This window comes from Arachis ipaensis, chromosome B10, assembly GCF_059453495.1.
Source record: "Arachis ipaensis isolate K30076 ecotype BB chromosome B10, ASM5945349v1, whole genome shotgun sequence".
In the NCBI taxonomy this organism is placed as follows: domain Eukaryota; kingdom Viridiplantae; phylum Streptophyta; class Magnoliopsida; order Fabales; family Fabaceae; genus Arachis; species Arachis ipaensis.
Genome location: NC_142435.1, coordinates 105919094 through 105991182, shown reverse-complemented (window position 1 = coordinate 105991182; position 72089 = coordinate 105919094). Strand labels below are relative to the sequence as shown.

At 37.3% G+C, this 72089-nt stretch overlaps 1 protein-coding gene and 1 pseudogene across 1 annotated transcript; one reads left to right on the top strand and one right to left on the bottom strand.

The window, feature by feature from the left end:
- Positions 1-20354: 20354 nt before the first annotated feature.
- On the bottom strand, positions 20355-21563 carry LOC107620807 (uncharacterized). The gene is made up of 2 exons (XM_016322923.1): positions 21530-21563; positions 20355-21424 (listed from the first exon to the last, which is right to left on the bottom strand). Exons 1-2 carry the CDS (start codon positions 21561-21563, stop codon positions 20355-20357), a joined length of 1104 nt encoding a protein of 367 aa, XP_016178409.1.
- Positions 21564-22495: 932 nt separating this feature from the next.
- LOC148581195 (myb family transcription factor PHL11-like) lies at positions 22496-24178 on the top strand (annotated as a pseudogene).
- Positions 24179-72089: the final 47911 nt, after the last annotated feature.

The window sequence follows — 72089 nt, the reverse complement described above, 5'->3', positions numbered from 1 at the left end:
TTAAGGTCACTTATGGACCACCCAAGAGCTGTCTTGTGTGTCCTTAGCACTTGATGTAGTGCTTCCTCTTCCAGAGGATTTAAAGCAGAGCTTATGATCTCCGGAAAAGTGTCACCTCCCAGAAATGCATATTTTAGGGATGGTGGTAATGGTTTGAGCTCGGGTTTAGGAGATTTTTCCTTTTCCTGAGGAAGTTTTAGAGGCTCTTTCAATTCCTCTGAATCTTCCAGATCAGGCTGAACATCTTTAAAAATGTCCTCTAGCTCTGATTCGAGACTCTCAGTCATATTGACCTCTTCCACTAGGGAGTCAATAATATCAACGCTCAGGCAGTCGTCTGATGTGTCTGGATGTTGCATAGCTTTGACAACATTCAACTTAAACTCATCCTCATTAACTCTCAGGGTTATCTCCCCTTTTTGAACGTCAATGAGGGTTCGTCCAGTTGCTAGGAATGGTCTTCCTAGAATGAGAGTTGCACTCTTGTGCTCCTCCATTTCCAGTACTACAAAGTCAGTAGGGAAGGCAAATGGCCCAACCTTGACAATCATGTCCTCAATTATGCCTGATGGGTATTTAATGGAGCCATTAGCAAGTTGAAGACAGATCCGGGTTGGTTTGACCTCTTCAGTCAAGCCAAGCTTTCTGATAGTGAATGCAGGGATTAGGTTGATGCTTGCTCCAAGATCACATAAAGCTGTCTTGGTGCAATTACCCTCTAATATGCATGGTATCACAAAGCTCCCGGGATCTTTAAGCTTTTCTGGGAAGCTTTTTAGAATGACTACACTGCATTCTTCAGTGAGGAGAACTCTTTCAGTTTCTCCCCAATCCTTCTTATGACTCAAGATATCTTTCATGAACTTGGCATAAGGGGGTATTTGCTTAAGTGCCTCTGCAAACGGAATCTTTATTTGAAGAGTCCTGAGATAGTCTGCAAAGCGAGCAAATTGCTTATCCTGCTCCTCTTGGCAGAGTTTTTGAGGATAAGGTATCTTGGCTTTGTACTCCTCAACCTTGGTTGCTGCAGGTTTATTTCCTACAGAAGTGGTTGGGAAAGCCTTTTTAGAGGGGTTGTTATCAGCACTTGTGTGTGTCTGATCCCTCACTGGCATTTGAATGCCAGGGTTGGAAGCTTGATTGGTGTTGGACGCCAACTTCCTACCTATTTCTGGAGTTTGAACGCCAGAACTGAGCTTCCGTTGGGCGTTTGACGCCAGCTCCTTGCCTGTTCCTGGCGTTTGAACGCCAGAACTGTGCATGGGTTGGGCGTTTAACGCCAATTTTGCACCCTTTTCTGGCGTTTGAATGCCAGAGTTATTCTTCTCAGGGCTCTTACTATCCTCAGAGGGATTTTGGATAGTATTTTGCTCATCCTCTGTCAGTTGTTCTTTTCTTGGCTTTCTGCTGCTCTGAAGTGAGATATTTAATGTTTTTCCACTTCTTAATTGAACTGCTTGGCACTCTTCTGTTATTTGTTTTGATAACTGCTGTTTTGTTTACTTCAACTGTACTTCCATATTTATATTAGCCATTCTTGTGTCTTGTAGTATCTCCTTGAATTCGGCTAGCTGTTTTGTTAGAAAATCTAATTGCTGATTGAATTCAGTAACTTGTTCTGCAGGACTGAGTTCAGCAGTTACTGTTTTAGCCTCTTCTTTCATGGAAGACTCACTACTTAAGTACAGATGCTGATTTCTGGCAGCTGTATCAATGAGCTCTTGAGCTTCTTCAATTGTCTTTCTCATGTGTATAGATCCACCAGCTGAGTGGTCCAAAGACATCTGAGCTTTCTCTGTAAGCCCATAATAGAAGATGTCTAACTGCACCCACTCTGAAAATATTTCAGAGGGGCATTTTCTTAGCATCTCTCTGTATCTCTCCCAGGCATCATAAAGAGATTCATTATCTCCTTGTTTAAAGCCTTGGATGTTCAGCCTTAGCTGTGTCATCCATTTTGGAGGGAAATATTGATTCAGGAATTTTTCTGACAGTTGTTTCCATGTCCTTATGCTAGCCTTAGGTTGGTTATTTAACCACCTCTTAGCTTGGTCTTTCACAGTAAATGGAAATAGTAATAATCTGTAGACATCCTGATCTACTTCCTTATCATGTACTGTGTCAGCCATTTATAAAAACTGTGCCAGAAACTCTGTAGGTTCTTCCTGTGGAAGACCGGAATACTGACAACTTTGTTGCACCATGATAATGAGCTGAGGATTCAACTCAAAGCTACTGACTCCGATGGAGGGTATACAGATACTACTCCCATATGAAGCAATAGTGGGGTTAGCATATGACCCCAGAGTCCTTCTGGACTTTTCATTTCCACGTAGGTCCATGATGGAGAAAGGGAGATGATGTGGATTGTAAATATTTTTTTTTGGAAACTGAAAATAAAATAAAATAAAATAAAATAAAATAAAATAAGTGAAAATTCGAATATAAGTTCAGAAATTAAAAGGAAATTGAAAACTAAAATAATTAATTAATTAAAAAGATTTGAAAAATAAGGGGTAAGGATTTTCGAAAAATGAAGAGAGAGAAAGTGGTTAGGAAGTTTTGAAAATTAAAATTTGAATTTTGGAAGTTGAAAATTGAATTTTGAATTTAAAATAAAATAAGATAAGATTTTGAAAAAGATATGAATTTTTTTGAAAAAGATTTGAATTTTGAAATTTTTAAAACTAAGATAAGATAAAATTTTGAAATTGAAATCTGAATTTTTTAAAAAATTTTCGAAATATTTGCTTAAAAATAGTTATAAAAGATATTTTTTTGATTTTTGAATTTTATGATGAAAGAGAAAAACACACAAAAGACACACAACTTAAAATTTTTAGATCTAATGCTCCTTGTTTTCGAAAATTTTGGAGGAAAAACACTAAGGAACACCAAACTTAAAAATTTTAAGATCAAAACACAAGGAAGACTCAAGAACACTTTGAAGACTCACAAGAACACAAGAACATGAAGAAAGAACACCAAACTTAAAATTTTTAGAAAACCAAAATAAAATTTTTGAAAACTAAAGAAAAGTTAACAGAAGAACACCAAACTTAAAGTTTGGCACAAGATTTATTCAAAGAAAAATTATTTTTGAAAAAGTTTTAAAAAGAAGATAGCCAATTACCAAGAACATAAGCACCACGCTCTAGCCAATTGAGCTATAAATTTAACGTGTTTTAATAAGGTATATAATAAATAATATTATATATATATATATATATATATATATATATATTTTTTTTTTTTTTGAAAACTGATATTTTGAAAAAGTACAAGAAAAACAAGAAAAGACACAGAACAAGAAAACTAAAGATCAAACAAAAAAAATTAATAAGAACAACTTGAAGATCAAGGAAGAACAAAGAACATGCAATTCGAAAATTTAAAGGAAAATAAAAACATGCGGTTGACACCAAACTTAAAACATGAAACTAAACTCAAACAGAAGACTAAATCATGAAGTTATTGGTTTTAAAAATTTTCGAAAATAATTAAGAAAAAGGAAATAAGGATTCTAAAATATTAACAAGAACAATAATAAAGGACTCTGACCCAAAAGACAAAACTTTCCTAATCTAAGCAACAAGATGAACCGTTAGTTGTTCAAACTCGAACAATTCCCGGCAACGGCGCCAAAAACTTGGTGCACGAATTGTGAATCACACTTTTCACAACTCGTACCACTAACCAACAAGTGCACTGGGTCGTCCAAGTAATACCTTACGTTAGTAAGGGTCGATCCCACGGAGATTGTTGGTTTGAAGCAATCTATGGTTATCTTGTAAATCTTAGTCAGGAAATCAATTATAATTATCAGTATGAATTGCGAAGAATAAAAGAGCATGGATTAAATACTTGTTCAGCAGTAATGGTGAATATGTTGGAGTTTTGAGACTCATGCCGTCAAAGAGTACAAAGTTCAGATCTAAAATGTCATGAGGTACAAAATAAATCTCTAAAAGTTGTTTAAATACTAAACTAGTAACCTAGGTTTACAGAAAATGAGTAAACTATGATAGATAGTGCAGAAATCCACTTCTGCGGCTCACTTGGTGTGTGCTGGGGCTGAGACTTAAGCTTCTCACGTGCTTGGGCTATTTCTGGAGTTGAACGCCAGGTTGTAACCTGTTTCTGGCGTTGAACTCCAACTTGTAACCTGTTTCTGGCGCTGAACGCCAGACTGCAACATGAAACTTGCGTTGAACGCCAGTTTACATCGTCTATCCTTGAGAAAAGTATAGACTATTATATATTATTGGAAAGCCCTGGATGTCTACTTTCCAACGCAATTAGGAGCGTGCCAATTGGACTTCTGTAGCTCCAGAAAATTCATTTTGAGTGCAGGGAGGTCAGAATCCAACAGCATCTGCAGTCCTTTTTCAGTCTAAATCAGATTTTTGCTCAGCTCCCTCAATTTCAGCCAGAAAATACCTGAAATTACAGAAAAACACACAAACACATAGTAAAGTCCAGAAATGTGATTTTTATTTAAAAACTAATAAAAATATAACAAAAAGTGACTAAAACATATTAAAAACTACCTAAAAACAATGCTAAAAAGCGTATAAATTATCCGCTCATCAACATCCCTACGTGAAGATCTCCATATTTAGTGAGAAAAATAGAAGAACATATGTGCTGGTGTTAGATGGTTCCACTTTCAAAGAGATTGCTAGGTCCAAGTTTAGAAAAAGAATAGAAACTAATCAACTATAAATATTTTTCAATTAATTGTTTGTTGTTTCTATCCCAAAAAATAGAGAAATCTAATTAATTGGATGAATATGCCAATCAATTGGGTCGGTTATTTAACTAATTGGATAAATAACATAATCAATTGACTAAAAAGATAAATAAAGTTTTAACATCTTTCACAAAAGTAATCAATTATTTGTAGGAAAAAAAATCATTGTGAATCAATCAACCAATTGATTATTGGATTCAACAAATCAATTATTATTTAGCACAGGGAGATTTCATGCGATTTCAACGAAACGCCAAAGGATGTATAATACCTGACTCCAAGAGCAACCACTATAAGGTGAAAATCCGAGATCTATGATAATCATAGGGAGTGAGGGAGATTCATACAACAATTACATCATAGAGATTGAGAAGATTGATGATAGATTATGAAATTGTTAATACTAGGATCGTAAATAAAGATTATGGGTCTTGTTCGGAGGGTTACCTGAAATTGGGTTGTTTTGGATCTGAATGTGAGGTCCAGGCTTCTTTTGGGGTAGCGTCCGACGTCTTCTGATGACGGGGTACCACTGTTCGAGTTCCTCATGAAGAGGTGGGGGTGGTACCTGCAAGGGACTTTGATACTTAAGTTAGCAAAGATTTAAGCAGGTTTTTAGTAGATTAAGTTCGAAATATACCTGAGGATGTCAGTGTACTTATAGTAAAGTCGATACGCACCTTTTAGAGTAGTTCCACCTTTAATGGTAGATAACCGTTCTGTTTTGCTAGGAAAATTGTTGAGATCTCCTTTCTAGATGAATAGGAGAGATTATAGGAGTTAGTTATTGCTTCGGACAAGTAGGGCTAGCACAAGGCCGTCGAGTCCGACCTCTGTGAGGTCGGGTAGGTGCCGATCCGGCCACTATCTGTTGATTGGGCTTTACTTGTTTTGGGTCTGGCTAAGTTATGGGGCAAGATATGAACAGTACCTCTGCTAGAGACCGAGCTTTTATTAGGTCAGTTTTAAGCATTGTAAGTCTTGTTAATCCTTTTGTAGTCGAATTATCAGATCGAGTAACCCGCCTTTTAAGGGGTCAGGTCGGGTACTCGACATGATTTAAAGAATCTGAAATGTTGCGTCCTTTTGTAATCATTTGCATATTTCCTTTTGGTTACTTTGGTAATTGTGCACGTCATAAATGAAGGGGTAAATTTACCATTTTGCCCCTTGGGTCTTATAAATACTAAACCTTTTTTTCCTTTTTTCTTTTTGCTTCTTCTGAAACGTTTTGCTTCATTCTCTCTTAAAGCTTTTCATTTTATTCATTTTGAAAATTTTCTTTGAAACTTCTCTCGCTTTTTCTTGGGAAGTTTTGGAACGTTCATGTGGTTGCTATTATGTGCGCTCCTTTATTTCGCTTTCAACCAAGGTTAGTCTTCCCTGTTTTGTTTTATTTTCTGCACACTTGTGTTTTGTTGGGTAATGTGCTTCTAGTACTATCATTTTTTGTTGTTTGTGTGAAGAGATGGCAATAGTTTCTTGTTGATGTTCCTTCATAGTTGTTTGGTAATTCTGCGTTCTTTTTCTTTCTTTGAGAAATTTATTCCTTTGCTGTAAATTAGTATGTTGATTGTGGAGTTTTACTCTGTGTTGTCCCCAAATAGGGTTGTTTCATTTCTTGAAAATAATGCCATTTTAATCTTTTGTAATGTGGTTTGCTTGCTGGATAAGACGTTTTAAGAACCATGAAGTTTCTTTGTTGAAGAAGCCCCGATGATGACATGTCATCATGTCATGTTTTTCTATGCTTTTTCATACAAGAAATTGATGATTTGTGCTTACATATTGAATGCTTTTGTGCTTAATTGGTATATTTCTTTGATCTTTTGATTTTATAAATTTTGTAGGAAATAAGAAGAAAAAGAAGTAAAAAAGCACAAAATAAACTAAAAAGAAGAAAAGAGGAATTTTAGGCACATTTTGGAATTTAGGCAGCTTTGAAACTATAAGCCACGCTTTTAAAAGCGTGGCCCATGACCATGAAGCCATGGCATGCATTAATCATTTATGCATGCATTTAATTAACGCCAATCCATGAATGCACGCTAAAATGGCATTACTAACTAATAAAGCATGCATGCATTTAATTGAGAATGATTTAAATCAATGCCAAGGCGTTAATAGCATTATACATGCATGCATGAATTGATAAATAAAAGAGAGTTTCACGGTAAAGCATGCATGCATTAGGCAAAGAATTATTCAAAGCATGCATTTAAATGCCAATGAATGAAATCAACTGGCCAGCGTTCATTCGGCAAGGAAATGAATGAGCTAGCATTCATCAAATCAAAGGGATCGCTCTGTTCAATAATTTAACTTTCTCGGGCCACCAAGAATTGCTGGGCCAAGGAAAAAGCAACGCGCACCAAGGGAAAGCAAGGGCGTTAAATTAAATGTTTTAACTAAGCGCCAATGTTTCACAAGGAAATTGGCACAAGAAAAATGTTGGAGGCAAGGCTCGAAGTTGGAGCTCCATTCCACAACAAAGGGCGCTCAGTTCCCTTACTTCACTGAGCGCCACTCCTCATGAATTATTGGCATCAAGTTTGCCTCACCAAGGCCAAGGGAACAAAGGCTTGGCACTGAGTGACCTCTCTTAACTGAGCGCCCAAGGAACCCAAGAAAATCAATAACGCTCAGTTAAGAGAGTTAACTTTATCGTGGCTTGGCAAGAGAAAATGCAAGGCGTAATATTTGCTAGTGAAGCCATCAAGGATCGAACCTTGCACATGAGGAACCAAGAGGAAGCGCCACTACTTTAACTCCAAAGGAAATTGGCCCCAAAGTGGCCTCAGCAAGGATTCAAAGCTGGGAACCTCAAGGCACGCACAAGGTGCTTGGACGCAACAAATTTTTGAAGGCCAAAAGCAAAAGGGGCGCTCAGTTGGATTAGTTAACTGAACGCTCCCCTGGAAGGTGTCCCAGGGACCATTTTGCAATCAAAAGCCATCCGGATCCACTCTTCTTCAAATCCAAAGCAAGCAAAGCCCATCATCATCACTCAAAGGCACAAGAGATAGTTAGATTAGGAATTTCATTTGAATTATAATTTGTTCTCAATTTCAATTTCATTTTCATTTTGTAAAGCCTATATAAAGGCATCAATTTCTTTTTAGTAAGGAGGCTGGCTCCATTAGGAAGCAGTAGGAGTAGAGAGCTCTCTCTTTTAATTTTCCTTTTTGAACTTGAGAATTGAGATTGGCTCTGAGTCCTACTCTCTAGTTCTCATTTTACTTTCTTCTGCAACCTCTACTTTCTGCTTTAAATTTTGGATTGAGATTGAAAGAATTCTGTTTCAAGTCTTGATCTGAAATTCATCTTTGTTCTTCTTCTGCATAATTCTGAGAATTGAGGAATTGAATTTGAGTTTCATTGGCTGTATCATTTACATTTCTTCTGCAATTTATTTTCTGTTTGATCAAGGGTGTAATTGAGATCTAGATCTGTGTTCTAATCTCATTGCTCCTCTTAGATCTTCAATTTCTCTTTCAGATTTCATAATTGAGCTGAGTTTTCTTTCTGTTTAATTCTTCAAGTAATTTTTCGTTTCTGTTTAGTTCTTCTGCAAATCTACTTCATCTTCTACTTCTCTGCACTTTACAATTCCAGTTTTATTTTGAATCCCAGTCCCTAAATCCTTTATTCTTCAAGCAATTTAAGATTCCCAGCAATTTAGATTCAGCAATTTAAGTTTCTTGCACTTTAAGTTTCAGTCATTTACCTTTCTTGCAATTTAAGTTTCAGCTATTTTACTTTCTTGCACTTTAAGTTTCATGCAATTTACTCTTTCTGCACTTTTAATTCACTGTAATTCACTTTCTGTTGATCAATTTCATTCAAATCATCAATGTTAGCTTGACTAGACTAATCATCCACTAAAGTTGCTTGATCCATCAATCCCTGCGGGATCGACCTCACTCTAAGTGAGTTTTACTACTTGATGCGACCCGGTACACTTGCCGGTGAGTTTAGGTGTTGGAATCCATTTTCAACCCATCACCCGACCTCTTGTGGGTTTGTCTGAATGTTTACGTTGTTGTACCCAATTTTTCGACTTGTTGTGATAATTTACTTTTATTGTGTTGTAGGTATAGATTTATGTCTCGTTCAGTAATACTAAACATGTCTTCTAAAGTTTTGTCTGATAACCGTACTTTCTGCTGTCCCTGTAATCGATAATGAATATGCTGAGACTTTTTGTAGATAATATAGGTTGTGTAGAGATCGAGGAGATGAGGATAAGTATGAGATTGTAGTTGTTGATCTCGAGGAGAGAATCTGTTTTTCCCGACTTAATAAGTCAGAACGTCATTTTATTTACATGTATGAGTGCTTTTTCAATAGGCTGGGGGTGAGTCTCCATTTTTCTGACTTTGAATCTAAAATTCTCCGTCTTCGCAAAGTTGTCCCTTCTCAATTTCACCCTAACTCTTGGAATTTTCTGAAAATTTATCAGCTAATTGGTGCACAAATCCCCACACTCTGTACAGCTATACGAGCAAGTGCACTGGGTCGTCCAAGTAATACCTGAGCGAGTCAGGGTCGATCCCACGAGGATTGTGGTTTGAAGCAAGCTATGGTTATCTTGCAGGTCTTAGTCAGGCGAATCAAGAAGTAGGGGAAACTATTGTTAATTTATATTTGTGAATTGGAATGTGAACAGGAATGGGAATATAGTTGAAGATTGGAGTTGTTTTGTCTTTCTAAATTAACTCTGGTATCACTGTCTTCTTTGCTTGTGAATGATCTCTTCTATAGCAGGCTGTATGTGATCAACGCCATTGCCCGTGGTCATTGATTTCCTCTTTTCCATATCAAACCCCATTGCCCGTGGTCATCCAATCTGAACAAGGGTGAAGCTCTAACAGTTCATTCTCTTGGCGATCCTACTCAAAACGCCACAGACAAGGTCGAATCTTCCGGATCAGAGAATGTTGCTCCTTTTGATTCTAGCCTATATCATAGAGACCCTAATCTCCCTGAAAATTGGCTGAATTGGTGTCTCGAAAAGTCCCTAACAAAGTCGTGGATTAGCCGTCTGAGAGATATATAATTAAGCTGGCGGTTCACGCTTTCCAGCCACGTATTCATACGAACCCAAGTAGACACGGGTGGTTGTCAGGCACGCGGTCCTAGTATGATGAATAGAGATGATTGTCACTGATCATCCTATTCACCATATTGAAGAACGAGTATACATCTTAGAAATAAATCAAACACGTATCGAAGAAGAAATAGTATTACTTTTATTAATTCATAGGACTCAGCAGGGCTCCTCCCCTCAACCTAGGAGGTTTAGAAACTCATACTGAAAGAAAATACAAAGTGTAAATTGAAAATATGCTGAATGATGGGCGAAAGATCCTTAACAAAGTGTGATATTCTAATTTAAATACTAAACTAATGACTAGTAAGGGTAAAACAGTCTTTTTAGTGCTAAAATTCACTTCTGGGGCCCACTTGGTGAGTGTTTGGGCTGAGCTTTGATGAGATCCACGTGCTATGAGGCTCCTAGGGCATTGAATACTGGCTAGGGGGTCCTTTCTAGGTATTTGGACGCTGGACGCCTGGAAGGGGGGCAGGATGCTGGTGTTGGACGCTAGTTTTCGGCCTTCTAATATGAAGCAAAGTATGAACTATTATATATTTCTAGAAAGCTCTGGAAGTCAGCTTTTCATAGCCATTGAGAACGCTCCATTTGGACTTCTTTAGCTCCAAAAAAGCTCTTCCAAGTGCAAGGAGGTCAGATCTGGACCGCATCTGCAGTGCTTTTTCTGTCTCTGAATCAGACTTTTGCTCCAGCTCCTCAATTTCAGCCAGAAATTACCTAAAATTGCACAAAACCACACAAAATCATAGTAGAATCCAAAAAATATGAATTTAACACTAAAACCTATAAAAACTAAACAAAACATACTAAAAACTATATGAAAGCTATGCCAAAAAGCGTATAAAATATCTGCTCATCACTAATATGTCGTGATCTCGACATTCTCTTATCCTCCTAAGTTTTTTTAATCTCTTTTAACTTACCAAACCATTCAGTTCTAAGAAACATGGCTGGATTTCCTTCCTAGCTGTTTAAGAAAGGAGAGTCTTTGTCATTTTTGACGATTCTTTTCATGATTTCAAAAATTATTTTTTCAAAATCTGATATGTTGAAAGTGTCTGACCTTTCTTCCTGAATGAGAGGGATGAAACCCTTTTTAGCTTGTACTAGGAGGAGTTCCCCACAATTGAAAAATACAATCTTGAGTATTTAGACGTGGTAGAGGAGTATGTAGTTGCCTTGTTCCAAGAGTGCTGGGCCGGCTTCTAACCTTGATACCAAGAAATTTCTAGTAGGGAAGCCAAGCTAGGTAGTGCTTTTTTGCATTTTGTAGATACCTTTTTTTGGTACTTGTTATGCTTGTGTAACTCGATTTTTGATGTTTAATTTTGCAGCAAGGATGACTAGCGGATCAAATGCTTTGAAAAGTCTCTGCTAAGCCAAGAAGAATGTTGCTTCCCAGGCTATTGAATTAAAAGAGGCTGGTAAGTTGGGTGACCTCTCCTCCCCCTCCAAGTTGGACTCGGGCCCTTCCTCATTAGTTAAGGTTCTTCCTTATCCTCTTACTCCTCCTTTCTCCGAGCCGAATACAAAAAAGCGCAAGATTTCTGAATCTGGCAGTGTATACGAACAAGGTTTTAATGTCGTGGCCTTTTGTGAGAAACACATCCTTCCCAACAGCTTCATTAGTATGGACGATGTTTCTATAAAAAATCATCTTCAAGTATTGGCATGGGATAAGGGCAACATGTGTTTGTTCAGCTTTATTGAGACAGCTTGAGGAGACTCCCCTAGGTGCTACTCAGCAAACTTTCTTCGACCTTTTAGGCTAAGGTGGAATCTCTGTAAGAGTCAAAACAGGAGTTGGAGAAAGAGAAGGAAAATTTCATTGCTGACCTTTCAAAGCTTCGGGAGAGGGCAAAGCATGCTGAAGCTACCTGTGTCATGGAGGAAGGTCTAAAGAAGAAGGTTGAGGAGAGTTACACTCGAGTCTTTGGGGAGAAATTAGATATAGTGGATTAGGTCTTCAGATTGAAGGAGGAGTATGCAAATCTAGAGGAATAAATTTTCCAAGGGATGGATGAGATGACCGAGAACTTAAAAGCTCAATTCTGGGTTGTTTCTCCCGAGGCAGATCTCTCTCTCATTGATCCCAAAATTATTGTAGTTGATGGAAAAATTGTTCCTCCCCCTGATGATGATACTACTTATGAGAATATCAAGACATCGGGTGCCACCACAAGAAAAATGTTGAGTACCGTCGGATTTAACGTCGAAATTAGTGTCACAGAGTAGCGATAGATTTACTGTCTAATTTACCGGCGATAACGGCATCGAATTTGTAAGGTTAAGTAATTACTAGTGGATTTCGATTTTTGATAGTAAATTTGCCGGTAATATTTGGAGGAAAAAAATAAAATGGTGTGTACTTTACTGTCGGATTTTTCCAACAGTAAAGCCAATTAGTGAAACAATGCGTTTTGGTGACCCGCAATGGTTTTCCATCGAATTTTTTCGATGGTAAATCCGACGGTAACTAGGACGTAAATTCAAATCGCGAACCCTTTTTCCCCTTATTCGAGCTTCACTCCCTCTCTCAATAAACCATTTCCTTCCCTCTCCCCAAAACCACCATCTACCGCCGCCGACACCGCCATCATCACAGCCCCCTCCCCGTTGCCGTCAGCCCACTCACTGCTTAGACCCCTTTATTCTTCTTCTTCTTCTTCTCTCTCTCTCCTCTCCTTGCCACGTCACCATTAACCTTATCTGTTCTCCGAACTGCAGCGTTGCACCACAGAGCCACCACTACCACTGCCCAGCTTTGCCTCTCTCCCTCCTCACGTCTTTGCTCGACTTTGCTTCCTGCTTGCATCTCATCCGTGCCTCCATGGTTATGTTGCCTCCCCAACCTTTTCGACTTGGATGGACGAAGAACCCGCCTTGTCTCTGACCTGACCTAAAGAGACTCTCCCTACCTCTTCGTTCCAGCTTGAAGATGCTTCCAACATGAACTCTGGTGAACAGGATACCTCCCCTTAGTTTTTTATTTCCTAATATTTGATGAACTGGCCTGTGAGTCTTGTGAACACTTATTTTGTAATAGTTTAGCTTGGATATTTTTTTAAACACTTTTTATAGATGGTTTCTACCCCATTGAGGGCTTTTTGAAACATTACATCTTTGGCTACGTTTTTTATTACTTATAAGTGTTTTCATAGTTCTGCATTGCATGTTGACAAAGTATTTTGCCAAAAAACATTCACCTTTGAGTTTGTGAGTGCTTTTCTAAGTCATTGACCTTTACCTCATGTCAAGTGAGTTTTTGTAAAATCAAATAACTCTTGGAATTCCTCCTTTACGAGGTTATGATAATTCTTTATTCCCTTTTGGAAGACTTAGTGCCAACCTTTTGAGCTCAATCTGATTTATTAATTTATTTTTACAATTTATTTTGGGCCACTTCTTTTACCGACTTGTTTTGTATGAGTGGTTTCTCATGTTTTGGCCACGATCTGCATATGTTACTTCTTACACTAATTTGGACTTCATTGCTTTATCTTGCCGACCACCTTAGGTCAGGCAATAATTTTTCCACTTTTTCGAGCTTAAATTAGTGCATGTTAGTAGGATAATCAATGGAATAAATTATGAATAATCATTACTAAAAGAATAATTTACAAATGCTAAGAGTTTTTCAATTGTAACTCCTAGCCCTTATTGTAATGCCTTGTTAAAAACCCCTCCAGGAAAATCCTTATCGGAAAAAAATTATGAGGTCAGAAAAAAGAGTACATCAGGGAACAAGGTTCGCTTCTTAGCTGTAGTATCTCTTTATATTACATGCATTCCACAACCTTGGGACTTCATTTCCTTTTAGGTCAGACACTTTAAAATAATCCTTTCCCAAGACTTCAATGATCTTGTAAGGTCTTTTCCAATTTGCAACCAACTTTCCTTCGCCCGACCTATGTACGCCTATGTCATTTCACTGGATCAGTATGAGGTCATTCATGGCGAAGTTTCTTTTGATGACTTTCTTGTTATACCTTATGGTCATTCTATGCTTTACTACTTCCTCCCTTATCCGAACTTGTCCTCGGACTTCTAGAAAGAGATCAAGTTCTTCCATTTGAACTAAAATGTCTTCCACTTTGTTGTAGAATCTAACCCTTGGACTTTCTTCATTGACCTCTATTGGAATCATGACTTCTATTCCATAAGCAAGTCGGAATGGGAATTCCCCAGTTGTTGAATGAAGAGTTGTCCGATATGCCCAGAAGACTTGGGGGAGTTCTTCAGCTCATGCACCATTTGCATCTTGTAATCGGCATTTGAGCCTGGCTAGTATATGACTTTCGCAACTTCTGCTTGTCCATTGGCTTACCACCAGGCTTGTCCATTGTTATTTTTTAGTTTATATTAATAAATTCTACCTAAAAATAAAAGTCATTATGGTTGTGTGTTTAAATAAATATTATTAAACAGTTACCGTTATATTATCTAAAAAAATTAAAATTTTAATCAAAATAATTTATATCCTAATCACACAAATAACAAATACTAACTAAGTAAAATTTGAATTTAATAAATTGTGTATCATTTTAAAAGAGACTCCTATTTTAATAAAGAAAGAAAACTAATTATGTTAATTAAAATACAAATAAATAAAAAATATTTTATTTGTACACTAAATATTTTTTATACCTGTATAACAATATATTTTATAAATTAATCACATATTTAAATTATTTTTAATTAACAAAACAAAGAAAAGTTGTGTATAATTGTTAAGAAAATACTGGTATGAAAATAGTATTTATTATAAAAATATACACATATCGAGAATAACAAAAATTAATCACTTAAATTGTTTCTTTTAGATATCCACTACTAAAATTAATAAATAATTTTGTTATTATTATTATTATAATAAATTCAAAATTATTTCTATAAAAAAGATTATTATTATTATCAATAACAAAAAACACTAATTATAAAAAAATAGTGAAGTAATGAAAAAGAAATAATTTTGATATGATATAATCTTTACATACTTTTTGACTCTCTGCTTATTTGATAGTTAATATTTTTTATTACTATTATTTGGTAAGTATTTTCTGAGTTAAATGAGATTTATTTATTTATTTATTTTACCAACCTAAAATAGTTTTATTTTTTAAATAAAATCTTAAAATTTTATCCTTTAAACCTAATTAATATCAAATGAGAAATACTTACCATTTGTACCATCTTAAGAAAATATCTATATAAAATAGGAGTATACTCACACTATTTATTTGATGTTAAGTGATCTTCAATGAATGAGTTATTATATTAATTAGATTGATGATCTATGAGTGTGATTCATGCTAATTATTTTAGAACATGGTGAAGTAAAATTACTCAGCTAGAGCATTAGCTTTACATCACCTAAAGTCATAGGCAAAAAGAAACTTAGTAGGAGTGTGAATTTTATGAGAAAGATGACAAAGAATAGCAATTGAGATATCTACTTCCTTATCAGAGTAATTGATAAAATAACATAACATAAAAGAGATAAATTCTTATGTGATATAAACATTTCTTTTTAACTGTTCTACTTCATAATATAACAATTACGCTAGGGAACCATGTGGGGGTCCATCCAACTCCTGCCAACTCCTATTGGGCTGGACCCCAAACTACATTTCACCACACAAGCAACATCCAAAATTAACCCCAAATGAACAAAATTAACCTAGCTAAACCCCCTTCCTTTTTACCATTTCACTTCAGTAGCAGCCAAAACCATCCAACAGCAATGCCTTCCGACTAGGTGCATCGGACAACTTTCTCATCCGCCGTCAACCGCCACAGTGCCTCCGTCCGTCCACGTCCGAGCAACATCTGGCATCAGAAGCTCGCCCCGGAACGCCACAATGCCTCCATCTTGTCCACGTGCTAGCAGCCGCGATGGTCAAAGGTTCGGCCAAACCGTGCAGCGTCGTCGTGCCGCCCACATGTGAGCAACCAGGGGGGTGGTACGCAAAATTAGAACTCGCACAACTGAACCGGCAAGTACACCGGGTCGTCCAAGTAATACCTCAGGTGAGTGAGGGTCGATCTCACGAGGATTATTGGATTGAGCAATCAGTGGTTATCCTGTAAATCTTAGTCAGGCGAATAGACAGATAGTGGTTGTTTGTTGTAGGCGCATAAATAGAACAATAACGAAAAGATGTAGAAATAATGATAGAAAATCAGTTAAGGTCTCAGAGATGCTTGTTCTTCTGGATTAATACTTTTTACTGACTACCTTAACAATGAGTGATTCATTCAATGGCAAGGCTGTAAGTGATTAAGCCAGGGTCAGTGGTCATTAATCTCCTCTGATCCAAACCAAACGCCAGGACCAGCAATCATTCAATCTGGATGAGGGTGAAGCTCACACAATTAATCTCTGGTGATCCTACTCAAAACGCCACAGACAAGGTCGGATCTTCCAAATTGGAGAATGAAGCTCTATGATTCTAGCCTTAGCGCCATAGAAACCTCAGTTACTCATGACTAATGAGATTTTATGTCACATATCTCAATTAGCCCAGATAGCTTGGAACCTGTGATGCATTCTCAAGCTGCAGCTCAATACTATCCTGCTAGGGACTCGCAATAACTCATATAGAATAGGGGTCATACACTAATTCCACCTCAAATTCGTAAGGATGAAGAATGACAATGCATCATAGAATGGAATCAAACATATATTAAAGTAGAAAAGTAATGATATTAATCCATAGGAATGAGCAGAGCTCCTATCCTTAACCTAGGAGGTTTAGTTACTCATGCTTTAAGAAGGTGTAATGTAATGTGTCTGTACTTCTCCCCTCCTGGGAGACATGATCCTTAGGAGGAAGGAAGTCCCTTATTTATAATAAAAACTCTAAGACTAAACCTAAAAGATATTATGTTTAATTAACAATTAAAAAAGGAAAATAAAATAAGCTAAGAAGTGCTAAAATCCACTTTGGAGCCCACTTGGTAAGTGTTTGGCTGAAGTTTGGCATTCAAATCAAGTTTTGGGCGTTCAACTTGGAGGGTTGGTCCTTCTTGGGTGTTGAACGCCAGAAAGGGGGTAAGTTGGGCGTTCAACGCCCGTTTTGGGTAGTCCTTTCCATAGAAAAGTATAGACTATTATATATTGCGAAAAGCTCTGGAAGATATCCTTCCAACGCCATTAAGAGCGCGTCAATTGGTCCTCTGTAACTCAAGATATGCTCGTTGGAATGGACGAAAATCTAGATTTGACAGCATCTGCTATCCTTTCTTTGCCTGTGAATCAGACTTTGCCAAAACTTGCCAATTTCACCCGAAAATCACCTAAAATCATAATAAAAACACAAAAACTCAAAGTAGCATCCAAAAAGTGATTTTTGCACTAAAATCTACCAAAACTTGATTTAAATTAATAAAATATAACTAAAAACACATTAAAAATACTGTGAAAAAGGGTATAAGAAATCCCGTCTTCAGAATACCAACCTTAAACTGTTGCTTGTCCTCAAGCAACCAAAAATAATATAGGACAAATGTAAGAGAAAAATACAATAGATCTCAGAGTTGTCAATGAAGCTCAGTTCCAAATATTGAACGGGACGATTATCTCTTTATTTCTGAACAGCTTCGGCATCTCACTTTCCTTTGAAGCTCAAAAATATTGACATCCCTTGGAACTAGAATCCGGATGATATTGTTGGTTCTCTTCTTTTAGTTTTTCTTGATTCTTGAACACAGTTTCTTTTTGGTGCTTTACACCTTTGAGCCTAGCCGTGACTCTTAAGCGTTTTGTTTTCAAGTATTACCACCAGATACATAAACGCCACAGGCACTTAACTGGGGAAACCCTTTGAATTCGAATTTAGCTTTACTTAAATTCCCAGACAGTGGTGCCCAGTGTTCTTACACTACAAGGGAGGCGCGTAATGGCGGCGGTTTTTTTCTTGATTAGCGGCGGTTTTAAACCGCTGCGAAATCAATGACCGGCGATTTATCATACCGCCAAGGATATTGGTGCCGGCAATAGGTTTGGTGGCGGTTTTTAATAACCGCCGGTATAACCGCCACTAAATCAAAATTTCGTGGCGGTCGTGCAACAAACTGCCGGCATATGCGAGTGACACGATTTCCTTCATGTTTATCGGCGGTTCTCAAACCGCCGCTATTTTCTATGTTGTTTTCGAGTGGACGCGTGTTTTGCGGCGATTTCAAAACCGCTCGAAACAGAAATAAGGTTTCTGCCTTTCTGGCACAGTTACCGGCGGCTATGAACCACCGCAATACCAATCAGATAAATTCACACTCTTCGGCAGTTTAAAACCGCCACTAAATAAAGAAAAAAAAGAAAATTTGGATTTTTTTAAATAAATCGTAAAGTTTTTTTAAAATACTATAGACCTATTTTTTTTGCGTTTTTAATTTTTTATTATTTTAAAAGTTAATATTTTCAACCTCAGAATCCAAACTTGCATAAAAAAAATAATTATCTGCAGAACAAAATAATATATTCATGAAAGTACGAAGAAAATAAATCTCTACAAAGAGTTGTATAGTCTAATTCAAAAAAAGTTTACTTCAAACCAAAATAATTTCAATCCTAATACATTATTCTCCACTCTATCATTCCACGGAACTCATCCCTGCAGCGATCTCTGGTGGGAGCTCCTCACCCTGGCGTTGGTACAGATAAATCAGAGCATCCTCCATCGCCTTCCTCTTTAACTTCTTACGTTCCAGCTCTGCTTGCAATTCTAGCAGCTTCCTCTGGGTCTCCTCTACTTGGACTCCGTTGACCGGCGCACGTGAATTCAAACCAAAGAGTTGACTAGGAGTCGGTCCATCTAGAAGACTCATCCTGTTGCTCAATCTCCTCAATTCTCTCCTACAGACACAAATTAGCAAATACAATCATTAAAATATCACACAACTATAAATGAAAAAATTAGTAGTACTTACACCAATTACTCTTGCTTCATCATTGATGTAGGAGCCATCGTTTTTTTTGTGCACTTTTATCCATAACTCTCCTCTACCGATGCTTCTCCCTTGTTCTTCCGACTGTATCAACAAAGTTTATACCATCACCATATTATTCCACACAATCAAGTGAACTTAAGTCATAGAAATAGTTTTAAGGTGAGTGAATAAAAAAATTAAAGTACCTCTTCTTCCATCCGCCGTGCAAAGCTTTTCGACCCACCAGTGTGGGTATATAGTTGCTTTGATCGATTAGCCGCATTTTTCTTGCACTTCTCCTGTTGGTTCATCAGAGACAAAGGGCAATTAGAATCTAATTTAAAAAAGCCTCAATGCTAAATAATTTGTAATGTTGTAGCACCAATGAGTTACTATATTACCTTTGTCTCCTCTTCGGCACGATAGTTAAGGAACCATCTCCAATGCTCTCGATCGATTCCAGGCGGACGTTGCTCAATGTTTTCTTCAGTCGTAAGTGTTGGCTCATAAAAAGTATCGTACAACCTCAGCCTTCTTTCCTTCCAAGACTTTCCCATACTTTTTAGAATATTTTTCTTGATCGTTCCTTCAATATCTTCATCAAAGTGGAAAATTTGCTACACAGATAATAATTATTGGTCAAAAATTGTAAGAATAAGCATATTTAACTCAAAGGGGATATCAACATTTACCTTGATACATTCGTTTTAAACCTTGTCTTTAGTCGTAATCTTACGCCAACTTCTTTCACAGATAGGAAATTTTCCATAGTCAGTTTCCAGCAGACCAAGCACGCCACTCAATAGTCCAGCTTCGTCTCTAATTGCTTGCTTTGCCCTGTTGAACCTCAGCACGATCTTCCTACCGTTAGGCCGTTCCATAGCCTCCCTCACGCTTAGTCTTGTTGGCTTAATTGTGCCGTCAGAATCTACATGTCAAGTATAATACGTCATATGTGTATCCGTTGTGGACAACATGCGAAAAAATTAATATATAGCATAGAGTCTAAATCTGATAGACAAAGGAAAATTATTAAATACATTACCGATTATCTTAACTGCCCAAAACTCTGTAGTCTTGCGTCTTTTGCGACGCTGAGCACTAGAATTAATAACGGGGTCATCAGCTTGTTGATCAAGTGAATCTACGTTATTTGCATTGGCTGCCAAGTTTACGTGGCCTGGCTCCGAGTTCTGAATGTTAGTTGTGCTCGTTTGTGGAGCAGGCCTTGGTACACTACGTGGAGGAATGAATGGGCGTGCAGTTGCAGGGACACTATCACTGCTGTCTGGGCGCATTTCAGAGTCGTGGGCAGCTGAAGCCGGAGATGGAGCCGTGTGAGGTTGCTGACATCCTGGTCCTAATTTTGCTTTTTTAGTGTAACGACCTTTCCTAGCCATCTTAAAAGATATATGGCACCTGTTTTCCAGCTATGTCATTGCCAGGCGTTTTAGGACCGGGAATAATCATAGAGAGAATAAAGTTGGTTTGTTTCATGCAAATCCATGGGGGTAGGTTGTACGGGATAAGAATCACTAGCCATATTGAGTACTTTCAACTGAGGTTTCCATAAGGATTAAAGCCATCACTGGCCAGGGCTAAGCGAACATTGCGCGGATCACCAGAAAAGTCAGTATATCTCCTGTCAAATGCTTTCCAACCCTCTCCGTCCCTGGGATGCCTCAAAGTACCGTCAGAGTTGGTTCCTCTCTTGTGCCACAACATGTCCACAGATGTCTTGCTGGACATGAATAATCGCTGCAACCGTGGAATCAGAGGAAAGTAACGGAGAATCTTCGCCGGTAGAGGTTTCCCATTCTTCTTGACAACGGCGTTGATCCTTACTAAGAAATTCTTTCGGGTCTTTTGCTTCCACCTGGATGCTCCACACCGTTTGCATCTAGACAGGTCTTGATCGGGGCCCTGATACAGCATGCAGTCATTTGGACATGCATCTATCTTCTTATACTCAATACCGAGCTTCCTTATGATCCTCTTGGCATCGTGTAACATCTTCGGAATCACTGCATGCTCAAAGGCATCCCCCACTAGCTCTAGAATCAAATCGAAAGCCTTGTCGCTCACTCTGCACATGCACTTAATATGGTACAACCTCACCAAGAAAGACAGCTTCGAGAATTTTGAGCATCCCGGATACAATTCCTGCTCGCCATCCTCCAGTAAGTCGTGAAAGGCACGAGCCTCGCGGCTAGGTTCGTCTGATAAGTACGGCAACCCCTCTGCAACGTCTCTGACATGCCCATTCATCGAGTCTTCATCGTCACTCTGCAGTCCCGGCAAGTTGAATGCGTCGTGGACCATGTCACGCATTTGATCTCCTAAGTTTACAGTGGGTTCTAGTTCTTCCCTGCCGCTGGATCTCTCGTCTACGATCCTCTCACCGTGATATAACCAAAAGGTATAGTTAGGGAGAAAGGGTTTCATCAGAAGATGATCGTAGGCATCCTCTCTAGTTTGGAAAAATCGGAACCCACACAAAGGGCATGGACAATGTATCATCCCATCGGATGATGCATTGGTAAATGCGAAGTCAAGGAACCTATTCAGACCATCCCTATATTCTACACTACATCGTGGCTTTGTAATCCAGCTCTTATCAATGTCTAAATAAATGAAATAGCAAAAACAAATAAATAAATAATAGAAAATTACATAGAACTAAAAAAAAAAAAAAGAAAAAAGGGGTGTGTGTCAAGAAAATCAGTAACAGTTTATCACAGTTATGATATAAGAGAGTACCATACGTAATAAACTCGACAATATATTGCAAGTAAAACCATGTAGAAAGATATTGGGGAGGAGGCTTACTCATTGCAAAATTTTATGCTTTCTTAAAAGAATACTTGTAGAAAGATTTGCTGGTGCCAAGTCCAAAAGATGAAAAGACAAAGAAACGCTTCCTTCAAAATTGAAAAACAAAACAGGAAAAACTGTTAAAATGTAAAAAAAGTCAAGAAATATGACTAAACAATCATAATATACAGAGAATAGAATCTTTAAAATATCTTAAAAAATGAAAAACATAATAGGAATGAAAGTTAGATTTAGAAGACAATTAAAAAATATATAAATACACAATTATAATAGTTTCCTAATGTTACCACTAATTAAGTGCTTTATTTTTCAGGGTATCATCAATTTTCTGTGTCTTAAATGTTTGGTAATGATCCAAATATTTTAGGTGAGGCTGTATATAGCCGGACACCACTCAATAATAGTGAAGACTGACAACGATGGATTAGAGTCCAACTAACAAAATCAAGATTTGGCAACAACATTGTACAAAACAAGACATGGAAATTTAATTAATTAGGGCCATTCCCACTTAATTACTTAGGTGGTTTAAAATAAATTTAAACCCACAAAACTTGTTTCTCTAAAATAATTTTTGAAGTTCAAGTTTTGTGTAGTTGATTAAAGTGCAATAAGATTCGTATAAATCTTAAGTTCATATAAGATACTAGCATCTAAAGAATAAACTAATATTTATTTAGTATGTTTATCTAAATTGAGAAACTGAAAGTTTAGTTTTTATTATTTAAAATTTAATTAAACTAATCCAATTTAGTTTATGTTTTATGAAAGAAATAAGATGGTTATAACAAAGTTTTTAATTTTTCTTCCATAATTCCAATCCAGAGCTTCAAAAATCAAGAGATCAAAGTAACTACCAGATGGATGATGAAACTGTGCTCCTTAAACTGCTCTACATCAAAATGACCTAAGTAAACCAAGATTAATTAAAATTTACTATTATTTAATTAATTTAATATGAAGTAAATAAAAAGAAAAAAGAAAGAATCTACTCGCCTCGAGACCCTATTCACTGAACATTGAGGTCTCTAACAATGTAAAATCTTACAATTCCTAACACAAAATCAGAAACTTTCTCTCTATATGATGAAGCAAGAGTTAAACTAAAAATCAATACTATTTTTGTGAACAAATGATAAAAGATTCGGTCCTTTATGTTGGAAGTACTTAACAAGAATCACATGGCATATACACATCTCCACAAGTTAATTAGTGTTTTTATGGGAAGTTGTAGCACGCAAATAAAATGTGTACAATAGGCCATGTGCTTCAGTCCTAACCACACAATTTCTGATACCCAAAATTCTCCATATATCTCTTTGCTTTTCTACTACTCATCCGTGCATTCATCAATCTCATTTGGTTCTACCGGGAAATAGAATTTCTCACCTGAGTATGGTTCAACAACCCTGACTCTTCTAAATCATGATGTTAAGTACAATTATGTATGGAATGAATTGGCTTAATCTAGATCCCAAAAAAATATTTTATCAACAGTGAATAGTTGTTATTGACAGTAGCTTTGTGAGAGAGATCAATTTTGATGTAAAAGAACTGTAAAATATTTTACCTCCCCATACATTATTTTTACTGAAATGGTAATCTTTTAATTTTAAAGTATCATATCAAATTGGCAAAAGACAGGTTGTATAGAGGAAAACCGAATCAGGAAGATTCAGAGTTTGAAAGGAAATTTTATTAGAAAGGAAGTAGTAAAAAAAATAAAGCAAAACAAAAAGCTCACTTAGCCAAACATCTCAACATTATAGTCACAACCGAAAAAGCTCCATGCTCATAGACATGATTTATGCTTTTTCTCTAATAATGTCAACAACATTAATTCCAAAGCCAAAATCTTTGATACCAAACATTCTCTCAATTCTCCTAAACCCTCTTACATAGTCTCAAAATAGAGAAATTCCAATAGCAGAGGCATTGAGACATCAAATTGAAGTCCAAAAGAGACTGGAAGAACAGCTAGATGTATTTATGATTTATAAGATTCAGATAATAGTAGACTTGGTATTTTTAAGCATTTATTTTTGGTATTTTTATCACATATTAAAAAAATAGTATAATTTGGCATAGTTTAACTGAAAAAAAATGAAAAATACAAATAAAACATGCTTCGTAATAACCAATAAGTACATAAGAAATTGCCTATTAGAATACAGGCTCAAGGGAAGTATTTGCATGCTGTGTTAGAGAAAGCCCAGAGGACACTTTCCATGGAAGGTTCAGGCAATAATCTAGAAGCATCAAGAGCTCAATTTATCGAATTCAATTCTGCCTTGTCCAATTTCATGAAAAACATGAACAATAAAGATAGCAAACAAAGCATATCATACGTGAATGATTTTTATAGTAAAGTCCATGGTTCAGGTTTCCATAATTACCATGAAGTAATAAGAAGAGAAGAAAATATTGTTCAAACGCCTAAGATTGAGGAGGGTTCAATTTAGTTTGACTTAAACAGCAAAAGTAGCTATGATCTTGTAGCTGCAAGTGGTGGTGGATCTGAAATTGAATCCAATAGGCTATGATCATTCTGAACTATGATATGTTTTTTTTTCTTTTATTTTGTTTAACTAAGGTTACATATTAGGAATAAATTTTATCTGATTCACTGCACAATATCTTTAATGATCTTAACGTCATGATGAAATCTTCATGAAATTCTATATTTATATTTACGATTCTACATGAGAGATATATGAGATTAATTAAAACCAATCAAGTCTCATCACTTAAGAGAAACAAAATAACAGAGCAATTCATTCTTGCTGATCAACCACAGATGTACATATACTCTAATTCGTATTGTCTCTTAAAAGATAAAACAACAATCTGCTAATTAATCTAACTCAATTAGCTATCTAGCCAATCAATACTCACGTTTTCAAGTAGTAAAAGTTATGACAGAAGCAGAACAATGTTTAGCCAGCTGAGCTTGCTCATATGATAGCAAGTCACGTGAATCAAATCCCTAACCCTAAACAGCAGCAATTAACCCCAATCATAGAAGATATAGACAAATTATTGTTTAAAATTCCGAAGCAAGAGTGAAAACACGAAAGAAAGCTCAAAGTATCAGAACTAACCGTGATAGGGAGAGGCCACAGCGGGTCGGAATGGCGAACGGTGGAGGATCTGTGGACGAGGCAAAGGCTCGACGGCGGCCAAAGGACGATGAATCGGCAACAGTGGCGTAGCGGACCAGCGACGGCAGTGTTCGCGCGCTTTAAAGGACTCTTCGCGGAGTTCTGGAAAATTTGGGGATCTATCAATTAGAATTTATAGGATAAATCCAAAAGGGGTCAAACAGAAATTTAGTTAATAGAATCTTACCTAGCGGTGTTTCACTAAGCAATCGCCGCTTTTGTGGCGGCATTCGAAGAGATCCTTCGTAGCTTCCGCACCCTTGCTTTGTGGTGGCAAGGTGAAACGCCACTAATTCTCTGCCGCTATGCTCCATTTTAGGCCTGGCGGCATTTTGTGATGCGATTGCCGCTGATGTTGTGGCATGGCGAGGGAGTCCTGCTTGCATAGCATGCATAGCGGCGGCAAGTTGTGATGCCCCTAATTCTTCGCCGCTATGCTCCGCGCTTGTTGTAGTGTTAAGCGTACTCTTTAGCTTTGGGATCACGACTTTAACTGCTCAGTCTCAAGCTTTTTACTTGACACTTTCACACCACAAGCATTTAGTTAGGGATAGCAGCTTATTTGAACTTTTCAGGCCAATTTTGACCCTTCCTAACCATTGATGCTCAAAGCATTGGATCCTTGCTTTTGTCTTTTTTTTTCTTTTGTATTTTTTTTTGCTGCTTTTTCTTGCTTCAAGAATCAATATTTTTTATTTTTTAGATAACTGATAATACTTCTCTAAATTCACTATTCTTCAAGAGCCACCATACTTAACTTCAATATCAATTATGCACTATTAATACATACATTCAGAAAGTAAAGGTAAGGCTACCACATCAAAGTAATTGGAATAACTCATGATATAACTCAAGATCTTATGTATTTTACTACTTCTTTTTCAAAATTTTTTTTAAGCTTGGTAGGCAATTCATAAGACATCTTTAACCATAAAATTTTTTAAAATAAACTACTAAAGCAAAATCCTAAGAGTGATCATGCAAAAACTAGAATAGAAAACAGAAAATAGAATAAAATGCTGAAAAACAAAAATAAAGGGAGAATGAAACTCAACCACTTCAGTTCTGATGGTCGCTCAGGCTGTGCTCTTCTGTGAAGATGATTCATCTCTCTTTGGTGCCATTGATGATAATATACACCTAGAGCTTTCTCTGCAACACCAAACTTAAAAATTTTTCTTGTCCCCAAGCAAAGAAAACTTGGTCCCCTTTTGGCGTTTAAACGCTAGGACTGCTTCCCTTATGGGCGTTGAACGCCCAAGCTCTCTTCTCCCTTATAGCTTTGAACGCTAGTAAGGAGAACCTTCCAGGGTGTTCTGTTCTCTCTTACGTGTTCCTGTTTCTATTCTAATGGCTACACATGATCACAAAGGTTAGAAAATCTAGGAAAACTTTGAAAATTAAGAAAAAAAACTGAGATAAAACTGAAATAAACTAAAAGATACTTATGGTTGGGTTGCCTCCCAACAAGCGCTTCTTTAATGTCATTAGCTTGACACTTGATTGTTGAACTTTCTTCCTCTTCTTCCAGTTGGTTAAAAGAAATGACTCCAAGAGAAAAGAGGAGAAGATTAGTGCTCTTGGATTTGAATTTCTTCTAACAAACTTTCTTATTTTATCAGCTTAATTCTCCTTGCTTGTTAGGGTAGGGGTTGGATTCCTTTTTTCTAACTTTCTCTTTTTCATGGATAAGCTCTTTATGAGTGTAGTAGAGAGAGGTCTTTCTCCGAAACCTCAGCAAAAAAATATTGATTTGCAACTTTTTAGAGCCTTCCAAGGATTGTGAGTGGTGCTCATCCTTGGTCTCCTTTTGGAACTTCTGACGATGTGATTCTTTAGGCATTCTTCCCATAAGAGGGGCATGCAATAGTGTGCTTCCAGCCTCTTCTTGAGCCTCTTCTTCATTTAGTTCCTCAACAGTGTGTAACACCTTAGGCTCAGCCTCCTTGGTCTTGATGAGGGCCTTACACTTTTCTCTTGGATTCACCTCCATGTCACTGAGAATAGTGTTAGGAGGTCTCTGAAGTTTTTGAGGATATGGCAGTTTGGCTCTATACTCTGGGGCCTTGGGTAGTGAAGGATGAGTGTCCAGAGTGACTGGAAAGGGATTGTTAGGATGTCTAGGGAGGATGTTCTCTGAATTGGCGTTTGTGTCCCCTCTCTTTTTTGGGGGTTGAATGCCCTTGTTGATCCCTGCTGGGCGTTGAATGCCAGTGTTGCTCCCTTTGGGTGTTCAGCGCCCTTGGTCGTGCCCTGGGTTGTTGTGTTTTCACTCTTTGATGTTTTCTCTTCACCTTGTGCTCTAATTTTCTAAGGCTGAGTATCTAGTGCCCTACCACTCCTCAATTGAATAGCTTGACACTCCTCTCTTATTTGTTTAGATATCTGCTGTTTGACTTGGCTCAACTGTGCTTTCATATTCTTGCTAGAAGCTCGGGTCTCCTGTATTACTTCTTGCAAGCTCAGCACTTGTTGTGTGAGAAAGTTCAGCTACTGAACTAAAGATTCATTTTGTTCAGGAGTGGTGGGTTTAGTGGACACTGCCTTGACTTCCCCTTTAATTGAGGTCTCACCGGATGAGTATAAGTACTGATTATTAGCGACCATCTCAATGAGTTTATCAGCTTCTTCAGTTGTCTTCTTCATGTGTATTGAGCCACCAGTAGAGTTATCCAGGGACATCTTGGCCATGTCCATGAGTCCATAATAGAAAATATCCAGCTTAACCCAATCTGAAAACATTTTTGTGGGGTATTTTCTGAGCATCAGCTTGTACCTCTCCCAAGCATCGTGAAGGGACTCACTCTCTTCCTACCTGAAGGTCTAAATGTCTGTCCTTAGCTTAGTCAACCTCCGCGGGGGAAAGAACTTCTTTAGGAACTTGTCAACAACCTTATCCCAAGTATTCAAACTCCCCCTGGGCTGGTTGCGAAGCCAATTCTTTACTTGATCCCTCATAGCAAATGGGAAAAGCACCAGGCTGTAGACTTCAGGATTTACTCCATTGGTTTTTACAGTATCATAGATCTACAGAAAGTCAGAGATAAATTTATTGGGGTCTTCCTGTGGGAGTCCATGAAACTGGCAATTTTGTTGCACTAGGAATATCAACTCTGGGTTGAGCTCAAAATGATCTATTCCAATAGGAGGTATACTCATTCTGCTTCCATAGAAATCAGAATTGAGATACCCAAAAAACAAAGAAAGTCAGGGAGTCTTTATGTCAAAGTCTAGAGAACTCCCAGTGAAATCCCCAAAAAAGATTTCTTTTAATAAAAATTCGAAAATGAATAAATAAAAAAAGAAAAATAATAATTAGAAATTTCAAAAATTAGAAAGAAAAAGTCAATTAAAGATTTTGAATTTCAAAATTAAAGAAGGAAAAACTAACAAAATACTAAACTTTAAAATTTAAATTTAAAATAAAGATAGGATATACAAATTTAAGAATCAAGGGAAAAAAATAAGATAACGATCAAAGATCAAGATAAGATATGATTTGAAAAATTTTTAGAAAGAAAATTAATTAAAAAGAAAAAGAGAAGATTTGAAATTTTTGAAATTTAAAAAGAAGAAGGAGATATTAAAACACACTAGACTTTTAAAATTGAAATAAGATAATGCAAGATTTGAAAATAAAATAAAAGATTTGATTTTGAAAATTTTTGAAATTTAAAAAGAAAGAGTCAATCAAAGATTTTAAAATTTAAATTTGGAAAGAAAGAGTCAAACGAGATAAGAAAAGATTTTTGAAAATTTAAAATAGAAGATTTGATTTTGAAAAATTTTAAAATTAAAAAAAGAAATTTAAAGAAAGATTTTGAAATTCAAAATTTGAAAAAGTCAAGAGAGAGAGAAACAAGATAACATAAGATTTTAAAAATTTAAAGATTTTAAAATTCAAAATTAAAAGAAAGAAAAACACACAGAAACTACTAAACTTTTGAAATTTGAATTTAAGTTAAAGATACGATAAGTTTTAAAAATTTAAAAATTTTAAAATTCAAGTTTTCAAAGAAAGCAAAACTAATCAAGATACTAAAATTTAAAATTTTCAAATTGAAATAAGATAACACGATTTTGAAATCAAATAAAAAAGATAAGATAAAGATTTTAAAGATAGAAAAGTTAAACAAGAAAAATAAGATTACTAATTGAGACACCAAACTAAAAATTTTGAATTTTTAAATTAAAAAATTTCAAAAATAATAATAATAATTATTTTTTTCAAAAAATTAAAAATTAAAAAGAAAAGAACAACACCAGATGGACACCAAACTTAAAAATTTGAAATCAAAGACACTAATTTTCGAAAAATTGAAAAGGAGAAACACTAAAAGACATCAAACTTAAAAATTTTGAGATTAAACAAAGAAAAACACACAGAAAAATTCGAACACCAAGAAAGAAAAATAAGAGTAATTTTTAAGAACTCAAGAAAAGAAATGAAAACCAAAGGGACACCAAACTTAAGACTTGACATAAGACTCAAATAAAGGAAAAAGAAGACTAAAAACGAAAAATTTTTGAAAGATTTTTTGAAGAGTTTTCGAAAATTAACAAGAAAATCAATTAAAAGAGAAACTAGTAAAAAAAGTACCTGATCTAAGGTGCAAGACAACTGGTAGTTGTCAATCTCGAACAATCCCCAGCAATGGCACCAAAAACTTGGTGCGCAAAATTAGAACTCGCACAACTGAACCGGCAAGTGCCCCGGGTCGTCCAAGTAATACCTCAGCTGAGTGAGAGTCGATCCCACGAGGATTGTTGGATTGAGCAATCAATGGTTATCCTACAGATCTTACTCAGGCGAATAGACAGATAGTGGTTGTTTATTGTAGGCTCATAAACAGAACAATAACGAAAAGACATAGAAACATTGATAGGAAATCAGTTAAGGCCTCAGAGATGCTTGTTCTTCCAGATTAATACTTCTTACTGACTACCTTAACAATGAGTGATTCATTCAACGGCAAGGCTGTAAGTGATTAAGCTAGGGCTAGTGGTCATTAATCTCCTTTGATCCAAACTAAACGCCAGGACCAGTGGTTATTCAATCTGGACGAGGGTGAATCTCACGCAATTCAATCTCTGGTGATCCTACCCAAAATACCACAAACAAGGTCGGATCTTCCAGATCGGAGAATGAAGCTCTATGATTCTAGCCTTAGTGCCACAGAAACCTCAGTTATCCATGACTAACGAGATTTTATGTCACATATCTCAATTATCCTAGATTACTTGTTGGAACCTGTGATGCATTCTCAAGCTGCAGCTCAATACTATCCTGCCAGGGACTCGTAAAAACTCATGTAGAATAGGGGTCATATGCCAGTTCCTCCCCAGATTCATAAGGATGAAGAACGACAATGCATCATATAATGAAATCAAACATATATTAAAGTAGAAAAGTAATGATATTAATCCGTAGGAATGAGTAGAGCTCCTATCCTTAACCTAGGAGGTTTAGTTACTCATGCTTTAAGAAGGTGTAATGTAATGTGTCTGTGCTTCTCTCCTCTTGGGAGGCATGATCCTCAGGAGGAAGGAAGTCCCTTATTTATAATAAAAACTCTAAAACTAAACCTAAAAGATATTGTTTTTAATTAAAAATTACAAAAGAAAAATAAAATAAGCTAAGAAGGGCTAAAATCCACTTTGGGGCCCACTTGGTGAGTGTTTGGGCTGAAGCCTGGCATTCAAATCAAGTTCTGGGCGTTCAACTTGGAGGGTTGATCCTTCTTGGGCATTGAACGCCAGAAAGGGGGTAAGTTGGGCATTTAATTCCCGTTTTGGGCATTCCTTTCCAAAAAAATGTATAGACTATTAAATATTTCTGGAAAGCTCTGGAAGTTAGCTTTCTAACGCCATTGAGTGTGCGTCAATTGAACCTCTGTAGCTCAAGATATACTCGTTGGAATACACGGAGGTCAGGATTTGAATCAGATTTTGCCAAAACTTGCCAATTTTACCCAAAAAATCACCTGAAATCATAATAAAAACACAAAAATTCAAAATAGCATCCAAAAAGTAATTTTTGCAATAAAACCTACTAAAACTTAATAAAACTTAATAAAATATAACTAAAAACACACAAAATGCTGTGAAAAATGGTATAAAAAATCCCATCATCAGGGGGTTTTGATTCCCACCCACAGTGCGCCGCTGCTGCTGCATGTCGTTGTCCCATTGCCATTAAAGTGTCCCTAATCTACTCCGATTAATGCAGAATCAGACTTCTCCTGCTCACACCTTGAAGCCTCACACCAGGTCCAGCTAGTCTTTTCAGATCCTGTCTGCAAAAAAGGGTCTAGTAAGCGTGGATTCCCTAGAAAAAAGAATATCATAGAAAGCTTTTTTCTTTAGGGGCCAGCATAGAACAGAGCTATACTTCACAAAGGCGTTTCATCGATCCAATCCCTACTTCTTTTAGTCTCAAAATTACAGAAGAGGGAAAGATCTGAGGATAGGATTCTAGTTCTCCCCAAGGGAAATCCAGCCTTTGAAACTAGTTCAAATCAAACTCAACGGTTACACAAAGTGTTCACCAGACAGAGCTATAGAGAGAGAGAGAGAGTAAAAGAACTTACGGAGGAAGGTTTTTTCGTAGCCTTTGACTTAACTATTGGATCATCAGATCACTTGATATTACTGCCTAGAACAAAAATTCGAAAGTAGGAAAAAGGCAAGATCAAAGTTCTTCCTTGAGGCCGGCTTAGCTAACCGATATGATGCCGAATTCCCGGCTCAGCTAACCGATATTAGGTGGGCAGCGCTACCCCCCTTTGTTTATGTTGTCCTGCTTTCACGGTAGATGCATGAACCACCTTCAATGACAAGCAAAGCATACTTTCTTCATATGCGATTTATCTCTTTTAGAATCTTTTCCATTTTTCAAAGAAGGCCCTGATGCCCTAAAGATTGAACTATACCGTTAGGGGCGAAACCAGGATACCTCGCTGATACTATTAGATAATAGAATAGCAGATTTGGGGAGTGTTTCACGGAATCATCTAGTGGTGACCAACCAAAATAAGTTGCGTTGATTATTCAATGATAAGATCATGGCACAAAAATACTTAAGGATTGGGGTAACCAGGCCGGCGGCAGACACTTCAATGAAAGAGCTCCTTTGGAATCTTCCTTGAGAAAAGGGAATGAAATAGCATCCTTTCCTACCCTATAAGATAGGATAAAGGGCCTCTGATAAGAAGATTTTTGCCAGTTCAGAATTTAGCAAAATAATTTCATTGTGAGCATAGCCCAAATTGACATTCGATCCTTAAATCAAATTTTAATATTGGTTGCCACAAGTAAAAACCCCAATGAAAAATAACCGAAGTATTTAAACCTCGGGTAGTCTCACATGGAATTGCAATGAAGTGATCAATTATTGGTTATGAAGGAATAATGGGGGGTTTGATTTGGTAAAAGGGCAAGAAAATAAATGGCAAGAAAATAAAGCAAGCAACTAAAGAAAACAAGTGATAAAGAGAGACATTCATGTCAAGGATTGAGAATATAGACTTTCATTCCTAGTCACTAATCATAACACAATAATTAACAAGAATTTATCCTATTTCATCATCTCCAACATTGTAAGAAGGTACAATATTATCTTCACACACGAGAGAAAGTCAAATAAGACTAGTTAATCTCAATCCAAAAGTCCTAATCAACTTACTAATTGAATTAGAAGGAGATTAGAGTCAATGAAAATAATATTAACTAACAACTCTAGATCACCAATCTAAATTGGGTATTAATTACTCAAGATTGTCCAATTTCTCTTTCCAAGCCAAGAATGCTCAAAGAGCTACTCTAACATCCAACCAAGCATTTTGTCAAACACTTGGAAGGCACAAAAGGAAAGCATTATAGATTGCAAGAAATAATAAAATCTACAAGTACCAATTACAAGGAAACAATAATAACAACTCAATTAAACAATAAAGGAACATAAAACATAAATTGCATTAAAAGGAATCCAAATCCAACAATGGTGTTCATAAAACTAAAGAGAAGTATAAAAAGGAAAATTAACACTACAAACTAAGAGAATGAAGATGTAGGAACAAGAAATTGCAAGAAAAACTAAAGGAAAACGAGAACTAAAACCTGGATCTAAGAGAAAATTGACCTAAGAACCCTAATTCTAGAGAGAAGAGGGACCTTCTCTCTCTAGAAAGCTACCCTACATGATACCTAAGCTACACTAATTGCTCCCCCCATTCCCTTACAATCCTTGGGTTCAAAAGCATCAGAAATGAGTTGGATTTGGGCCTCCTTGAGCTCAGAAATTGCCCCCAGTATTTTGCCTTTAGTGAAGTCACGTGCAGCTTGTCACGCGTACACATGGGTCACGCGTACACGTTACACTGCAAAATTCCTCCTCATGCTTGCGCGTGGGTAACGCGTGCATGTCCTTGGTGAATCTCCTTCTCACGCGTACGCGTGTGTGACGTGTGCCACGTGCGCGTGGCTTTGAGTTCAGCAAATCCTCATTTCTTCATGAATTCTCCATTTTTGCATGCTTTTTCTTCATTCCTTCAACCCAATCTCTGCCTTCTAATCCTGAAATCACTTAACAAACATATCAAGGCATCGAATAGAATTAAAGTGAATTAAATTTATCAATTTTTGGGCCTAAAAAGCATGTTGTTACTCTTAAGCACAAATTAGGAGAAATTCACAAAACCATGTTATTTCATTGAATAAATGTGAGAAAATTTGATAAAATCTCCTAAATTCAACACAAGATAAACCATAAAATTAGGGTTTATCAAACCTCTCCACACTTAAACTAAGAATGTCCTCATGCTAAACCAAGAAAGACAAGAAAAAGGGTATGAACATTTATTCAATGCAAATAAACTATATGTACCTATCTACATGCATGCAATTGAATGCAAAATGATTCTACCTACTTGGTTAAAAGTAAATCAATTCTCCAAGAACGTATATGAACATGTAGGGCTAACGTAGTATGATGATTCATAAATCCTACCAATTCAAATATCAAAATGAAGTTCAAATAGACTTGCAAGAAGAAAGCTCATGAAAGCCGGGAACAAGGAATTAAGCATCGAACCCTCACCGGAAGGTGTATCCGCTCTGTTCGCTCAAGTGTATAGGGTTGATTCACTCAATTCTCTTCTAATCATGCTTTCCAAGATTTGTTTTTCATCTAACAATCAACAATTATTCAATGCATGCATACATTTATCATGAGGACTTATTCATAGGTTGTAATGGGGTTAGGGTAAAAGTAGGGATGCATATATGGCCAAGTGAGCTTGAAATTTGAATATTTGATTAACCTAAGCTCTCACCAAACACATATAACAACCTATACAATTCTAATACACCACCTAGCTACCCATGATTTCCACTTTTTCACATACTCATGCATTCTCTTTAATTCACATTCTATATGCATTGTTATTATTACTTTGCTTTGGGGCATTTTTGTCCCCTTTTTTTATGGCTTCCTTTTTTTTCTTTTCTTTTTCCATTTTTTTTATTTTTATTTTTTCTTTATCATTTTTTTCTTTTCAAGCTAAAATATATACAAGAGCATCAATGCATATGATTTTACATATTTAATGCATGAGCCTGTACCAAATTCCCAAAATCTTCAATAAAAATACAAAAACACACTTTCAACTCAACTAATGTTCCCAAGTTTCTCATACCCAAATGATACACACCCTCACTAGCCTAAGCTAATCAAAGATTCAAATTAAGGGACATTTATTATTTTTCACTTAGGGGTAGTGATGTGCTAAAATTAAGAACAAAATGGATTAAATAGGCTCAAAATTGGCTAACAATGGTTCATGAAAGGTAAGCTATTTGGGTAAGTGAGCTAAATGAAATGACGGCCTCAATCATATAAATGCATGTATACATGGAATAATGGACATAAAGAATCAAACAAATCAAAGATTACAATCATAGAAGGAGAACAATGCACACAAGAATGAAAATAAGTGGTTATATGATGTAACCACATAATTAGGCTCAAAACTTACATGCTTGTGTTCTTAGCTCAAAAGCCATGTTCCAACATAAATTCTTCAAGAAATTTCAACAAAAAAATTTTTCAAATTGTTAGGGTGCCCTAAAACAGTTTTCTTGGAAAAGAAATCATTACTTCAACCAAGTAGTCCTAACAAGAAAGAAGTGGTAAAATATGTACAGATTCTAACTAACATGCAATCTACATGCAATGCAACAACTATCTTACAAAGAAAATTAAGAATTGGTGTTGAGAAAGGAAGTGGTTACCCACGGAGGTCGGTCCTTGACCTCCCCATACTTAGAAATTTGCACCATCCTCGGTGTATGCAAAGAAGAGCAAGGTGGACGGGTTGCTACAACTGATGAGCTCCTTCAAAGGATTGTGCGGAGGAACTTGTTTGTTGCCCCATTTGGAAGTTTTTTCTTTCCCTCTCGATGGCCAGCTTAAAAGGAGAGAAAAAGAAAGAAAATTAAGCCTACAACAGAGATATCAAAGCAAATAGAACATAGGCGGGGGCTAATGCCAAATAAGAGTAAGGTTCTCCACTTACATAGTAGCTAAAACATGTGAGTGAGAAAGCAATGTAAGCAAAGGGCATATCACTAATACTTGATGCAAGAGTAAAATCAAAGCATAAGTAAATGACATGAATAGCATGTTGAGCATCAAATTCAAACAAGAAAGAGTGGGTCATGAAAGACATGCAAGTTTATATCAATGCACAAAGGATGCAAGAATCATCAAAGGTTAAGCATTGACTTAGAAATTTGATCACCCTTCAATATCAAACAAGTCAAGAAGCACCAAAACTAACCAAGAAAGCCTCAACAATTAAGTAGGAAAATTCAACACCAATATCAAAATAAGAAAATTATAAAAGAAAATGAGAACAAGCTATACACACAAAATTAAAATACAATGAATGAAAGTATGCAAATGTAATAAACAAAAGAAAATGAAAGATGAGAAAAATAAGAAGGGAAAACTTAAAAAGAGGGAGAAGAAGAAATAAAGAGAAGTAAAAGAGAAATGATAAGAAAGGTGAGAAGAGAAGAGAAGAGAAGAAAGGGAAGAAAAGAAATGGGAGAAGGGAAGAGAAAAGAAGAAGAAAGAAAGAAGGAGAGAAGAAGAAAGAAGAAGAAAGGAACAAAACAGAAACAGGGCAGCTGAGGCGCGAAGGCGACGCGTGCGCATAGGCGATGCGCGCGCGCGAAAACCTGAAAGGTGATGCGACGCGTAAGCATCGTCTATGCGTACGCGTGGAACACAGAAAATAGACATCACGCATAAGCGTCCTCCACACGTACGCGTGGATCTAAATTGTACTACTCGCACAAACGTAGTACCACTCCAGCACAACTCTCTGATTTTTGTACTGGGAGTCCCACATCAGCTTTTCGACGTGTACGCGTTGCTCACGCTCACGCGTGGGTTTGCGACAAAGACCAGTGACGCTTACACGTCGCCCACGCTTACGCGTGGGGTGACCCCTTTTTCCTTTTTTTTTCATAGAAGCATAAAATAGAAACAGGACACTCTCCTAACCTATAAACATTCTAAAGCAACCAAAATTCTAATTTAACAAAAATCTTTTTGGTTTTTGAAAAGAAAAAAATTTTCAAAGACAGAACAACCAAAACTTGCACTTCAAGCAAAATGCAATTCAAAACAACTATCCTAATCAAAACATGAATTTAATAAGTAATCTATCAATCAAAGCAATATGTACAAAAATAAGAAAAACTACCTATAATGGCAACTCAATTCACTCATTGATTATATATACAAGAGAATGGAAAGAGTTTACCATGATGGGGTGTCTCCCACCTAGCACTTTTATTTATTGTCCTTAAGTTGGACAATTGGAAAGCTCCTTGTTATGGTGGCTTGTGTTTGTACTCATCCTTGAACTTCCAAGGATGCTTGCTCCTCAAACGGTTGTCAGAATTTCCAACCGACCTCACCAAGCTTGGGTGAAGTTCTTATTTTCACACCGTCTTTTAATTGATCATCATTGTTCCATCCGGGTGGTAGGTAAGCCGAATTCTCACTAAGGCACCAAACCACTCTCCTAGACCCATCCAATTGAGCACTAGTCCAACCCTTACATCTACTCCTTGAAGCTTCAACCATAATGAGTCTAGATTTATAACACCAACCACTAAACATACTCCTCTTATGCTTCATTCCACAAAGCGCCCTAAGTTGGCCATCCGTTTCAAGCAAGCCAAATTCAAGTGGGATAATAAAGCTAAGAGTTAGAAGTTTTACCCACTCAAATAAAGGATTAGATGGTAACTTAGGTGGAGGAGTTTCCAATGATCTAGACAAGGCGCGTTCTACTCCTGTCCATCCTCTTCTAGAGGCTTCCACCACTTGGCAAGGTTCTTCAAGCTCTACCCCTTGCCAAGCTTCCTCAAGTTCAAGTTCTTCCCCATCACTCAAATCATAAATAGGAGGTTGAGTGAAATCTACCTCAACATCAATTCCAAGTTCAATGGGGAAGGATCCATCAAGCTCCAAAGGATCATATGTTGATGCGTGATGAGCGGATAATTTATACGCTTTTTGGCATTGTTTTTACATAGTTTTTAATATGATTTAGTTAGTTTTTAGTATATTTTTATTAGTTTTTAAATAAAATTCACATTTCTGGACTTTACTATGAGTTTGTGTGTTTTTCTGTGATTTCAGGTATTTTCTGGCTAAAATTGAGAGACTTGACCAAAAATCAGATTCAGAGGTTAAAGAAGGACTGCAGATGTTGTTGGATTCTGACCTCCCTGCACTCAAAGTGGATTTGCTGGAGCTACAGAACTCCAAATGGTGTGCTCTTAATTACGTTGGAAAGTAGACATCCAAGGCCTTCCAGCAATATATAATAGTCCATACTTTGCCCGAGTTTAGATGACGCAAACTGGCGTTCAACGCCAGTTCCATGTTGCATTCTGGAGTTAAACGCTAGAAACAGGTTGCAAAGTGGAGTTAAACGCCAGAAACAGGTTATAAACTGGCGTTCAACTCCAAGAAAGACCTCTCCACGTGAAAGCTTCAATGCTCAGTCCAAGCACACACCAAGTGGGCCCCGGAAGTGGATTTCTGCATCATTTACTCATTTTTGTAAACCCTAGTAACTAGTTTAGTATAAATAGGACTTTTTATTATTATATTCGAAGTCTTGGTTACTCCGGTTCCCCTCTGGGGCCGAGACCAATGAACTCCATTATCACTTATGTATTTTTAACGGTAGAGTTTCTACACACCATAGATTAAGGTGTGGAGCTCTGCCGTTCCTCATGAATTAATGCAAAGTACTATTGTTTATCTATTCAATTCAAGCTTATTCCTATTCTAAGATATTCATTCGCACCCAAGAACATGATGAATGTGATGATTATGTGACGCTCATCACCATTCTCACCTATGAACGCGTGCCTGACAACCACTTCCGTTCTACATGAAGATGAGATAGAATGAGTATCTCTTAGATATCTAATACAGGGGACCGAGTCCGAGATATTAGAGTCTTCGTGGTATAAGTTAGAACCCATGGATGGCCATTCCCGAGATCCAGAAAGTCTAAACCTTGTCTGTGGTATTCCGAGTAGGATCTGGGAAGGGATGGCTGTGACGAGCTTCAAACTCGCGAGTGCTGGGCGTAGTGACAGACGCAAAAGGATAGTAAATCCTATTCCAGTATGATCGAGAACCGATAGATGATTAGCCATGCAGTGACAGCGCATTGGACCATTTTCACAGAGAGGATGAGATGTAGCCATTGACAACGGTGATGCCCTACATATAGCTTGCCATGGAAGGGAGTAGGAATGATTGGATGAAGACAGCAGAAAAGCAGAGGTTCAGGAGGAACAAAAGCATCTCTATACGCTTATCTGAAATTCTCACCAATGAATTACATAAGTATCTCTATCCTAGTTTATATTTTAATTATGTTTTTATTGTCAATTCACCATAACCATCTAAATCCGCCTGACTGAGATTTACAAGGTGACCATAGCTTGCTTCAAGCCGACAATCTCCGTGGGATCGACCCTTACTCACGTAAGGTTTATTACTTGGACGACCCAGTGCACTTGCTGGTTAGTTGTGCGAAGTTGTGACAAAGTGTGATTCACGTTTGAGAGCACCAAGTCTTTGGCGCCATTGTTGATGATCACAATTTCGTGCACCAGGTTTTTGGCGCTGTTGCCGGGGATTGTTCGAGTTTGGACAACTGACGGTTCATCTTGTTGCTCAGATTAGGTAATTTTATTTTAATTTCAAGCTTTTTATTTCTTATTTTCAAAAATAATACAAACAAAAATATTTTCAAAAATATATTTTTATTCAGAATTTTTAAGAAAGAATTCTAGAGTTTCGTGAAGCATGTTGAAGCCTGGCTGGCTGTAAAGCCATGTCTAATTCATTTGGACTGGGGCTTCCACCTATCAGCATAGAATGAAGTTGGATGAAATATCAGCTATTGTATACCTGATTTGTATGTTGAAGCTTGGCTAGCCATTGGCCATGTCTAGTGTTTTGGACCGGAGCTTTCACTGAAAGCTTGGCTGGCTAGTAAGCCATGTCTAATTCTTGGACTGGAGCTTTAGGCTAACACTGCAAGATTCTTGGAATTCCTATTAAAAATTTTGAAATCCTTATTTTTCTTTTTCCAAATTAATTTTCGAAAAAAAATTACAAAAAAATTTATAAAATTATAAAATCAAAAATAATTTGATGTTTCTTGTTTGAGTCTAGTTGTAAGTTTGGTGTCAATTTCATCTTGTTAATTTCTTTAAAATTTTCGAAAAACTTTCATGCATTGAGTCTCTTTCTTGTTCTTCATGATCTTCAAGTTGTTCTTGGTAAGTCTTCTTGTTTGATCTTTAGAATTTCTTGTTTTGTGTCTTTTCTTGTTTTCTATATGCATTCTTGAATTATTAGTGTCTAAAGTTTGAAAATTTCTATGTTTGGTGTCTTGCATGTTTTTTTTTCTTAAAAATTTTCAAAAATAAGTTCTTGGTGTTCATCTTGACATTCAAAGTATTCTTGGTGTTCATCTTGACATTCATAGTGTTCTTGCATGCATCATTTGTTTTGATCCAAAACTTTCATGCACTGAGTCTTTTTATTATTTTTCTCTTTCATCATTAAAAATTCAAAAATCAAAAAAATATCTTTCCCCTTTTCATCTCATAAAATTCAAAAATTTGAGTTGACTTTTTCAAAAATTTTTAAAATTTAGTTGTTTCTTATAAGTCAAATCAAATTTTCAATTTAAAAGTTCTATCTTTTTCAAATCTTTTTCAAAAATCAAATCTTTTTCATTTTTCTTTTATGATTTTCGAAAATTTCAAATTGATTTTCAAAAATCTTTTTCTTACTTTATTTCATAATTTCAAAACTTTTACTAACAATTAATGTGATTGATTCAAAAATTTCAAGTTGTTACTTGCCTATTAAGAAAGATTCAATCTTTAAATTTTAAAATCATATCTTTTTTGTTTCTTGTTAGTCAAGTAATCAACTTTAATTTTCAAAATAAAATCTTTCTAAATTTCCTTTTCAAATCTTTTTCAAATTAAATGTCAATCACATCTTTTTCAAAATCAATTTCAAAATATTTTCTAACTTCTTATCTTTTTAAAAATAAATTTTCAAATTCTTTTCAATTAACCACTTAACTTTTTGTTTGATTCTTATCTTTTTCAAAACTACCTAACTAACTCTCTCTCTCTCTAATTTTCAAAAATCCCTTCCCTCTTTTTCAAAATTTCTTTTTAATTAACTATTTGTTTTAAATTTTAATTTGATTTAATTTTATTTTTCTTTTTAAATTTTTGAATTTTTATTTTAAATTCAATTTAAAAACAAAAATATTTTTATTTTAATTTATTTAATTTTCGAATTCTCTCATCTCTCTTCCCCTTCTGTTTATTTATTCATCTACTGACACCCCTCTTTCACCCAAGAATTCGAACTCATTCTTCTTCCTTGTGTTTGGATTCTTATCTTTTCCTTCCTCCATTATTCTCTTATAAGGAATCTCTATACTGTGACATAGAGGATTTCATATTTTCTGTTTTCTTCTTTTTCATATGAGCAGGAACAAGGATAAGAACATTCTTGTTGAAGCTGATCCTGAACCTGAAAGGACTCTGAAGAGGAAGTTAAGGGAAGCTAAAGCACAACTCTCTGGAGAAAATCTGACAAAAATTTTCGAAAAAGAAGGAGACATGGCCAAAAATAATAACAATGCAAGGAAGATGCTTGGTGACTTTACTGCACCAAATTCCAATTTACATGGAAGAAGCATCTCAATCCCTGCCATTGGAGCAAACAATTTTGAGGTTAAACCTCAATTAGTTTTTCTGATGCAACAGAATTGCAAGTTTCATAGACTTCCATCAGAAGATCCTTTTCAGTTCTTAACTGAATTCTTGCAAATCTGTGATACTGTTAAGACCAATGGGGTTGATCTCGAGGTCTACAGGCTTATGCTTTTCCCGTTTGCTGTAAGAGACAGAGCTAGAATATGGTTGGACTCTCAACCTAAGGATAGCCTGAACTCTTGGGATAAGCTGGTCACGGCTTTCTTAGCCAAGTTCTTTCCTCCTCAAAAGATTAGTAAGCTTAGAGTAGATGTTCAAACCTTCAAATAGAAATAAGGTGAGTCCCTCTATGAAGCTTGGGAGAGATACAAGGAACTGACCAAAAAGTGTCTTTCTGACATGCTTTCAGAATGGACCATCCTGGATATATTCTATGATGGTCTGTCTGAATTATCTAAAATGTCATTGGACCATTCTGCAGGTGGATCCATTCACCTAAAGAAAACACCTACAGAAGCTCAAGAACTCATTGACATGGTTACAAATAACCAATTCATGTACACTTCTGAAAGGAATCCTGTGAGTAATGGGACGCCTATGAGGAAGAGAGTCCTTGAAATTGATACTCTGAATGCCATATTGGCTCAGAATAAAATATTGACTCAGCAAGTTAATATGATCTCTCAGAGTCTGAATGGATTAAAGGAATCATCCAACAGTACTAAAGAGGCATCTTCTGAAGAAGAAGCTTATGATCCTGAGAACCCTGCAATAGCAGAGGTGAATTACATGGGTGAACCCTATGGAAACACCTATAGTCCCTCATAGAGAAATCATCCAAATTTCTTATGGAAGGATCAACAAAAGCCTCAACAAGGCTTTAATAATGGTGGACGAAAAGCAAACCTTTTCCATCATCCACTCAGCAACAGATAGAGAATTCTGAGCAGAACCCATTTAGCTTAGCAAATATAGTCTCTGATCTATCTAAGGCCACTGTGAGTTTCATGAATAAAACAAGGTCCTCCATTAGAAATATGGAGGCACAAGTGGGCCTGCTGAGTAAAAGAGTCACTGAAACTCCTCCTAGTACTCTCCCAAGTAATACAGAAAAAATCCAAAGAGAGAGTGCAAGGCCATTGATTTGACCGTCATGGCCGAACCTACAAGGGAGGAGGAGGACGTGAATCCTAGTGAGGAAGACCTCCTGGGACATTCAGTGACCAATAAGGAGTTTCCCTTTGAGGAAACAAAGGAATCTGAGGCTCATCTAGAGACCATAGAGATTCCATTGAACCTCCTTCTGTCCTTCATGAGCTCTTATGAGTATTCATCTTCTGAAGAAGATGAAGACATTGCTGAAGAGCAAGTTGCTCAATATTTAGGAGCAATCATGAAGCTAAATGCTAAATTATTTGGTAATGAGACTTGGGAGGATGAACTTCCATTGCTCATCAAGGAACTAAATGCCTTGGTTCAGCAAACTCTACCTCAAAAGAAACAGGATCCTCGTAAATTCCTAATTCCCTGTAACATAGGCACCATGACCTTTGAGGAGGCTCTGTGTGACCTAGGGTCAGGAATAAACTTAATGCCACTCTCTGTAATAGAGAAACTTGGAATCTTTGAGGTGCAAGCTGCCAGAATCTCATTAGAGATGGCAGACAACTCAAGAAAATAGGCTTTTGGACTGGTAGAGGACGTGTTAGTAAGGGTTGAAGGCCTTTACATCCCTGCTGATTTCATAATCCTAGACACTGGGAAGAATGAGGATGAATCCATCATCCTTGAAAGACCCTTCCTAGCCACAGCAAGAGCTGTGATTGATGTGGACAGAGGAGAGTTAATCCTTCAACTGAATGAGGACAACCTTGTGTTTAAAACTCAAGGATCTCCTTCTGTAACCATAGAGAGGAAGCATGAAAAATTTCTCTCACTGCAGAGTCAACCAAAGCCCCCACAGTCAAACTCTAAGTTTGGTGTTGGGAGGCCACAACCAAACTCTAAGTTTGGTGTTGAACCCCCATATTCAAACTCTAAATTTGGTGTTGGGAGGTTCCAACCTTGCTCTGATTATCTGTGAGGCTCCATGAGAGCTCACTATCAAGCTATTGACATTAAAGAAGCGCTTGTTGGGAGGCAACCCAATGTTATCTAATTATAGTTAATTTTATGTTTATTTTTATTTCGTGTTTTATTAGGTTGATGATCATGTGGAGTCACAAAACTACTAAAAAATCAAAAACAAAATAAAAAACAGCATTAAAAATAGCACACCCTAGAGGAGGAGCATTCTGGCATTTAAACGCCAGAAACAAGCATCTGTCTGGCGTTTAACGCCAGAAACAAGCACCAAGCTGGCGTTTAATGCCTAAAACAAGCATCTACCTGGCGTTAAACGCTAGAAACAGCCTACATTTGGGCGTTTAACGCCAGAAACAGGCAGCAGTCTGGCGTTAAACGCCAGGATTACACAGCAAGGGCATTTTACATGGCTAATTGGAGCAGGGATGTTAAGTCCTTGGCCCACTGGATCTGTAGACCCCACAGGATCCCTTCCAGGATCTGTGGACCCTATAGGATTCCCACCACCTTCTTCTCTCCTTTTCATACCTTCCTTATATCTCTCTTCCCCAAATACCCATCACCAATTACCTCAATCACTCTTCCCCATCACCTCTTCACCATTCACATCCATCCACTCTTCCCCATAAACCCCACCTACCTACAAAATTCAAAATCTTTTCCCTCCCAAACCCAACCCTAATGGCTGAACCCTAATCCCTCCCCCACTCCTATATAAACCCCTCATTCCTTCTTCATTTTCCCACAACACAACCCTCTCTTCTCCCTCTTGGCCGAATACACCTTCTCCCTCCATCTCCTCCTTCTTTTTCTTCCTTTCCTTCTTTCTTTCTTCTTTTTCTCGGGGACGAGCAAACATTTTAAGTTTGGTGTGGTAAAAAGCATTGCTTTTTGTTTTTTCATAACCATCAATGGCACCTAAGGCCAGAGAATCCTCAAGAAAGAGGAAAGGGAAGGCAATTGCTTCAACCTCTGAGTCATGGGAGATAGAGAGATTCATCTCAAAGGCCCATCAAGACCACTTCTTTGAAGTTGTGGCCAAGAAGAAAGTGATCCCTGAGGTTCCTTTCAAGCTCAAAAAGAATGAGTATCTGGAGATCCGACTTGAGATCCAAAGAAGAGGTTGGGAAGTTCTCACCAACCCCATTCAACAAGTTGGGATCTTAATGGTTCAAGAGTTCTATGCAAATGCATGGATCACTAGGAACCATGATCAAAGTGTGAACCCGAATCCAAAGCATTGGCTTACCATGGTTCGGGGAAAATACTTAGATTTCAGTCCGGAAAATGTAAGGCTGGCGTTCAACTTGCCAATGATGGAAGAAAACGCACGCCCCTACACTAGAAGGGTCAACTTTGATCAAAGGTTGGACCAAGTCCTCATGGACATATGTGTAGAAGGAGCTCAATGGAAAGTTGACTCAAGAGGCAAGCCGGTTCAATTGAGAAGACTGGACCTTAAGCCTGTAGCTAGAGGATGGTTGGAGTTTATTCAACGCTCAATCATTCCCACTAGCAACCAGTCTGAAGTTACTATAGACCGGGCCATCATGATCCATAGTATCATGAATGGGGAGGAAGTAGAGGTTCATGAGATCATACCTCAAGAGCTCTACAAGGTGGCTAACAAGTCATCTACTCTGGCAAGGTTAGCCTTTCCTCACCTCATTTGCCACCTATGCAATTCGGCTGGGATTGACATAGAGGGAGACATCCTCATTGAAGAGGATAAACCCATCACTAAGAAAAGGATGGAGCAAACAAGAGATCATGGACCTCAACAAGAGCATGAGGAAATTCCTCATCATGAAATCCCTGAGATGCCTCAGGGGATGCACTTTCCTCCACAAAACTATTGGGAGCAAATCAACACTTTCCTAGGAGAATTAAGCTCCAACATGGGACAACTAAGGATGGAGCACCAAGAGCACTCCATCATCCTCTATGAAATTAGAGAAGATCAAAGAGCTATGAGGGAGGAGTAACAAAGACAAGGAAGAGACATAGAGGAGCTCAAGAGCACCATTGGTTCTTCAAGAAGAGGAAGACGTCACCCTCACTAAGGTTGTACACTTTTGTTCATTGGAGAAAATGAATTCAGGGAAGGTTAGGTTTTCTTCTTCTAAATGGAACTGGAATTATTTATTTGATTTGAGTAATTAATAATTAATTAAGTTCTACTGCCTTTGTAGCCTGTAATTGAAAACAATGCTAATCTGAAGACATGCTTTTTAACTACAAATTAAAAGCACCGATGTGTTTTCCAGGTAAGACATCATTGTTGTCTTGTTTTTGCTCAAACTATGATTCACTAATGATCAAGTTAAGCACCTTCTGAAAAAGCATTAGTTAGATAGACTCTGTGGCCCTTTCTCATAAACCCAAGTTAGATCTAAATACAATTTGCAAACATCAAATCAAAATACTACTAGTTTGTAACTACAACTCTTGCTAATTAACTTTAAATGTTTAACCCTTCAATGGCTTTGTTCTAATCTTAGTAATTTATTCATCACTAGTTGCTACTGAATCACAACCATTTATAATCTTTTATTTATTTTCATTTTCCAAATAGGTGGCGTGTCTTGACTTGCAATATTTTGTTTCGTAATCAATCTAGCTTGGGAAAGTGAAAGTCATGTGCGCTTATGCACAAATCCATTAGCCCTTTCTAAGAGATACCAACAGCTAGTAGCAAAGATTATAAAAGTTTGATCACAAGCCATAGAAATAAAAGATGCCACAGGTTGTAAATCCCAGGCAAGATATTTTGTATACCTATTCCTTTGCCTGTTTTAGACAGAACTTGAAGGAACCAACTGATTCTAGGATATCCAATTTGGTTTTCAGCTTGTTTTCAAGGCACTATTGTGGAAAACTTTCTCTTGGTGATACAAAAATCAAATCTTCAAAAAAGATGAGGCATACATTATGAACTTGTAGTAGAACAGGAGTTGTTGCAGATGAACATCAACATGACTTTCCTTATAAAGATGAGGACTTATGTCCTATTGATTGTGTAAGGGAATTCGCAACAGATAAAGAGTTTTGCAGGATTCTGGACAAGGCTAAAGGAACATGATCTTTGGTTGTAGTTGTAACATCCCAACATTTTGAATGAGGTTCATTTTCAATAACTAATTAATTAATTACAATAGTAATGATTTAAGATTTAAATTCAAAATATAAAATTAGAAAATAATGCATTTGAAAAACTAACATATCTAATTTAAAATTTAAATATATGAAAACACTAGCTGTAGTGAATTCCTAACCGACAATAAACCACCTTTCAAGATATAGTCATAACTAATTTCATACTTATGGGATTTGAATAATCTTTAGTTACATGAAAATATAAGAAAACTAGCTTTATTCTTTAAGTTCAGTACAAAATCAAATTCAAATTAAATTAGGTAGATAAATCTGTTACAAGTCCATAGTAGGAAATCAAGCTCTTATCAGCTAGCCTGATATACTAACAGTATTTTAGGAATATCTCAAGTTGTGGTTATCTGATTAACTTCGTTTCTCTATAAATTTGCGTCTAATAGCTATTTCCAAATTCCAAACGTAGAAAACTTTATATGGCTTGCAAAGTGATTATTCAGATTGGAGATTTCACCTAAACACGAATTAGATTCTCCTAACACAATCTGTACATACCTAAGAGCTATTTGAGTCCTTCCTTTCTAATTCTATTCCCTTTTCTCTATACAAAATATTCTAGGTAACCTATCCTCTCTACCTTCTATTATCTCTATAAATTATCATTCATATACTTTCACCATTATAAGAAAAATCATTATCTCTTCTCACTTCCTTGCTCTCACTCTAAATCTTCTGCTAAAGTATTCACAAAATCTACTCATATATTGTTCAAGAAGATATCCTTTTTGAATTATGCAAACTACAGAATATAAATATTTCCTTTCTATCCAGTCAATGATTCATACCTACATCAAAACATACACAAAGTCTAGCCATGGAACAAGCCTCTGTTCGCTAACAAATCGCGTTTATTTGCATCGGAATACATATAGGAACTTCACTCGACGTTGGGGGTTTTATACACTTTTTATATGTCATATCTTAAATGTTTTTTTTTATATAGATGCTACCATCGCATGTCATGTTATTATGTCTTTTTATTTCATAACATTATGCATTATAATAACTTTGATTATAAATTAAACTGAAGGAATGATCCTTCAGTAAGGGAAGATGACTCCCAAAGACAAGATATTGATATGATCCTTTGGTAAGGGAAGGTGATTGCCAAAACGTTTGGGATAAGAACCTTCGGTAAGGGAATGAAACTCCTACCTTTTATACCGATTTGAGCTCAATACCTTCCATGAAAGCTACGAGAGAAAGTAATTGATGAGTGGATATTTTATACGCTTTTTGAGGGTATTTTCATATAGTTTTTAGTAGGATCTACCTACTTTTTAGTATATTTTTATTAGTTTTTATGCAAAAATTACATTTCTAGACTTTACTATGAGTTTGTATGTTTTTCTGTGATTTCAGGTATTTTCTGGCTGAAATTGAGGGACCTGAGCAAAAATCTGATTCAGAGGCTGAAAAAGGACTGCAGATGCTGTTGGATTCTGACCTCTCTGCACCCGAAATAGATTTTCTGGAGTTATAGAAGCCCAATTGGTGCGCTCTTAATTGCGTTGGAAAGTAGACATCCTGGGCTTTCCAGAAATATATAATAGACCATACTTTGCCCGAGTTGAGATCATGCAAACTGGCGTTTAACGCCAAGTCTCTACCCTATTCTGGCGTTAAACGCCAGAACTGGCATAAAAGTTAGAGTTAAACACCCAAACTGGCACAAAAGCTGGAGTTAAATGCCAGGAACAGCCTATGCACGTGAAAGCTTCAATGCTCAGCCCAAACACACACCAAGTGGGCCCCGAAAGTGGATTTCTGCACTATCTATCTTAGTTTAGTCATTTTCTGTAAACCTAGGTCACTAGTTTAGTATAAAAACTACTTTTAGAGACTTACTATGTACCTCATGACATTTTTACATCATAACTTGTATCTTCTACGGCATGAGTCTCTAAACCCCATGGTTGGGGTGAGGAGCTCTGCTGTGTTTCGATGTATTAATGCAATTACTACTGTTTCTCATTCAATCACGCTTGTTTCTATTCTAAGATATTCATTCGCACTTTAAAATGATGAATGTGATGATCCGTGACACTCATCACCATTTTCAACCTATGAACACGTGCATGATAACCACTTCCGTTCTACCTTAGATTGAATGTATATTTCTTGGATACCTGGTTCACGAGTTTGACTGCCTCTCCTGACAACAGAACATTCAAATCCGTGAGATCAGAGTCTTCGTGGTATAAGCTAGAATCAATTGGTAGCATTTTTGAGATCTGAAAATTCTAAACCTTATCTGTGGTATTCCAAGTAGGATCCAGGAAGGGATGACTATGATGAGCTTCAAACTCATGAATGCTGGGCGCAGTGATAGTGTGCAAAAGAATCATTGGATCCTATTCCAACATTAGTGAGAACTGACAGATGATTAGCTATGTACATGGACCCTTTTCACTGAGAGGACGGCTGGTAGCCATTGACAACGGTGATCCACCAACATACAACTTGCTATGGAAGGAGACCTGCGTGCGTGAAGAAGAAGACAGTAGGAAAGCAGAGATTCAGAAGACAGAGCATCTCCAAAACCTCAACATGTTCTTCATTACTGCATAACAAGTATTTATTTCATGTTCTTTAACTTATTCCAATTAAAACTGAGAATTATTGTTGCTATTCTGACTAAGAGTTACAAAATAACCATAGCCTGCTTCAAGCCGACAATCTCCGTGGGATCGACCCTTACTCACGTAAGGTATTACTTGGACGACCCAGTGCACTTGCTGGTTAGTTGTGTGGAATTGCAAAAGTGTGATTGTGATTTCGTGCACCAAGTTTTTGGCGCCGTTGCCGGGGATTGTTCGAGTTTGGACAACTGACGATTTATTTTGTTGCTTAGATTAGGAAAATTTTTCTGTTTGGTTTAGAGTCTTCTATTATTGTTTTGGTTAAAATTTTTAAAATCCTTATTTTATTTTTCTTAATTATTTTCGAAAATTTTCAAAACAAATAACTTCATAATTTAGTCTTCTGTTTGAGTCTAGTTTCATATTTTAATTTTGGTGTCAATTGTATAATTTTATCTTTTCTCTCATTTTTTTTCGAATTATCAGTGCTCATAATATAAAAATTTTTAAGTTTGGTGCCCTTCGTGTTTCTTTTTTCTTAAAAATTTTTCAAAAGTTGCTCTTAGTGTTCATTTTGATATTCAAAGCTTCCTTGTTTGTTTTCCTTGTTTTGATCTAAAAATTTTAAGTTTGGTGTCGTTTTTACTGTTTTTCTCCTTCTTCATTAAAGTCAAAAGTATCTTTTCTCTTTAATTTGATTGATTTTCGAATTCTTCCTTTAGAAATTCAGATTTTTATTTTAAAACTTCTTATTTTATCTTATCTTAGTTTTGGAATTTCAAAATTCAAATCTTTTTCAAATTTTCTTAATTAATCAATTATTTTAGTTTTCAAAACTTTTATTTATTTTTATTTTATTTTATTTTATTTTATTCGGTTGCTTTTAATTAAATAAAATAAAAATAAAAATATATTTTATTTGTAATTAACATCAATTCCCTTTTTTTCCATCATGGACCAAAGTGGGAATGAACAGTCCAGAAGGACTCTGGGGTTATATGCTAACCCCATTACTGAGGTGGTTTCGCTCCTTTATGCTATTTCCCTATTTCAGTTCTTATATTATTTATTTTCTGTTTTTTAGTACTTTATGGTGTCTTTTGCATGATCTGTTTAGAGTTAGTAGTTCTACTTACATTTAGTGGTTTTAATTGTCTTTAAATTTCTACTTTGAAGATGCCTCATGTATGCTCACTGAGCTTGAAAAAGAAAAAGAAAAGAAAAGTGGTGTAATTGCATAAGAAATTGAGTCAAATATTCTGAATTGTCCTATTTCTCTTGATGTGGTGGTGTTATATGTAGCTTTGAATGTATGAAAAGAATAGTGCATAATTGATATTGAAGTTGAGAGTGATGATTTTTAAGGTACAGGAATTTAGAGAAATATTATGGATTCTCTAAATTAATCAAGAATTTAATCCTCAGAGCAAAACAGACAGTAAAAAGAAAAAGAAACTAAAAAGAAAGGTCCAAGGCTCTGAGCATCAATGGCTAGGAAGGTCAAATGTGATTTAAAAGCTCAAAGAGTTATTTTCCTAGCCATATACTTGTGGTGTGAATGTGTCAAGAAATTCTTGAGACAGAGCACTAAGAGTCGAGACCAAGTGCAAATAAAGAGTATGCCAAAGGCTCTGAGTACCAATGATTGAGAAAAATAAAAGGAAAAATCAAAACTCAAAGTGTTCTCCAGTTAAGTGCTTGTGGTGTTTTTGTGTCAAGTTAAGCTTGAGACAAAATATTTAGAAGTCACGGCTAGGCTCAAGGTACAAAGCACCAAAGAAAAGATAAGAAAAAGTTGTGTTCAAGGATTAATCAAAGGTTAAAAAGGAAGAGAATTCATAATATTATCCGAGTTCTAGTTCTGAAGGACATTGACATTTTCTGAGCTTCAAAGGATAGTGAGATGCCAAAACTATTCAGGATTACAGTGTCATCAATCCCACTCAATGAATGGACATAAGCTTGATTGAAAACTCAGTTCTTTGGAAATTTCACTTCTCAACCTATATTGTTTTTAGTTGCTTGAGGACAAACAATAATTCAAGTTTGGTGTCGTGATGCGTGAGCATCTCTCTTCATTTTCTTATTATTTTAGATATGAATTTATTGAGTTTTATTGAGATTTCAGTGTTTGAAGCCTATTTGGATGCTACTTTAAGTCGTTCTATTGTTTTGATTATTTTAAGTGAAGTTTGGAGCTATTTGACAGCGTCTGTGCAGAAGAAAAGAGAAGAATTTTGATTCTGTTGAGCTGGCGTTAAATGCCGCATCTAGCATTTAGCGTCCAAGCGCTTTGAAATGCACGCATCTATTCTGTCAAGCTGGGGCTAAACGCGAACCGGGTGTTCAGCGCCAGGTGCCTCGTAACGTGTGAAAGCTTACTGCCTCAAGGGATGCTAAAAGCCGATTCTAGCATTTAGCGCCAGTAGCGCGAATCCAATTTTAATGAAGGGGCTTCATTAGTTAGATTTGAGTCATATTTATTGTATTTTATTTTGTTTTGGTTATTTTTATTCGCAAACACAATCTTTTGGGTTTTAGTACTTGTTATTCTATTTTATTTTCAAATTAAATTAGGATAGATATAGAAGGTAAAAGATTTAGCCTTTCGGGCTCCGCTCTTTTCTCTTCTTCCTCATTCTAATTTTTACACACTTTTGGAGACCTAGTTTTCTCTCTAAGCCATGAGCAACTAAACCTCCCTTGTTAAGGTTAGGAGCTCTGTTTATTCTATGGTTTAATACTATTGTCACTCTACTTTAACTCATGTATTGATTTAAATTCAAGGATTACTTTCATTCTTCATCTTATGAATTTGACTGTATTGGAAAATAACTCTTGTTCTACATAAATTCTTGTTGATTCTTGGAAAAGTTAACTCACCTGAATACTAGCTTGAAAGTAACTTCCTCTTAAATCACTAATTGCTTGGACTTAACGGGATACGTGACATATAATCCTCTTATACTTGGGTAATTAGGATTTTTGTGGCTAATAAACTAGAATTGAACCTAACTCTCTGATGCATAAGCATCTTGTGCCCTTTTTCTTAGCATTTTCTAGTTGTTTTTAGTTAGATTTTATTTAGTTTTACTTGATTTTAGTGCAAAAATCCTCTTTGGATGCTACTTTGGGTTGTTTTAGTGTTTTTATGATTTCAGGTGAAATTCGAAGCAGTTTGGCAGAGTTTGGGGCTAAAAACAGAAAAGCTGGCAGAACCCCCTTTGGCGCTAAACGCCCAGCTAGCGTTTAGTGCCAGTAGGAGATACAAGCATGCATGAGCCTGCCCCCTTTGGGGCGTTAAACGCCCAAAATGTCGTTTAACACCAGCAGCAATCCGAATTCCCTCCTCTTTTGGCATCTCAAGTGGATTTAGCATTTATTAGCTATATTTTATTTTCTTTTTGTAATTTTTAATTACAAACAATCTCTTTTATTTCTAGTATTTATCATTTTATTTTATTTTCTGTATCAAATTAGGTTAGTATAAAAGGGAAAAGATCTCTTGTAACTCGGATCTTCTCTCCTCTGTACTTTTCAGAACCTTAGTTTCTCTGTAAGTCATGAGCAACTAAACCTCTTGGTTAAGGTTAGGAGCTCTATTTATTTCTATGCATTAAGATTATTGCTTTTCTATTTTAATTAATGTATTGATTCAATTCTAAGGATTATTTTTGTTCTTAATCTTATGAATCTGGGTGGAACGAGAGTATGACCCTTATTCTACATGAGTTCTTGTGATTCTCGAGAGAGTTATCTCGTTTGAACTACAGCATGAGTTCTTGGTTTTCATTTCTTTTCTTGAGTTTTCAAAAATTATTCTTGTTTTTCTTTCTTGGTGTTCGATATTTTCTTTATGTTTTCTTTGTTTGATTTCAAAATTTTTAAGTTTGGTGTCTTTTAGTGTTTTTTCTTTTAATTTTTTGAAAATTAGTGTCTTTGATTTCAAAAAAAAAAAATTTAGTTTGGTGTCTATCTAGTGTTGTTCTTTTCTTTTTAATTTTTAATTATTTCAAAATTTTTTATTTAAATTAAAAAATTTTAAGTTTGGTGTCTTGACTAGTAATCTTATTTTTCTTGTTTAACTTTTCTATCTTTAAAATCTTTATTTTATCTTTCTTTAATTTCAAAATTTTGTTATCTTATCTTTCTTTTTAAATTCAAATTTTAAAAATTTAGTATTTGGTTAGTTTCTTTTTCTTTAAAATTTGAATTTCAAAATCTTTCTTTGACTTTCCCTTTTTAATTTCAAAATATTTCAAAATCAAATCTTCCATCTTAAATTTTTAAAATCTTATCTTATCTTATTTGACTTTCTTTCCAAATTTAAATTTTAAAATCTTTGATTGACTCTTTCTTTTTAATTTTCAAAATTTTTAAAAATCAAATCTTTTATTTTATTTTCAAATCTTGTTAGTTAGTGATTTGTTTTATATTAATTCAATTTTAAAAATTTGGTGTCTCTTTAACTCTTCTTTCTCTTTCCTCTTTTTCGAATTCTTCTAACCTCTTTCTCTCTCATTTTTTTCAAAAATCTTCAACTCTTTTTCTCTCTTTACCTATCTCTCACCAGGAGCCCTCTATACTCTGACATAGAGACTCCTTTCTTTTTTTCTTTTTAGTCTTTTTCTTCTTGTTTATGAGCAGGAATAGGGATAAAGAACCTCTCTTTGATCCAGATCCTGAACTTGAAAGGACTTTAAGAAGGTGTCTGCAACAAGCTCAGGCTAGCAGAGCTATAAGGAATCTCACAGGAGCTCTAGAACAAGAAGCTGAAGATACAACAATGGCAGCCAACCCAGATAATGGGGGTGACGCAAGAAAGGTCCTAGGATCTTACACTGCACCCAATTCTAATTTCTATGGGCGCAACATCTCCATTCCTGCCATTGGTGCAAACAATTTTGAGTTGAAGCCTCAACTGGTCACTCTAGTACAACATAATTGCCAGTTTCATGGACTTCTACAGGAAGATCCCAACAAATTTATATCTGATTTCCTACAGATATGTGACATTGTCAAGACTAATGGAGTAAATCCAGAAGACTACAAGCTCATGTTCTTCCCCTTTACTGTAAGGGACAGAGCTAGGCTATGGCTGGATTCTCAGCCTAAAGAAAGCCTAGATACATGGGAGAAGGTGGCCAATGGATTCTTGACCAAATTCTTTCCACCTTAGAAGCTGAACAAGCTTAGGGTGGAAGTGCAAACTTTCAGACAAAAAGAGGGTAAATCCCTCTATGAAACTTGAAAAAGATACAAGCAACTGATCAGGAGATGTCCTCCTGACATGATCTCAGATTGGACCATGTTAGAAATCTTCTATAATGACCTCTCTGAGATGTCCAAGATGTCATTAGACCACTCTGATGGTGGCTCCCTTCACATGAAGAAGATGCATGAAGAGGCACAAGAGTTTATTGACATAGTTGCTAACAACCAGTATATGTACACTTCTAAGAGGAGCCATGTGAACAATGGAGCAGCTCAAAAGAGAGGAGTGATGGAGGTAGACACCTTAGATGCCATCTTGGCTCAGAATAAGCTCATGTGCCAGCAGATCAACATGATCTCTCAGCACTTGAGTGGGACTGATAAACCACTATTTTATGGTTTATCTTGTACTCAATTGAGTGGTTTTTATTAACTCTTTACCCACTTATTCATACTATTTGCATGGTTTTGTATTTCCTTCCTAATTATGTGTTTTGATTGAAAACATGCTTCTTTGATCTTATATTTGCTTATTATTAATCCTCTCTTATTACCATTAGATGCCTTGATATGTGTGTTAAGTGATTTCAGAGATTACAGGGCAGGAATGGTTTAGAGGATGGAAAGGAAGCATGCAAAAGTGGAAGGAATACAAGAAGTTGGAGAAATTGCTAAGCTGTCCAGCCTGACCTCTTCGCACTCAAACAACTATAACTTTAGCTACAGAGGTCCAACGACACGGTTCTAGTTGCGTTGGAAAGCTAACGTCCGGGGCTTCGATTTGATATATAATATGCTATAGTTTCCCTGACGCTAGGTGACGCGACCGCGTGATCCATGCGGCTGCGTCGTAGTGACGGAAATCCAGCGTGGTTGAATTCGAGACCAGCGAATTCTGGGCTATTTCTGACCCAGTTTGCGGCCCAGAAAACACAGATTAGAGGCTATAAAGTGGAGGAATGCATCCATTCTTAAGAGGCTCTCACATTCACAATTTTAGGAGTAGATGTAGTTTTTAGAGAGAGAGGTTCTCTCCTCTCTCTTAGGATTAGGATTTAGGACTTCTCTTAGTTTTAGGAGTGACTCTCAATCCAGGTTCAATGTTCTTTTATTTATTTTTCCATGCATGTCTATGTTAGATTTAAGTTCTTTTGTTAATGTAATTTGAGGTATTTCAGTTTAATATTGCTTTCTTTTATTTACATGATTACTGCTTCCCATCTGAAGACATCTTTATTCCAATAGATTTGCTTTTCCCCTTTTGGTTTTGGTTAAGAAATCAGTAACTCAGAAGTTATCCAACTTAACAGCATAATTGATAACTGTTATCTTTGCTAATTGAACTGAGCTTCAATAATCCCAACCTTTTCTTAGGAAATAAATAGGATTCGAAGATCAAACTAATTAGTCCCTTGACTTTCCTTTACTTTAGTAAAGGTTGACTAAGTGGAATTAAGATTCAATTTTCATTATTGTTGATAAGAATAACTAAGCCTGGACTTCTAGTTTCTCATACCTTGCCAAAAGTTGCTTTACAGTATTTATTTATTTTTAATTGCCATTTAATTTATTTGTCATATAACATATTCCCACCTTACTTCCAAAACCCCAATTTACAAACTCATAACCAATAATAAGAACATACCTCCCTGCAATTCCTTGAGAAGACGACCCGAGGTTTAAATACTCAGTTATCAATTTCAAAGGGGTTTGTTACTAGTGACAACCACAACTTTTTTAAGAAAGGTTGATTGCTTGGTTTAGTAACTATACTTACAACGAGAGTTTCTATAACCTCTAAACCATCAATCTTCAGTTTTTCAGGGACACAAAGCACAACTGCTTACTGTCCAGAGACAGCTTATGAGGTGGACACTGGTGAAAATGCCTGGACCACCATGGAATAGGTGAACTACATGAGAAACTCCTCCAGGAACTCTAACAACAATTCCTATTCAAATACTTTTAATCAGGGATGGAGGAACCACGCTAACTTTGGCTGGAGAGATCAGCAGAGGCCTCAACAAGGCTTCAGCAACAACCAGAGTGGAACAAACCAGAACATGTTCCATAATAGACCATTTGAACCCTCTCAGCAGCAGAAGGAGATACCCAAGCAGAGCCTCTCTGACTTGGCTACTATAGTCTCTAATTTCTCCAAGACCACGCCCAGTTTCATGACAGAAATCAGGTCCTCCAATAGGAATCTGGAGATACAGGTTGGTCAGTTGAGCAAGAAGATCCCAGAGATCCCTTCCAACACTCTTCCAAGCAACACAAAAGTAAATCCAAAGGAAGAGTGCAAGGCCCTCACTATGGAGGTTTTGACCGAACCCTAGGAGGAGCCTGCTATTAAGGAGCTCAAGGAAATCCGAGCTCATTAGGAGACTGGGAATTTCACCTTGCACGCCCCTTTGCAGAGAGAGGAGCCTGAAGAATATCCATCTTTAGATGAGCAAGAGGAGACTAAGGAGGAGAAAATTGCTCGGTTTCTGGCAATCCTTAAGAAGTTGAAAGCCGATTCCTCCTATGCAGAGGCGTTGGAGAAAGAACCCCCTTCCATGGCGTGTTTGAAAGCCTCAAGGGAAAATGAGATTGTGGTGCTGACCAAGGAGCGCAGTGCCTTAGACCAAAAGAAGCTCCCTCAAAAGCTACCTAATCCCGGAAGCTTCCTGATTCCCTACACTATAGGGACCATCACTTTTGAGAAGGCATTATATGACCTTGGCTCAAGCATCAATCTTATGCCTCTCTCTGTGATGAAGAGGCTGGAATTCAAAACGTGCAGCCTACCAAGATCTCATTGGAGATGGAAGACAAGTCCCTAAAAAGGGCATATGGCATGGCGGAAGATGTCCTTGTAAAGGTTGAAGACCTTTACATCCCTGCGAATTTTGTGATCCTAGACACTGGAGAGGACAAAGATGACTCCATCATCCTGAGAAGGCCTTTCCTAGCCACTGCTAAGGCCTTAATTGATGTGAAAAAATGAGAGCTAGTCCTGAGACTACATGAGGATTGTATCTTGTTCAAGATCCCCCAACCCTCAGTCTCCCTCTAACAAAGGAGGTACCATTGTGCAACACATAGTGTTTCAGCCTTCACTTTCAGTGCAGAGTTTTACAGAGCCCCCAGACACCAACTATAAGTTTGGTGTTGAGCAACCATCATCAAGCACTAGGAAGGAACGTACTAAGAAGAAGGTACCTAAAAGCTAGAGGGATAAGAAGATTCCCACTGAAGGCCTCTCACCTGGCATGAGAGTTGTCTTCACTAAGAGTCCAGTCATTCCACATGCTATGAACCGGATCCTGTCTCTAGAGCATGTGGAGCACATTCATGAGAGCAAAGGAAAAAAGTTCACTGTGATGAGTGAAGATCTGCGCCCTTTGATGAGATATTTTGGTGAGAAACGAATCTCTCACTAAACATCACAATCCAACCGGCAAGTGTACCGGGTCGTATCAAGTAATAAAAACTCACGGGAGTGAGGTCGATCCCACAGGGATTGAAGGATTGAGCAATTTTAGTTTAGTGGTTGATTTAGTCAAGCGAATCAAGATTTGGTTGATGATTGTGTGACTTGCAGAATGTAAATTGCATTGAAGTAAAGAGAACAAGAAATAAATTGCTGAAACTTAAAGAACAAGAAATTAAATGGCAGAAACTTAAAGTGCAAGAAATGTAAATTGCGGAATCTTAAAGTGCAAGGAATATAAATTGCTTGAAATGTAAAGGGAATTGGGGAATGGATTTGCAAAATTTAAACAAGGAAAAATTAAATTGCATCAAACAGAAGAGGGAAAGGGAATTGGGATTGAACCGGATCTTGAAGCAGTAAAGTAAATGAACAGAAAAAGCAATAAACAGGGAATTGAAATGAGAAATTTAGATCTCAGGACCCAGAGACTAGAAAACCAAGTCTAGATCTCAATGCCTTCCTAGATCCAACAAGAACAATAGCAAGGAAATTGTAAATTGCAAAGAAAAGAGATGATGAACAATGAACCGGAAATGGAATTCAATTAAGCAGTAAATAAACAGAGAGATCCAAGATTGAGATTGAAACAGAATTTCTTCAATTCTCCAATCCAAGATCCAAGACAAAAGTAAATGGAAAATGAAAGCAATGAAAGCAAAGAAATTAAAGTTCACTCAAGTTCAAAAGCTCTCCGAAAACTATTATGAAAATTCTAAAAGGAAAGCCCCCCTAATAACTTGAATTCTATCCTATTTATACACTTCCCAAAATGATCTTCAAGCCTTGAGTTGGGCCTTTGTTCTTGGTGGAATTGGGTTGAAAGAGGCCTTGGTTGATTGCTCTTGAAGTTTGAAGAAGAACCGAAGTGAACCAATTGAACCGGTTTTTGAAGTTAGCCAAAGTTAGTCTCAACGTTAGGGTCAAAGTTAGGGGTCTAACTTTGACCCTAACTTTTCATATCAGCAAGCTAAATTCCCTGGTTTGGACGTTGGTGCCAACGTTAGGGGTCTAACTTTGACCCTAACGTTGGCAATGCTTGGTGCTAGTGGTGCCAACGTTAGCCTCCAAGTTAGGGGGCTAACGTTGGCGCAAACGTTGGCCTTCCCTCTTTGTGATTCAAGTGCCAACGTTAGCCTCCAAGTTAGGGGGCTAACGTTGGCGCAAACGTTGGTGCCCAGGGGAGAAACTCTCAAGTTCCAACGTTAGCCTCCAAGTTAGGGGGCTAACGTTGGAGCTAACGTTGGCCACTTCCAGGGAGTGATTTACATGCCCAACGTTAGCCTCCAAGTTAGGGGGCTAACGTTGGGGCTAACTTCATGCAACCCGGTTCAATTTTCACTTATTCCATTGTCCTTTCTTCACTCCTAGCCATTCCTCTTTGCTTCAACCTTTCTCCAAGCCTTCTTCACCTATCATTGATCAACCAAACTAATCAAAGCTTTGCTCAAAATCATGAGGTATTCAATCTTCCACAATATGCAACAAATATAGCTCAAAACCTCATGAAATGGCATGAATTCACATATGGTTGGTTCAATCAAGGGAAACATGAAAATCTACTCAATTAGCTTGCTTGTAGCTCAAGAAAGTGCATAATTCTAATGAAAACTAAAGAAAAAGACTAGCTAAAATGGGCTAAGATGACTTGTCATCACAACACCAAACTTAAAGCTTGCTTGTCCCCAAGCAAGAAACAGATTTATGCTCCAAGGTTCTTTCAATTAAGATGGATTGAGGAACACTTGTAAAGTGCAGTGAGTGAAGTGATCAAGTATCAGTGGGGTGAACTCTAAATTACATGCTCATGCAAGGGCTTCAGTGCTCACTAGTCCTTACATATTGGGAGTCGTAAGTCTTAGGATTTTCATCCAATTGGTATCATGGAGATCTCTTTATATGTAATCACCTTGAAGTAGCTTATAGTTTCTGTGCTTTGGCCTCGACTCTAAGTATCATGTCTCAAGGCGGCTCTTTAGATAAGCTTTCAATCAATACTCCTAAACCAGTTGGTTTTAAGGTATTAGGTGTTGAAGCACCCCTGAGGATTTACTTGCTCAAGCCTCTTTCCTTGACACACTTCAACCACAAGCATTTTACTAGGCTAACAACTCTTTGAGTCATTGTTTCTTCTTTCTTTTCTGCCTAGTAATTGATGCTCAGAGCCTTGGACCATGTTCTTTTTGCTTTTGTATTTTCTTTTCTTTCTTTTGTTTTGTTTGCTGCTTCTTGGATCAATAGATTTTTGAGAATCTCCACAATACTTCTTTGAACTTCATGTCCCGCCTAGGAGCTCCCATGCAAGTTTTCACAAGCATGCAACCTCAGTACAAAATCATACAACTAGAACCACCACTTCTCCTAATCTTTTGCTTGCCTTAAAATTGTTTAATTCCTCAATTCTTCTTTTCAAAGAACTTTCATGTGATGCATTTCTTGAAAATTGAGTGCAAACAAGTTTTGAAGATGAGAATGTTGTGAGTGATCAAACATCTTACTTATTGAATTATAAAGAAAGACTATGCTATGCAGGCAGGGGTAATAATGCTATGCAGATAGGCAGGGCAGATCAGGATACAATCCAACTTTCAATCACAGCAATATTTGATGTAAAACAATCACTTAACAATACAACCTGTTGGAGTTCACTTGCTTTCTTTCTTCTCATCATCATCATTGCTGTCCTCTAGATTCATCTTTTGTTTCTTTGGTTGATGATGCTTTATCCTTCCAACAGCTTGTATGGACCTCTGCAATGATATTGAAAGTTGCTTGTTCCCCAAGCACTTGAAAAATGGTTAGCTTGCATGATTTATTTGTGGGCCTTTGTACTTACTTTGGTGTGGGAACACCAAACTTAGTACCTTGCCAATGCATCAGATTAACCATGTGTAAAACTCTTTTTCTTTTTTAAAAATGATAAAACTGAAAACTAGGAAACAGCATAATGGTTGACTAGTTCATCCATCATGCTTGAAGCCAGCATTATGCAGAAAATGAGAATGTGTTTTATGATGGGATTTTGGTGAAACACCAAACTTAGAATCCTTCATTCTCCCTTATATTGTTTTGGTGTGCAACACCAAACTTAGCTTCTTGCAATGTAGATAAACTAATTAACCTTTTTATTGAAATAGATATGAAAGGATAGTTACCTCCGGTTGGGTTGCCTCCCAACAAGCGCTCTTTTATTGTCACTAGCTTGACATCCTTCACTCTGTGCTCATGGAAGTTGAGGCTTCTGTTGCCTTAGGTTTCCTCCTCTTGCTATGGGCTTCTTTCCTTCTGTTTCTCTTTCCATAGCCTTCTTATTTTCCTCCATGACTCCCTTCTCTTTTAACACAGCATCCCTTTCATGGCTCTTTGGGTTCAGAGTCCCCTTTTTTTCACCCAATTCAGCAAGGTTTTGCACTAATTGTTCCACTTGCCTTTCAAGTCTTCTGAGTGAAGCCTCCTGGTTCTTGCTTATCATCTCTTGGTGCTTCTTTATTTCTTCCCGCTCTATTGCCATCATTTCTTGAATTCTTATGGACCTCTCCATCAGCATTTCTAGAATATAGATCCTTTGAAAGGTTGGAAGTGGTTGTGGCAGTTGTGGTGGTTGATGAATGTCATTTTGAGCGAATGGTGAGGTAGGACGGGGTTGGAAGTGTGTATGATTGTTGTTGTGGGGGTGTGTTTTAAGTTGATTTTTGAAGTTGGGGTTATTGCAGTTGAAGTCCCTTGGTCTTTGATTTTGGTTCTCAACCCCCCTCCCATTAGAATGAGTCCTCCAAGGTGGATTGTACACATCATTCTGAGGCCTGTTCTGGAACATGCTAGAGTGATTGCTTGGAGCTTGTAGTTGCTCATAGCTTTGTTGCTCTCGGTTAATGGCCCCAAAGCTTTGTTCAGCTTGATTACACCCATATGAGCTTTGAGTCAGGTTGTATGTATGTACTACAGCATGTCTCAATTCAATGATTTTTTTAGCCATCATATCTAATTGTTGTAGAGTCTGCTGATGCATCTGCTTGTTTTGGCTTATTACTGCACGAGCACCTTCAATTTCTTTCTCTAAGGGATGCACTTCTGCCTCTTGCTTAACAACTCCTTGTGATGGGTTAAATTTGACTAGGAGTCCATTCATCAATTCTTCCCATCCGATAATGCTTCCTTGTGGAAAGGCTTCAAACCATTGGGCAACATCATTCATGGCTATGGATAGTTGCTTCGAACTATGGGTTACATTATCGTCCATGGTGGGGGTATTATTCTCATGATTGCTCGAATTTGTTGAGTTCCCTTCCATGATCTGCACAGTCACAATCAATTCAAGTGAAGGTAATGCATATTCAGACCAGGATATGATTGAAGGATCAGTTGACACAAAGTATCAAACAGTTGGCAAACTTGAGAGAGAAATGAACGAAAACCACTCCTCTCGTTTGTTTTTCAAACTATGAAAATCATATCCAGCAGGATGAGCCAAGGAAATTTCACTCTATTGCTAGAATGAGGTTTCTATTAGCTCAGGCAAAATTTCAAACAGTTAGTGGGTTAGTCAAAAATCAAAGAAAAAGTGCTTGATCTAGATCACCACCTCACTTAATCATTGTCAATCTAATCAATCCCCGGCAACGGCGCCAAAAACTTGATGAGATATTTTGGTGAGAAACGAATCTCTCACTAAACATCACAATCCAACCGGCAAGTGTACCGGGTCGTATCAAGTAATAAAAACTCACGGGAGTGAGGTCGATCCCACAGGGATTGAAGGATTGAGCAATTTTAGTTTAGTGGTTGATTTAGTCAAGCGAATCAAGATTTGGTTGATGATTGTGTGACTTGCAGAATGTAAATTGCATTGAAGTAAAGAGAACAAGAAATAAATTGCTGAAACTTAAAGAACAAGAAATTAAATGGCAGAAACTTAAAGTGCAAGAAATGTAAATTGCGGAATCTTAAAGTGCAAGGAATATAAATTGCTTGAAATGTAAAGGGAATTGGGGAATGGATTTGCAGAATTTAAACAAGGAAAAATTAAATTGCATCAAACAGAAGAGGGAAAGGGAATTGGGATTGAACCGGATCTTGAAGCAGTAAAGTAAATGAACAGAAAAAGCAATAAACAGGGAATTGAAATGAGAAATTTAGATCTCAGGACCCAGAGACTAGAAAACCAAGTCTAGATCTCAATGCCTTCCTAGATCCAACAAGAACAATAGCAAGGAAATTGTAAATTGCAAAGAAAAGAGATGATGAACAATGAACCGGAAATGGAATTCAATTAAGCAGTAAATAAACAGAGAGATCCAAGATTGAGATTGAAACAGAATTTCTTCAATTCTCTAATCCAAGATCCAAGACAAAAGTAAATGGAAAATGAAAGCAATGAAAGCAAAGAAATTAAAGTTCACTCAAGTTCAAAAGCTCTCCGAAAACTATTATGAAAATTCTAAAAGGAAAGCCCCCCTAATAACTTGAATTCTATCCTATTTATACACTTCCCAAAATGATCTTCAAGCCTTGAGTTGGGCCTTTGTTCTTGGTGGAATTGGGTTGAAAGAGGCCTTGGTTGATTGCTCTTGAAGTTTGAAGAAGAACCGAAGTGAACCAATTGAACCGGTTTTTGAAGTTAGCCAAAGTTAGTCTCAACGTTAGGGTCAAAGTTAGGGGTCTAACTTTGACCCTAACTTTTCATATCAGCAAGCTAAATTCCCTGGTTTGGACGTTGGTGCCAACGTTAGGGGTCTAACTTTGACCCTAACGTTGGCAATGCTTGGTGCTAGTGGTGCCAACGTTAGCCTCCAAGTTAGGGGGCTAACGTTGGCGCAAACGTTGGCCTTCCCTCTTTGTGATTCAAGTGCCAACGTTAGCCTCCAAGTTAGGGGGCTAACGTTGGCGCAAACGTTGGTGCCCAGGGGAGAAACTCTCAAGTTCCAACGTTAGCCTCCAAGTTAGGGGGCTAACGTTGGAGCTAACGTTGGCCACTTCCAGGGAGTGATTTACATGCCCAACGTTAGCCTCCAAGTTAGGGGGCTAACGTTGGGGCTAACTTCATGCAACCCGGTTCAATTTTCACTTATTCCATTGTCCTTTCTTCACTCCTAGCCATTCCTCTTTGCTTCAACCTTTCTCCAAGCCTTCTTCACCTATCATTGATCAACCAAACTAATCAAAGCTTTGCTCAAAATCATGAGGTATTCAATCTTCCACAATATGCAACAAATATAGCTCAAAACCTCATGAAATGGCATGAATTCACATATGGTTGGTTCAATCAAGGGAAACATGAAAATCTACTCAATTAGCTTGCTTGTAGCTCAAGAAAGTGCATAATTCTAATGAAAACTAAAGAAAAAGACTAGCTAAAATGGGCTAAGATGACTTGTCATCACCCTTACCTACCTCCGTAATGGAGCTGTTCGTCAAGCTAATGACGGTAAAGAAGCGCTTGTTGGGAGGCAACCCAACCATTAGCAGAGTATTTCCAATTTCTTTTCATTTATCTTAATTTGTTTTTTTTATAGTTTTTCTGTTGCTTTCTGACGTTTGTGATCATGTGTAGCACTTAGAACAGAGACAGAGACACTCAGAAGAGAAAACAGGACACTCTGGGGAGAGTCCCTTGCTAGCGTTGAACGCTAGACAAGGAGGAAGTTGGGCATCCAACGCCCATTCAAGGGCTAAGAAGATCCTTGCCCTGATCCCCTCTGGGCGTTCAACGCCCATTAAGGAGTACTAGCTGGCGTTAGACGCCAGAAAGGGAGAGACGAAGGGCGTTCAATGCCCTTGATAGAGCAGCTCAAGACCAAGTTGGTCCCTACTGGGCGTTCAACGCCTAGTGAGGAGTAATTTCTGGCGTTGAACGCCAGACAGGGAGCAGTCTGGGCACCCAACACCCACCAAGGAGCATGCACTGGCGTTGAACGCCAGTAAGGGAGCATTATAGGGTTTCAACGCCCTCTGTGGAGTAGCCAGAGCCACCATTTTGATCCCCTCTAGGCGTTCAATGCCCAGACCTAGCGTTGAACGCCTAGGCGGGGGCAGGAGAGTTCAAATTTCGATGTCACAAGCCAGTAGGTCCCACACAAACCCCACCTACCCACCTTTCCTTCTCTTTCCTACTTTTTCAAACCTCGAAACCCACACCCTACTTTCCCACTTCCCCATACACGATATTTCCCTCTTCCCAAAACCCATCATAAATCCCATCATTCATTTTCCACCAACCTCACCCACTTCAAATTCAAACCTTTCCCACCTATCTTCCCCCCCAGAGCTGAACCCTAAACCCCACCAACCCTATAAATACCCCTCTCATACAACCCTTCATACACATACCTCCTAAACACTCTCTCCCTCTTACCCTATACACTTTACACACTCTTCCTCTTCCATATTCCCCCACTTGGCCGACGCCTTGTTCCCCCTCTATCTCTATCTTTTCCTTCTCTCTTCTACTCTTTTCTTCTCTTTTGTTTTTATTTTCTTGAGGATGAGAAAAATTCTTAAGTTTGGTGTTTCAAAAGCTCTGCTTTTTGCCTTCTACTCTTCCTATGGAACCAAAGGCCGGCGAAGCCTCAAGAAAAAGGAAGGAAAAAGCCCCCGCTTCCACTTTCGAACCTTGGGAATCATAGAAATTCCTCACCAAGGTGCACCACGATCACTTCTAAGATGTGGTAAGGCACAAAAAGGTAATTCCTGAGGTCCCCTTCAAGCTCAAAAAAGGGTAGTATCCGGAGATCCAACAAGAAATCTGGAGAAGGAATTGGGAAATTTTAACCAACCCTGTTTCAGAGGTTGGAACACTAATGGTGCAAGAATTTTTGCTAATGTTTGGGTAACCAAAAATTATGACAGGAGTGTGAACCCAAATCCTAAAACCTGGCGCACCATGGTAAGAGAGCAACTCTTGGATTTTAGCCCGGAAAGTGTGAGAGTGGCACTACAATTGCCACAGATGCTAGGTGATCCACACTCTTACATTAGAAGAGTCAACTCCGACCAAAGACTGGAACAAGTCCTTGCAGACATCTGTGTGGAAGGAGCGCAGTGGAAGAGGGACGCACAAGGCAAGCCCTACCAACTGGATAGGCTTGACCTCAAGCCTGTAGCCAGAGGATGGTTGGAGTTTATCCAACGCTCCATCATCCCCATAAATAACTGATCTGAGGTTACCATTGACCGAGCGATATTGATTCATTGCATTATGCTTGGGAATGAGGTGGAAGTATGTGAGGTGATACCTCAAGAATTATACAAGGTGACTGAAAATACCTCCACCCAAGCGAGGTTAGCGTTTCCACACCTCATATATCGCCTATGCAATTCAGTTGGGATTGGCATAGCTAGAGATACCCTCATAGAGATGGACAAGCCCATCACAAAGAGGAATGTGGAGCATGTGAAAGAGCCTGCACATGAATCACAGCAAGAACCTGTGCAACCACCTCCACCAGAAATTCCTGAGGTGCCTCAAGGGATGTATTTTCCTCTCCGAGACTATTGAGATCAACTGAATACCTCAATAGGGGAGCCGAGTTCAAGCGTGGATCAGCTGAGAGTGGAGCACAAGGAGCACGCCACCATCCTCCATGAGATGAGAGAAGATCAGAGAAAATTGATGGAGGAACAGCTGAGACAGGGGCGAGATATAGAGGTTAGAGGAGCTCAAATGCTCCACTGGATTCTCCAGAGGGAGCAGCCACCGCCATCACTGAGGTTATTGAGTCCCATTGCATCTTTAATTGTTTTATTTCTATTTTCATTGCACTTTAATTTACTGTCTATTTTATATTCTGGTGCATAATCATATTTAGTCATTTGTTCTTTTCAAGTTTTATTTTCTTGTTTTGTTATGGTTATAAGATATCCTCTGTATCCCTCACCATGCTTAAAAGAAAAATTTATTTGAAAAAGAAATAGTGAGATACATAAGTTTCAAGTTTATCATGAGTTATTCCAATTATTTAAGGTGTGGTAGCCTTGCATTTATTTTCTGAATGTATGTACTAACAGTACATAATTGATATTGAAGTTAAGCATATTGACTCTTGAAGAACAGTGAATTTAGAGAAGTATTATTGATTCTCTGAAAAATAAAAAATATTGATTCTTGAAGCAAGAAAAAGCAGCAAAAAGAAAAAAAAAAGAAAAAGAAAAAGAAAGCTCAAAAGAAAATTCGAAAGAGCAAGGATCCAAGACTTTGAGCATCAATGGTTAGGAGGGTCAAAAATTGGCCTAAAAAGCTCAAATGAGTTGCTATCCCTAACTATATGCTTATGGTGTGAAGGTGTCAAGTAAAAAAGGCTTGATACTGAGCAGTTAAAGTCGTGATCCAAAGCTAAACAGTACGCTTAAGAACTCTGGACACTACTGTCTGGGAATTTAAGCAAAGCTAAATTTGAATCCAGAGGGTTCCCCTAGTTAAGTGCCTGGCGTTTATGTATCTGGTGGTAATACGGGAAAACAAAACACTTAGAGTCACGGCTAGGCTCAAAAGGTGCAAAGTACCAAAAGAAGCTGTGTTCAAGAATCAAGAAGAGCTAAAAGAAGAGAATCAATAATATGATCTGGATTCTAGTTACAAGGGATGCCAATACTTCTAAGCTTCAAAGGAAAGTGAGATGCCAAAACTATTTAGAAGTAAAGAGCTAATAGCCCCATTCAATATTTGGAACTGAGCTTCATTAACAACTCTGAGACTTATTGTATCTTTCTCTTATTTTTAGTCCTACTTGTTTGTTGGTTGCTTGAGGACAAGCAACAGTTTAAGTTTAGTATTTTGATGAGTGGATATTTTATACCCTTTTTGGTACTATTTTCTTAGAGTTTTTAGTTATATTTTGTTAAGTTTTATTATGTTTTAGTAGGTTTTAGTGCAAAATTCACATTTTGGATGCTACATTGAGTTTTTGTATTTTTCTTATGATTTTAGGTGATTTTTGGGTGAATTTGGCAAATGTTGGCAAAGTTTGATTCAGAAGCAAAGAAAGGATAGCAGATATTGTCAAATCTTGACCTCCATGCATTCAAATGAGCATTTCTAGAGCTACAGAGGTCCAATTGACGTGCTCTCAACGACGTTGGAAATCTAACTACTAGGGCTTTCCAGCAATATATAATGGTTTATACTTTTCTTTGGAATGAACTACCCAAAATGGGTGTTGAACGCCCAACTTACACCCTTTCTGGCGTTCAACGCCCATGAGGGATCAAGGCTAGCATTGAACGCCCAAAACTGGCGTTCAATACCACCAAGGGAGCACAAGGCAGCACAATTATCCCCCTAGTGGGCGTTCAAGACCCATTCACTTAAGTTGGACGCCAAGCTCAACCCAAACACTCACCAAGTGGGCCCAGAAGTGGATTTTCGCACCTCTAGCTTAGTTTATTTCATTTTTTGTAATTTCTAATTATTATTAATATCTTTTTAGGTCTAGTTATTAGTATAAATAGAAGGAATATCACTCTTGTTGAGAGCATCATCTTTATCCTCTTCCAACTTATCATACATTATTTCTGTACAGTATGAGCGGCTAAACCTCCTAGGTTAAGGATAGGAGCTCTGCTCATTCCTATGGATTAATATCATTACGTTTAAACTTTAATATATATTTGATTCCATTCTATGATGCATTGTCGTTCTTCATCCTTATGAATCTGGGGAGGAACTGGCGTATGATCCCTTATTCTACATGAGTTCTTACGAGTCCCTAGCAGGATAGTACTGAGCTATAGCTTGAGAATACATCACAGGTTCCGACAAGTTATCTGGGCTAATTGGGATATATGACACAAAATCTCATTAGTCATGGGCAATTGAGGTTTCTGTGGTGCTATTCGACCTTGTCTGTGGCGTTTTGAGAAGGATCACCAGAGATTGAATTGCGTGAGCTTCACCCTCGTCCAGATTGAATGACCACTAGTCCTGGCGTTTGGTTTGGATAAGATGAGATTAATGACCATTGGCCCTGGCTTAATCACTTACAGATTTGCCATTGAATGAATCACTCATTGTTAATGTAGTCAGTAAGAAGTATTAATCCGGAAGAACAAGCATCTCCGAGGCCTTAACTGATTTTCTATCATTGTTTCTACGTCTTTTCGTTATTGTTCTGTTTATGCGCCTACAACAAACAACAACTATCTGTCTATTCACCTGACTAAGATCTGTAGGATAACCACTGATTTCTCAATCTAACAATCCTCGTGGGATCAACCCTCACTCACCTAAGGTATTACTTGGACAACCCGGTGCACTTGCTGGTTCAGTTGTGTGAGTTCTAATTTCACGCACCACTAACCTAATTTGAAATAGAAATAAAATAAAATAATAAATTCTAAACATAAAAAATATTGTTTGTATTTAAAAAATTACAAAAATAAAATAAAATAAAACTAATAAGAGCAAAATCCACTCGAGAGGCTCACATGAGTGTGAATTCGAACTGCTGCTGGGGTGAAACGTCAGTTTAGGCATCAAACCCCAGGGGGAGTACAACTCGTGCAAGATGAGGTCCCTTGCTGGTGCTAAATGCCAGCTTGGGCGTTTAGCGCTCAGGGAGGATGCTACTTGCATTCTTCCTTTTTACTCCAAACTCTCCCAAATTGCTCCGAACTTCACCTAAAATCATAAAAACACCAAAACAACTCAAAGTAGTGTCTTCAAGGGATTTTTGCACTAAAATCAAGTAAAACTAAATAAAATCTAACTAAAAACAACTAGAAAATGCTAGGTAAAAGGGTATAAGATGCTCATGCATCACAATACCAAACTTAAACTATTGTTTGTCCTCAAGCAACCAAAACAACATAAGACCAAGAAGAGAAAATTTATGAGACATGAATTGGAATTTAGGCTCAGTTCTAGTTACTGAATGGGACTTATGACATTCTAATTCTGAATAGCTTTGGCATCTCACTTTTCTTTGAAGCTCAAAAATATTAGTATCCTTCAGAACTAGAACTCGGATGATATTATAGATTCTCTTCTTTAGGCTCTAATTGATTCTTGAGCACAACTCTTTTTTTTCTTTTTGTTGGTGCTTTTCACCTTGAGCCTAGCCGTGACTCTTAGTGTTTTGTTTTCAAGCTTAACTTGATAGAACAACACCACAAGCACTTAATTGGGGAACTCCTTTGAGTTCTATTTTTTTTCTTATTTCTCCCAGACAGTGGTACTTAGAGCCTTTGGCATACTCTGTAACAACAAATGGTCACAACTTTAAGTGCTCAGTCTCAAGGGTTACTTGACAATTTCACACCATAAGCATATGGTTAGGGAAAACCACTCTTTTGAGTTTTAGATCAGTTTTGACCCTCTTAACCATTGATGCTCAAAGCCTTGAACCTTTTTCTCTTTGATTTTTCTTTTCTTCTCTTTTCTTTTCCTTTCTTTTTGCTGTTTATTTTGCTTCAAGAATCAATCTTTTTCTTATTTCAGAGAATCAATAATACTTATCTAAGTCCCTGTTCCTCAAGAACCAATATACTTAACTCCAATATCAAGTATGCACAGTTAATTCATATATTCAGAAACAGAGATAGTGCAACCACATCAAGGCAACTAGAACACGCAATATACATACTCAAAATCTCATGCGTTTCACTTCTTTTTCTTTTAATTTTTTGTTTAAGCTCAGTTCATAGTACATGAGACATCCTTTTAAAATAAACATAAAATACTAAAATAAATACTAAACTAAAAAGCAGGAAAATCCTAATAGTGATCATGCAAACTTAGAAAAAGAAAACAGAGAATGGAATGAAATACTAAAAACAGAAATAAGATAAAAAAAATGGAGAATGAAACTCAACCACCTCAGTGATGGTAGTTGCTGCTCCCTCCGAAGAATCCTCTGGAGCGCTTAAGCTCTTCTATATCACGACCCTGCCTCCTCTGCTCCTCCATCATCTGGTGGAAGAGAGCAGAGTGATCCTGATGCTCTAGCCTCAGCTGATCAACTGATGATGTCAGCTCCCCAAAAGATGTGGTCAACTGATCCCAATAGTCACGGGAAGGGAAGTAGACTCCCTGAGGCATTTTCGGAAGATCCTGTGGAGGCGGTGGAACTGGCTCCTGCTGTGGTCCGTGCCCAAGCTCTCTAATATGCTCCATACCCTTCTTTGTGATCAGTCTCTCAACACCGATCAGGGTATCTCCATCAATGTGAGCTCTAGGTGCTGTATATAGGTAGTAGATAAGATGAGGGAAAGCTAGTCTCACAGTGGTGGAGGGCTTGTCAGCTATTCTGTAGAACTCCTAAGAGATCACCTCGTGCACTGGTGCACGAAATCACAATCACACTTTTGCAATTCCGCACAACTAACCAGCAAGTGCACTGGGTCATCCAAGTAATACCTTACGTGAGTAAGGGTCGATCCCACGGAGATTGTCGGCTTGAAGCAAGCTATGGTTATTTTGTAACTCTTAGTCAGGATAGGAACAATAATTCTCAGTTTTAATTGGAATAAGTAAAAGAGCATAGATTAAATGATACTTGTTATGCAGTGATGGAGAACAGGTTGAGGTTTTAGAGATGCTCTGTCTTCTGAATTTTCGCTTTCCTACTGTCTTCTTCTTCACGCACGCAGGTCTCCTTTCATGGCAAGCTATATGTTGGTGGATCACCGTTGTCAATGGCTACCAGCCATCCTCTCAGTGAAAAGGGTCTATGTACATGGCTAATCATCTGTCAGTTCTCACTAATGTTGGAATAGGATCCATTGATCCTTTTGCACATTGTCACTGCGCCCATCATTCATGAGTTTGAAGCTCGTCACAGTCATCCCTTCCTGGATCCTACTCGGAATACCACAGACAAGGTTTAGACTTTCCGGATCTCAAGAATGCTGCCAATTGATTCTAGCTTATACCACGAAAACTCTGATCTCACGGATTTGAATGCTCTGTTGTCAGGAGAGGTAGTCAAACTCGTGAACCAGGTATCCAAGAGATATACATTCAATCTAAGGTAGAACGGAAGTGGGTGTCAGGCACGCGTTCATAGGTTAAGAATGGTGATGAGTGTCACAGATCATCACATTCATCATGTTAAAGTGCGAATGAACATCTTAGAATAGAAACAAGCGTGATTGAATGAGAAACAGTAGTAATTGCATTAATCCATCGAGACACAGCAGAGCTCCTCACCCCCAACCATGTGGTTTAGAGACTCATGTCGTAGAAGATACAAGTTCTGATGTAAAAATGTCATGAGGTTTAAAGTAGTTTTTATACTGAACTAGTGACCTAGGTTTACAGAAAATGAGTAAACTAAGATAGATAGTGCAGAAATCCACTTCCGGGGCCCACTTGGTGTGTGCTTGGGCTGAGCATTGAAGCTTCCATGTGTAGAGACTTTTCTTGGAGTTAAACGCCAGGTTGCTGCCTATTTCTGGCATTTAACTCCAGTTTTTA

What these genes read in the sequence shown, in the direction of transcription:
- LOC107620807 (XM_016322923.1), bottom strand. Translation starts at nt 21,563, where the DNA reads ATGGTACTCTCTTATATCATAACTGTGATAAACT. An exon ending in TATCATAACTGTGATAAACT is followed by an intron (nt 21,425 to 21,529) that starts GTTACTGATTTT and finishes TCATTTATTTAG; the next exon opens with ACATTGATAAGAGCTGGATT.